The sequence below is a fragment of the Stegodyphus dumicola genome, chromosome X1 (genome assembly GCF_044657685.1).
Source record: "Stegodyphus dumicola isolate Sdum_Otavi_A_Nest chromosome X1, ASM4465768v1".
Taxonomy (NCBI): Eukaryota; Metazoa; Arthropoda; class Arachnida; order Araneae; family Eresidae; genus Stegodyphus; species Stegodyphus dumicola.
This window is the reverse complement of record NC_140780.1, coordinates 171680610-171752698: the sequence shown is the minus strand read 5'-3', so window position 1 is coordinate 171752698 and position 72089 is coordinate 171680610. Positions and strand designations below refer to the sequence as shown.

At 34.0% G+C, this 72089-nt stretch overlaps 1 protein-coding gene across 3 annotated transcripts; it reads right to left on the bottom strand.

The window, feature by feature from the left end:
- Positions 1-32544: 32544 nt before the first annotated feature.
- LOC118200173 (uncharacterized) lies at positions 32545-66450 on the bottom strand. 3 transcript variants are annotated; one of them, XM_085808575.1, is made up of 4 exons: positions 66011-66449; positions 46013-46304; positions 36523-36592; positions 32545-35947 (listed from the first exon to the last, which is right to left on the bottom strand). In XM_085808575.1, the coding sequence occupies exon 4, from the start codon at positions 35911-35913 to the stop codon at positions 33268-33270; it is 2646 nt and encodes an 881-aa protein (XP_085664701.1). In that variant the 5' UTR covers positions 35914-35947; positions 36523-36592; positions 46013-46304; positions 66011-66449; the 3' UTR covers positions 32545-33267. The 3 variants fall into 3 exon arrangements, with proteins under 3 accessions (XP_085664701.1, XP_035227990.1, XP_035227992.1); XM_035372099.2 differs by lacking the exon at positions 46013-46304; XM_035372101.2 differs by lacking the exons at positions 36523-36592; positions 46013-46304 and having other exon boundaries at positions 66011-66450.
- Positions 66451-72089: the final 5639 nt, after the last annotated feature.

The following is a 72089-nucleotide window of genomic DNA, read 5'->3' as shown; positions in this document are numbered from 1 at the left end:
ATAAGTACGAAGTTCTATGTTTTGACGAAAGTCAATATGTCTCGGTTGAGACTTAGTTTTGTTTTACTTTATTTAGCTAAGGCAAAAGTATTATTTTCTTTAAGTGTAAAAGCTAAAAACAAGCATTTTCTGTTGGTCGAAAGACTAATTCTGTTATGTTAAAGCCAAAATTTGGCCGGAGATAAAAATAACTTCGTATTCTTGTATTAATAAGAATTTTACTTTCAGTGCCGCCAGCTTGGCGAAGAATGAGTAAAGTAAAAATTTATTTTCTCTTATTCATTTTATGGTAAATGTATGTAAATACTTGAAGGTTATGTAAAAGTGGAATTTAGTCTAGAAGCATAAAATTGTAGATGCTAAAAGTGAATGCTTAAAAGCAATGAAGTCAAAATTTAAGTATTAAACTGTAAAGTCATGCTTTAGAGCGAAAGCCTGCATGTTTAAAGATGAATGAGGGGGAAGTTAGAATGAATGTGTTTTGTAGGGTTCTCCACCTACATTTGAATTTTTAAGAATATTAAAGTAGCTCATTGAGTTGTAGAATGTCGAGTAAGGTGTGTCTATTTGGTTGTTGAATTCTAACAAATCATGGTGGTTAGGGGAAGTGTTGTAAGACTAAAACACGAATATTCCCGTTTGACACCACACATGGTGGAGAGCCAGGGTAAAGTTAAATTAATGCTTGAAAAATTGAATGAATGTGAAGTAAGCAATAACTAAGAAAAACGAAACGTTAAAAACAAAAATTTATTGTGTCAAGAAAGTGTAAATTATAATGTATGTAGAAAGATACTGATACTTATTCCTTCCAGATGCTGGAAGGAAAGACCAAGATTGATTGATGAAGTTCAGGAAAAGTTGCTGTAAGAAGAAAGCTTTGTAACGAATAACAGAATTTTAATATATAATTGTTACATAAGATTGTTTTTTGTGTAAACGAGGCTTTCGCCAGTTAGTTCAGAATTAGATAAACTTACAACAGGTCGTTTGTAGGACCTGCTTCCAAGTTTTCCAAATTCTGGCAGCGGCAAATGTAGGGTTTATATTTATTTTAACTAACATTTATTTTAAGTTTAAACTATCTTTCCTGTCAAGCCTTACTTTCCCCTGGAACTGCCAATGCCAGAATATGTAAATTTGAGTAGAACGCGCAAGCATTCAAATTATCAGCGGAAGTAGTATGATTTAAATAGAAGGAAACGAGTTCGGAGAGTGAGTGATTCTTACTTAGCGAGCGCGGAGGTAGTTATCGAAAATTGAAGAACCCCGCGTTGCGGCCTATGTGCTTGGCGGGAAGTAGTTGCAATTGTTCCAGTGAGCTTCAAGTCTGCTGAATTAGCTGCGGTATTTGTAAAACGCGGTGAGTTAGTTATTTTAGAGAGCCTCGTAGTTAGAATCTTGTCTTTACTTTCTTTTTCAGGTTATTATTTTTATTTGACTGCCTAGTGGGCACAGTCTGTAAGCGTCAAGAGGACGCCATTGTAATTTATTACGTTGAATAAAAAGGGACTTAAACCGTTTATAAGACTCTGTGGTTTTTACAAGCTTTCACAGTCACCTCTTGGTTGCGTGCAAGTTAGAGGCGCGCACCGTTATAAGTGAAAAAAATGAGCATAACATTTTTAATAGGAACATTGTGCATGATTTTTTTAACACATGCGAGTTTCTTGTTTGAAAAATATTATAATGATGCAAATAGTTTTACAATATGTGTGCCTGAAATTTTGCTCATTTTATATTTTAATTGTATAATATAATAATTTTTTTTTTTTTTTTTTTGCTCAAATGCACCTAATTTCAGTTTGCAATAAAAAACTGTCATTTTTTTCTGTAATTTCCGATTTATGTATCTGTTGGATTTGCGAAGTCAGAGAATAGAAACTGTCTACTTTTTTTTAACTTTATTGAATTGGCAAGGAAACTATTTAAAATTAGCTAAAAAAAATAAGAGCCTAGATTTTGGATAAAATTAAATTGATTTTGAAAGCGAGGAAACACAAATCCCAGTTTGCCTAGAGCAAAGAAATTCAGTTTCTAATTGTGTTGATATTATTATAAACTGTTATATACGAGTAAGAGTCAGATATTTATCCACAAGTACGAATGGTGGCATGACAAATATCTGTCCTTATGCAAGCATCATAAATCCAATAAAACACACAGATGTTTTAGTAACAACTATCTAAATTTTATTCACAAGTTTGCCTATGATGATGAATGATGTGACACGAGAACAAAATAGCAAATGTATGGAAATGCAGTTGAATGGCATTTTCAAAAACTTAGAATCTATTTCTAAGGTCTGATTACAAATTAACAGATAATCCTGTTTATTTATATTTTTTTTATTCAAACACAGCTCCATTGTGAATTAAATTATTACTCTTACTATGAGGTTACCATAATCCTAGTTTTATTCTGAATATTCTTTGAAAAAAAATTTATAGACTAAGTTTGGCTTAATCAGTGACCTTGAAAAAGCAATCGTATCATGTAAAAATAAGATAAAAAATATCTGATACTAGAATATCTTACTGAAGAATTTTTAAGTGCACTACATTTTCTATATTTCTATAATCTACAAAATTATCACTATTTAGTCTTTCGCTTTCTTATGCGGAGAAACATAACCAAGCCATGCAGTTGTATAATGCTCGAAATCGTTCAAACATACATATTCACAGATATCTACAAAGACTTGTTTCAGATTTCCGAATTAAAGTTGCAAACCATGTTTACATCGACCGAAGTTGTTGTTGATGCTGGGCGGAGCTTCGTTGTGACGTCGGCTTACGCATGAAGTGACGATCACGTGACCTCCCTGCGCGTTCGGGGATTTAGCGCCGACTTGCATTACCGGGGTACTCAGATTCGGAGATCCGACTGCCATTGAAAATAGTATGTCCCAGAGTGCCAGCAATAAGTGATTAAGAAGCATATTAAGAAAATTTTCACAGATGTTATAATCACATAGCAGCGCAATTTAAATCCTCCGTAACGTAAAAAGAAAGCTCTTGAGCTGGCAGAGGCGAGTTAAGAGGCTGGCGGACCTGAGATCCTCGAGCTTCGAAGGGTTCCGTGCTCCCATTGTTGGATTTCAGTTGACATGTAGTTTGTATTTTAGAAGTACTTGTAAGATCTGTCTCTGCTATTCCACATAAAGTAAATTAGATCCTACAATGAACCTGGCGAATTCTCACACAAGCCTCAATAAATTACCATCGCAGAAGAAGGATGAAAATAACCCTTTATTTAATTCAAATAATTAATAGAAAGGCACGATCTTTGTGCTTTGCAATGGCACCTTCAACTTGAGGTGGAGCTCAAAAGTAGAATATAATTTAAGTCAAAAATCTAAAATAAAATAGTGCTGGATTAGCACGTAAAGTTACGCCTAACAGGTTCACTCAACAAAAACCTAACAGGCGTGACGATAATCCAAAATGGCCAAGAGGCTTACTAGCATAACAGCGAGATAGCAACGAAACGTGCGCTGGCTAGCGAAAACACGCTCTGAATAATCTCAGAGATTCACCCGTTTAAAAACTCACTTCACTTAACATTAAATTTACATCCTGGCGAGAAAATGCAAGGGGAAGTTGAGGAGTTCAGGAAAGGTATCAAACTTAAAATAAATTTGTTATGCAAAATAAGGGAAACCCTACATACTTTCATTTGATTTTATTTACTAAATGTTTTTGGGCACTAATAATTACAGTTAGTTTTATTTCTTTGAAGTGGCAACAAAAAACTAATAGAATTAGCTAAAAATATATGTGTGTAGTAAATAAGTTTATTAAAATAGTGTTTTGTTATTTATATGAGTGATGTATTTATTTAAGATTCAAACCTATTTCCAACAATAATAATTTAGAACGTGTTTATTATCCTCTAGAGTCCGTGATAGCTGGTAGCATAATAGTTTATTTTAATGCGTAAGCGAACATTTTCTAGTACACTCGGCGGGACACAAGAGGCGTTTGTTTAGAATGCTAAAATGCAAAAATGGAAAGTAAAGAAGCTATTAAACTTAAAAAGAAGATTCACATAGTTGCACTTACAAAATCCTTTAGTGTTTTAGAAGAAATTGTAAAGAAAAATGAGATAAATACTTCTCAATTACAGTCGGAGTTTAACGTTTTTGTTTCGAAAGTTAAACTTTTGGAAGGTACGCACATAAGTAGATAGAATATGAGAGTTTGGAGCCATGTGGCGCTGTGGCGCTCACAGACGACGGACAGTGAGGGGGGAGGAAATTTACGGAGGAGCCCGTGTGGGTTGATACGTCACCAACTACGGACGCATCGCATCCTGTTCGTGACATCATCATGCATTATCACCTCGGATTATCTTGCTGTTGCTACGTCAGCCGCATGTTTCATTCTGTTTGTGTTGTAATCCGGTTTCATGTCCGCGCTTATCCTGTAAGGATCTTAAGTTTTACTAACGTTTATTTTATTTTAAATCTTTACTATCACTTCTTATTTTCTACTTCCGGCCAGAATTATAAGCGTTAAGGTTTTTATGCAAAGTTTGTCTGGCGAACGCCAAGTATTTAAGTTGTGGCTTTTTGCCAAGCGGGAGAGAGGAAGCAGTTGAGTCAAAGCAGGCCGCTTACCTTAGAAGTTACGCAGTTGCTGTTTGCCTTCCAGGCCAGAGGTTTTAATCCTCTTGATAAATTTTAAAACGTATTGTAGTGTTCACAGTTCTCTGTACTACATACGCTTCCTGTTAATATAAGGCCAATCTTCCACGTTTATTAGTTTAAAGTTAAATTAGAGTTAGTTTTATTTTTATACATTTACGTTAGACCCCAAGTAGCGGGTCAGTGTATTCCGAAGTACGGAAGTTATTGTATATAAAGAAAAATAAAGGGTTTTGTATACCCTTCATGTGTATCCTGTCTACTTACCACAATTACTGAACATAGCTTTAGTAAGCTCTCTGTTCCGAGTCAGGTCCTTGTATGTTCCCGAAGAAAGTAAGACGAAACATTGAACCTGATAGTGGCGCCCAACAAAGAAGAATAACCATGGCCGAGTTTCAAGAAGAACCTGTGCTGCCTGCAGAAGCGGCTCAGAATCCAGAAATGCCAGCTGCCGCCCTGGAAGGATTTGGTTACATCGTCCAGACCATGCGCGCTTCGATGAAACCAGAAGCAACATTTAATGGAAACTCACCGGTAACCAGTTTTTTGGAAAATTGGATGACCACTTCATGCTCTACCCCGTGCACGAGTTTCAAAAAGTTACCTTAGCTACCAGCGCTTTGAGGGGCCAATCGCTTAACTGGTTCAAATGTATAGGCAGAAGTCTCTTGGGTCAAGCAGGAAGTCCCACCTATACTTACGAAAATTTCAAGACTGCCCTACTAAGAGCCTTCCCTGTTGTAAGGGATCGTGTGAAATTAGAAACGGAACTTTTCAGTATATATCAACAAAGAATCGAAAACCTCTCGAGCTTTATTTTAAGAAAAATTCACGTTTTCAAACTCTTGTATGGAAACCGTCCGGATCCTGAAATAATTCAAGTGATTTTCCGAGGTTACTGCCCCAAGTGCAAGACTTTATTGAATTAAGAAATCCGACTACACTGGAAAAGTTATTTGAGCTAGCAATCGAGTTTGAAAGTAGAAGAACGGCGGACGTCGAAAGAAGACGCCAGTATCAACAGCGAAACCAATTTGGTACGCCAAGACTACAGCAAACTCAAGCACACGGCTACGGAGAAAAAGCGAATCAGTGGGCAAGGAAACCCGAGCATTCAAAAACAGCCGGCAAACGTCGACAGTTCAATAGCAACCCAGGAAAAAAGTCTCAAGGCCAGTGGAAAAAGAAGGAAAGCACGGAAAGGAAAAATAATTTAAACTAAAACGGATTTCTGCTGACGGGAGGGTGCGGAAATCCGAAGGCCAAGAAAACCCCTCTTCCTACAAGTTAAATACAGTAATGGTGAAAAATCTGACTCTTCCGAAGATTGAAGTATTGGTGAATAATATCCCAGCCACCGCACTCCTGGATACAGGCGCGCAGTGTTCCTGTGTGGCAGAAGATTTTTTTATGAAGTATTTTCGCAAATACCGCATATATAATTCGGATAATACGACAGTGTTAGCGGCGCAAAGAGAAAAATGTAAGTGCGTAGGTAAAGTACCGTTGTATATCCGTATCAAGGACGAACAAGTAAAGGTGATGTTTTTTATAGTAAAGAATCTGCAAGCACATATAATTTTCGGAATAGATTTTCTTTCAGAAGCACAAGCTACGCTGGATTTTAATGAAGCGTCCCTTAAGCTGACAATGAAACCAGTTCGTACAGAAAACGCTGAACCGCCGATGTTAAAACTTGACCACCTCTCTAATGACGAGCAAAGAAGAATCCGACAAGTGGTAAGTGAATTTGCTACGTTATTTAGTGATATTCCAGGATTTACTCAGGTTACTAACCATAGTATTGACACCGGAGATGTAATGCCAGTTCGTCAAAAACCATACCGGTATGATAAGAATAAGGAAAAAATTATAGAATGGCATATTACCGATATGCTACGTAAAAAGATCATAACGCCCATCTCAAGTAGTTATGCTAGCCCGGTGGCTTTATGTAAGAAAAATAATGACTATCCTTTGACGCATCCAAAAAGATGGAGATTCGCTATTGATTACCGTAAATTAAACTCCATAAGTAAATATCCGGTATATCCGTTACCGATTATAGAAGAAATTCTAAGGAACATAAAATCAACCAAATTTATGACGACTTTAGACTTAACGACTGGTTATTTTCAAATAGGGGTTAGGCCTGAGGACGTGCCTAAGACTGCTTTTATAACCAAGTCTGGCACTTATGCATTTTTGCGTATGCCGTTTGGCCTTTCAGGGGCCCCGGCAACATTTCAGCGATGCATGGACATTGTGTTAAGACCTGTTCTTGGAAAGTCCACATTTATCTATTTAGACGATATCATTATTTAGTGATAATCTCGACCAACATGTACAGGATTTAAGACAGGTGTTTTCTTTATTAAATGAGGCCGGTCTAAAAGTTAATGTCGAAAAGTGCAAATATGCAGCCCCTGAATTAAAATATTTAGGTTACAAAATATCTCAAAAAGGGATCGAGACAGATGAATCAAAAATAATCGCTGTACAAAAGTATCCGACTCGAAACACGGCAAAGAAGCTCTCTTCTTTTCTAGGACTTTGTTCATATTATAGGTCCTTTATAAAAGATTTTGCGGCTATCGCTGAGCCATTATTAAAATTAAAAAGGAAAAAGGCAAGATTCTCGTGGACGGCCGAAGCCAATAGTGCTTTCGAAAAATTAAAACAAGCATTAACGCAAGCCCCTGTGTTGAAATTTCCTGAAAAGGATGAGAATTTAGAAATTTCAGCGGATGCTTCGGATTATGCGGTAGGAGCGGTACTTTCGCAAAATCAGCAGCCCGTGGCATTTTTTAGCCGAACTTTAAATCAAACACAAAGAAACTATTCCGCGACCGAGAGAGAGGCACTTGCAGTTCTGTTAGCAGTGCAAAAGTTCCGAGTCTATTTTGGAAAGGCGCCGATAACAGTGTACTCTGATCATGCGGCGGTAACTAGATTGTACTCAGGGAAAAATTTATCCCCAAGGTTAATAAGATGGGCACTCAAGCTGCAAGAATATAATCTGGTAATCAAGCATACCCCTGGAAAGGAAAATATCGTAGCAGATGCCCTATCAAGAATTAAAATAGACGAACAAGGTAATACCGTAAAGGTGGCAATGCTTACAGCATGTACAATAAATTCCCGAGAAACTGTAATAACCGAACTGGGTAAGGATCCTGAGTTTGGAAGCATTTATGAGTATTTGAAGGATCCTGAAAATTTTAGCCACCAAGATATTGTGGCGAGAAGAAATAGGGCGGCCCATTACGAACTAATAGATGGTCTATTATTTTATACAAAAACTACGAATTCCAACAACGAATTTAGACCTGTTATCCCAGCTAGTCTTAGATTAAATATCCTGCAGGAGCTCCATGACAGCCCTTTAGCTTCTCATGCTTATATTCGAAAAACTATCCAACGCGTACGCGAGGCAGTCTACTTCCCTGAACTGCAAAAGTTAACAAGGGCGTATGTCCAGTCCTGCCCAACATGTCAAGCAGTTAATTATATTAATTTCCGCCCGGCCGGGTTTCTAAATAGTATTAAATCCGAATTTCCAAATGAAATAATTGGCATCGATTTATTGGGCCCTTTCCCAAAAAGTCAGTTAAATAAAAGTCGCTATCTCCTTGTTATGGTTGATCATTTTAGTAAATGGACCGAAATTGTTCCCTTAAAACGAGCCTCCGCGAAATTATTTACTGATTCTATTTTAAATAAACATATTTTAAAATACGGGACGCCCCTAAAAGTTATATCGGATAATGGTCCTCAATTTGTAAGTAATATATTTGAAGACATGTGCCAAAAACTGTGCATACGTCATTTAAAAATGGTCCCGTATCGGCCGCAATCAAATGTAGAGGAACGGGTCAATAGAAATATAGTGAAAATTATCCGTAGTTATGTTAAAAATTTTCATAAAAGCTGGGATAACTATGTCAATGAATTTGCTTTCGCCCTTAGGACCGCAAAACATGATACAACGGGCAAAACTCTTGCTGAGTTATTTCTAGGCAGAAAGATTATAACACCGTTAGATAAATTATTTTATGTGCAACAAAGAGTCCCAGAATTTAAAATGGGTGATATAGAAAAACTAATTAAGGAAGCAAAGAAGAATACGGAAGTAGCACAAAGAAAACAGAAGCTCTATTATGATTTGAAACGACGGGGAGTAACTTATAAAGTAGGGGATGAAGTTTTAAAAATTAAGCATTCACTTTCTTCAGCACCAGAAGATAAAACTGCCAAATTTTTTCCACGGTTTGAAGGACCATATGTTATAGAAAAAATAACTCACGCTGTAGTAGTGTTAAAAGCCAGAAATGGTGAAACCTGTTCCGCAAACATTGATCAAATCAAGCCCTACTTCGATCGTAATAAAATGCAAATATTTTCAGATCTTTTGCAGGATCCGGCACGGCAGACACCGCAGGCACAAGCTCCAGAGGTGGAAAAACGACAAGTACAAGGGCAAGCCAATAAGAGGCAGGAGCAAGTGAAAAGAAAATTGCCCCGCGGAAAAATTGAAGGTAGCAAGAAAAAGAAGCCGTTCCACCGTCCAGAAAAGAGAGTTCACGAACACCCCCAAAATGAAGAAGGGAGAAGGACGACGTATGTGAAGAGAACCAGGAGAAATGACGGCAACTATAACCCGGCTCTAAAACGGAAGATCTACTCATCCGACAGGACTCTCTGCAGCAAAAGTCGCCGAACTGCGGAAGGGCTATCAGCGGCGGAGGAAAAAGTACAAGGAAAATTTGAACGGCCAGCAACGAGGTCCAAGCAAGAACACGAAAGAAGTTTCCCGGTTCCGCCAAGACCAGCTGCCATCAAACGGCCAAGACCACAAGCAGAGGAGAAAAAGAAGGTATTCAAGGGTGGCCGAACTGGTGAAAAAAGGAAGCTTCCAGAGGAAAGCACTGAAGGGCGAGTCCGTACAAGAAGGAGGATAAATCACACAACTATCTGCAATACCTTTAAAGACTGGGCCCAGAAAAGGATGTCCGAATATCACAAAGATACGTAAAATTTTATGTTACTTTGCAAACTTAAGTTAATCTTTCATTCTTACTGCAAGTGGCAGATTTCAAGAAGTTTTACCTCATGCGAGGTCTACCTTTATCGCCAAAAGGGCGAGAAATGAGTTGTTACCGATTTTCGTATTATGTTTTTAAATTACTCGCGCGTAAAACTAAAGTTGATGTATAATAGCGTTGTGTAAAGACTTAAATATTGAAAAACGTTTATTGTATAAATTTTATTTAAAACATTCTAGCAAGAGAGAAGTTTTAGACTGAAAGACTTTTTGAAATGTAGTATTTCAATGTAGAAAGAATTGGCACTTGCTTTGAAAAGAATAGAAGTTAACAATGTACTACTAATGTATGTTTTCAAATGTGTAAAATTAACGGCATGTTGATATGTTCTTATATACAATGTGAACTGTTATTTTAAATGTTAAGAAATACCGTGATATGGTAAAAGTGAATGTTAAAATTTTTTTTATTCGTGTGATTGTAAAAAGACTAAAGCATGGGGAATATGTGTTAAAGGTTGAATGATGTAGTTAGGCTCTCTGACGCTACACTTTAGAGTTAGACACTTTCAGAATAGTACCTCAGGGTTTAGAGTTGAAATTAGGGTGTGTTAAGAGGTCTTGTTATGTTGAATTTTAACACATTAGTGTTTTGATTGTAGGAGGAAGTGTGGAACACGTAGACAGAAACACATTCGTGTTTGGTGTTCTTTTACAACACATGTCAGAGAGCACGGGGAGAGATAATTAAAATAGTCATGAATGAAATAAGAATGTTAAGAGAAGTATAATTCTATATGTTACTTGCCATTTCATTGTGTAACATTTCATTAAACTAGTTTTCCTTCCAGATCTCTGGAAGGAACCAGAATTGAATAAAAGCTCCTGTTTAGATGCAGTACAGATGAAAAAAAAATTGTTGTATATCCTGGGAGCTGCTATTGTAAAAAAAAAAAAAAAAAACAAATTTCTTTCTTTTAAATTTCTAGTTTCTAGCGAAAAATATTTGTAAAAGATTGGCCTCGCGTTAGATTCTAGAGCTAAAAGTTTTCAACAAGGTCGTTTTAGACCTCAGTTTCAAACTAATTAACTCTGGCGGGAAGTATGTAAGGATCTTAAGTTTTACTAACGTTTATTTTATTTTAAATCTTTACTATCACTTCTTATTTTCTACTTCCGGCCAGAATTATAAGCGTTAAGGTTTTTATGCAAAGTTTGTCTGGCGAACGCCAAGTATTTATGTTGTGGCTTTTTGCCAAGCGGGAGAGAGGAAGCAGTTGAGTCAAAGCAGGCCGCTTACCTTAGAAGTTACGCAGTTGCTGTTTGCCTTCCAGGCCAGAGGTTTTAATCCTCTTGATAAATTTTAAAACGTATTGTAGTGTTCACAGTTGTCTGTACTACATACGCTTCCTGTTAATATAAGGCCAATCTTCCACGTTTATTAGTTTAAAGTTAAATTAGAGTTAGTTTTATTTTTATACTTTTACGTTAGACCCCAAGTAGCGGGTCAGTGTATTCCGAAGTACGGAAGTTATTGTATATAAAGAAAAATAAAGGGTTTTGTATACCCTTCATGTGTATCCTGTCTACTTACCACAATTAGTGAACATAGCTTTAGTAAGCTCTCTGTTCCGAGTCAGGTCCTTGTATGTTCCCGAAGAAGGTAAGAAGGAACATTGAACCTGATAATCCATTGACGTAGAACTCCCCGCTGCTCTGATGTCATACTTAATCCGAAACCTGATTGCAGCATGCAGATACATGTTAGAATTTCTAGAATATTCTATTTAGTTTAGCAATCACCGCTAGAAGGCAGTAGTCTTATACATAGCGCTTTCTGATTGGTTCACGTGGATCCCGGCCAAAGCCTATATAAAGAGACGCTGGACCCTTTCATATCATTTCCGCCTGTGTTGCATGCTTCGTTCCTGCTTTCACGCTTCCTGTTTGAATCAAGACTTGTTATTCGAGGTACGTATGTAATTTTACCATAGATTATGTTCGTTTTTGTACTCATGTATTCGATGTTAATATTTAGTATTTTTATTAGATATTATACCTAGTTTTTATAATTTCTCCTTTGTTTTTCTTTCAGATTTTTGCTTGTGATTATTTTAATTGAATCCATTTCGTTTTAACGTAAGTCATTCATTTTCGATATCTCTTTTATATCAATTTTATTCTATAATTTTTCGCAATAATTATAGATTACATTTATCGAGATTCTAGCAAAATATGATACCTAATGTAAATTTTTTAGTTAAATATTTTTTATGATTTCATGTGAATATTATTGCATTTCTTAAATTATCTGCTTTGTTTTTCCTAATGTAATTCTTTTTGGTTAAGTTAATGAAGCTTTCATGTAAATAATAATAATAATAATACGTGCTTTCATGTAAATAATAATTGCATTTTAAAAAAAAAATTACCTCTAGCATGCTTTCTTTTTCCTAATGTAATTCTTATTAGTTAAATTAAAGTTCCATTCTTTTTATTTAACGATCAAATATATTTTTAAATTAGTTTGCTTTCTTTTTACTATTGTAAGTAGGTTTATTTTAATATTTTAACTTTCCTGGACTTGTTTAATATTTTTTCATGAACATTCAAGTTTTTTCTTTATTTTTTCAGATGGAACATACATTTGAGGCTATGCTTTTAAATCAAGACGCTGCTCAACCACAAGGCAACGTAAGTATCTTTCTTTTTCAAAAATTGTACGTTTGGGAATTTTTGAGTCATAATACTTATTTTTGTTCTCTTATATTTTTAGATGGATCCTGAATATGTTTTTGAACCTGAAGACATGCCTTTGGATGATCAAACAATTGCTATAATGGACTTTGATGATCTTACATCATCCCAGTTGGATTCGCCTTTCGATGATACCTTAAATTTAACTTGCTCGGAGTGTAATAAAATCTTTGCACACCACAGAAGCTTGACAAGACATATTAAAGTGCAGCATTCAACTGCTACTAATATTTGTGCCATATGCAAAAAGGAGTTTTCCCGTAAGGATAGTTTAATGAGGCATATGGAAAATGCATTCAGAACCCCAGAAATCCATGCCTTCTGACGCAATGAAACGAGCAGCTTCCCCTGCCACCATGCCTGCCCCTAAACGACCGAGGCAAGAGCATCCACCCTGCCTTGGTACGTTTGCTACGGAAATCATTTATCCCAATGAAAACAGCAAGAATGACTTACAAGTATTTTTAGAGTTGTCAAAAACCGAATTTGCTGGAAAGATTAAAGAAGCTGCCGCACAGCACCAAGGTATCAAATGGTACTTGAATGTTTGTGTGAAGATGGTCAGAAAGGTGTCAGAGACTGAGGAGGAGACATGCACCCCTTACTTACGATCCGGATGCAGCACTTCGCTCACGGGAGAAATGTCCGATATGCAAGCAGCTATTGAAAAGATAAGAAAGTTAATTTATTTGAACTTTAATTTATTTTAAAATGTGTGTAAAATTAGTAATTCTCATGAAATGTATTACAGGTGCTGGATTCCTTGGACAAATTTCTGAAAAAAGGTTCAGGATGGGTTTTAGACTCCATCCAATACATGGAGCTCAAGACCGCTGTTTACAAGCCTTTAGCTGCTTCCTCCTATATACCTGTACCGAAATCCTTAGCCAGTAAAATGGCTGCTCTCAATATACAGAATGAGGACCACAAATGTCTCGTCTGGAGTGTGTTAGCAGCCCTTCATCCCGTTGAAGATCATAGAGAACATGCATACAGAGTATCTCACTATAAGCCCTATGAAAATGAAATTCATATAGATGGTCTGTCTTTCCCTAACCCGATTCATCAGCTGGACAAATTCGAGAAAATGAACAACCTATCGATCAACGTGTTCGGTTGGGAAAACAATGAGATTTTACCTCTTCGGATCACCAAGTGTCGAAACGGTAATTTATCCTTATTTTGTAAACTTTAATAGACATGTTTGAAAATATTTTTATTGAATGATATTTTTTTCTTTTTTTAGGTGATCGCCACATCAATCTCCTGCTAATTTCCGATGAGGAGAATAGACATTATTGTCTCATTAAGAACATGTCTCGTCTTCTTGCTGGCCTCACGAAACATAACGGTTTTGTATAATTGAACCGGGTGTGGAAATCAGATCTTTCTTCAAAGTCACTGTCGAGACATACAAATTTAAAGGCGAGGTGGCTCAATGCCCCAACTGCCAATATTTTTACCATTCCTCGGACGAGTGTAAACTCACTCAGAAGTGTGTAGAATGTGCTGTCTCGCACAAAAGTTCGGATTGTCAAGCAAAATGGACCGAAAAAAAACCTGCTGCAACCATGGCGATGAATATGCCACCGGGTTTTCTAAGTGCTCCAAAAATCCAATGAACATACTTAAAAACATTCTGAGAAAATTATTGACAAGAGCGAAAACAGCTCTAGACCACGTGGCGAGAAGCCACGAGTAAATAAACAGGCAAGCGTAACTATCGCCGAGGAAATTAGTCCTCGTGGTGATAGGTCCAAATCTGGAACGGACGAAAGCAGAAATATTACCAATAATAGTAGATTATTCTCTGCTAAAACTTCTGAGAGGCCAAAAGCGTCAGCGACGAAAATTGTTAAAAAGTTCAAATAGTATGTCTGCTACTTTCGCGGATATGCTTAAAGTTTAAAATGAAATTAAGGCAATTGTTTCTGAATATTTGATTCTTGATGTAATCAAAATTATCACTAGTAGACTAAATGAAATGAAAGAAGCTACTACTTTTATTGACAAGATATTTGTATTATTTAGTATACTTGAAGAAATCTTCAATGGGAAAATTTCGGAAAGTTCCATTTAAAATATTTCTTCTCTTAATATGGTTACTACACGTGTGCTAAAGTTGTCAGTAGTTGGTTGTTTTTGTATTGTATCTGGTAATTTAATATGTGGTGTGTATTTGTACCTAGATTTTACGTTTTGCATTTTGAATTCGTTTATGATTTTGTATTATTTTAAACTTTGTCATGATGCCTTTAAGACTCGCACTGCCTTCACATATTTCACTTCATTTTTGTTTAAATGCTCACTATTTCGACAGCTCGCTTTACGTGTTTCGTTCGTAAGAGAAGTGCTATGTGATCGTCGTATTTTTATGCTTAGATCTTTTGTCATTCCTCAGCATTTAGAAGCACATCTGCTACTTCGTATTTTAAATTCGAAAGTAACTATTTACTCGATGGAGGTAGGTCGCCACGGATCAGGCACTTCGGTGTTTGCAGCACTAGAAGAAAGGCAAATGGGCGACATGAAACCAAGCCATCTATTACAAAAAAGTGAAATCCTTGGCAACCAACAATGTTTCTGAAATGGTATTAAAAACACTATGGATTGAAAATTGCCTCGTAATATTAAACATATATTGGTGGTTAGTGATGAAGGAATTGATAAAATGGCGATTATGGTTAAGATTTTTGACATGCGTTTACAAACTGAAGTATTTGCGGCTCATTCAACTGAAGTTAAGAATTCGAGCGCGTCGCAGATTAATATTTCCCAATTATTGGAGAAGATATCTTCGTCCGAACGGCGGATTGAGGAGCTCCATTACTATCAGCAGCCAAATGAAAGAAGTTCTAGTACAGAAAGAAATAACAAATGACTGTCTAGAGGCAGAAGCAGAAGTCGGACGCGTTACAACTCGGATGGTAAACTCTATTATTACCACTTTATTTTCGTATGAAAATGCTTTCCGGGAAAATGTAAGCCACCACGTAACTGGAAAAAACAGGAAAACTTGCCTGCGCAACAGAATCAGAATTAGCGACCGATTGTGCTGCACAATTGACTTCTTCATCTCAAATAACATTACTAACAAATGCAATATCTCTGTAATTTCAGCCCTGTCTTCCGACCATAACCCCATTGTATTTGAAATCCCCATTAATAAATACCTCCCCTCACTTGACAGAAGTATAGGAGTTACAAATTGGATCAAATACTCTGAAATTCTGAATAACTCCATACAAGGTAATCCATGCATCAACAATACAGAAGATTTAGAACACGAAGTCTCAAAATTTATCAACAGCATCAATTCTGCTTTAAAGGAAGCCACCAATACTTTTTATGTGAACAAGCCTTTCCTTCCCCTGCTTGCAGCTATAAGAAATAGGATTAAAGAGAAAAACTGGATCCGTAAAAGATGGCAAACCACCAGGGATCCACAACTCAAACACGAACTAAACTCTATGCAAAAAGAAATCAACAGAAGAATCAAGAACTTCAAAAACCAAAAATGGACCAATTTCCTAAATAACCTAGCTATAGAGGACAATTCCCTATTTGACATTTCCCGCAAATTTCAGAAACCTTATAAACCTATTCCACCTATCCATGAACCTAGTGGAACTTCATATACAGAAGAAGATAAAGCTAAATCTTTTGCGGACTATATGGAAGATGCATTCACTCTTAATCCCACTCCGTACGACAATAACCATATTGAACGGGTCAACCAGGTGGTCAATAACTTCCTTAATACCCCTGCTCCGTACAACTTCACTTTCCTGACTACCCCAACAATCGTTGCCAACACCATCAGCGCCTTACAAACGAAGAAAGCCCCAGGGCACGATGGCACCTCGACCAAAGCACTGAAGCATTTTCCGATCAACGCTCTTACCTGCCTAACTAAGATAATCAACAACATTATCAAATTCGCTCATTTTCCTAACTCATGGAAGCGAGCTATAATAATTGTTTTGCTAAACTGCAACAAAATCCAACTCTCCCACAGAACTATCGCCCTATCAGTTTACTTAGCCACCTGTCTAAAGTTACTGAGAAAATCCTACTTTTCCACATCCAAAAAATTCACCCTTCCATGAATTTTCTACCAGAAGAACACTTCGGTTTTCGTAATCATCATAGCACTTGCCACCAACTTCTTAGAGTTATCAACATTATCACTGAAGGCTACAACTGCAAGCTTCCGACCGGTGCTATATTTCTCGATATCGAGAAAGCTTTTGACAGCGTATGGCATCGAGGCTTATTTACAAACTAATCACTCTCAATTTTCCAGATCATTTTATTCGCTTAATAGCCTGTTTTCTCAGCAACAGAACATTCAGAATCAAAATAGGTACTGCTTACTCTACCACCAGAGTAATCAATGCTGGTGTCCCACAGGGGTCAGCACTTTCGCCGTATCTTTTTAATATTTATACACAAGACATCCCTAAAGACCCTTCTGTTCATCTTGCACTCTTTGCCAACGACACCGCCATACTTACTAAAGCCTGCACAGTTATCGCCGTAAGAAACCAACTCCAAAGCTATCTCATAAAACTGGAAAAATGGCTTACCCTTTGGAGGATAAAAATTAACACTGATAAAATTAAGGCAATAACTATCCGTAAAGGAAACATGAAATACTATCCTCCACTCCCTGAAATATTTGACGAAGAAATAGACTGGATTAATGAAATCAAATACCTTGGAGTCACCCTTGACCAAAAACGTACCTTCAGAACCCATTTCCAGTCCGTAGTACAAAAATTTTAAATCACCACAGCTACTATGCGACCTCTTCTTGGTAAAAAAAGCAACTTATCTACTACAAACAAATTAATTCTATATCGCTCCATACTGCGCCCAGCTCTTTTTTATGCAGCACCGATCTGGGGACATGCAGCTAAAACCAATATTAAACAATTACAAATTCTACAAAATAAAATTCTACGAGAAATTATCAATACTCCTTGGTATATTCCCAACATCTATATTCACAGAGACCTTCGAATCGAACTTATTCAAGAGTATATTAAACGATTAGCAGTCAACTTCTTTTATTCAGTACAAACCCACAGTAATAGCCTTATTAGCACTATCAGACACTCTCCGCGTCTCAGAGAAAAACATCGTTACCCTTGTGACATCCTTCCCACATAAGAATCACTACCTTAATTGGCTCATTCACACAAAATTGACTCTGTGGTTTTACCACCCGCGGCTACATCTTATAACGACACTGAACTTGACACCCCCCTTTTTTCGCCGCCGCTAGTGCGGACCTCACTCTCTTTCATCAGCCTCCCACACTCCTTTCACCCTTCTCTTTCTCCCCCCACCCGATCTATTATAGACTTTTTGTATTTCAATTACAGACTTTTTGTAATTGACAAAAAAATCAGGGATAAAATTTTTGGTTGACAGTGGTGCGGATATATGTCCAATTCAAACTATGTCTAATGACAAAATAAGTGGCGACTCTAAGTTTAAGGCGTGTAATGGCGTAAGGCGACGTAAGTAAGACGTGTAATGACAAAATAAGTTTCAACTCTATGCTGCAAATGGTACTAAAATATCGTGTTTCGGATACAAAATTTCAATTCTAGATTTGGGACTTCGCTGTAATTTTTAGTGGCCATTTATTGTATCCAAAAGGTAGGTAGGTATTTTGAGAGCAGAATTTCTTAACCGGTTTAATTTATTGATTGATATTAAAAACAAAAAAAAACTAATTGATGATGTAACTATACTGAGTATTATTGGTGCAACTACATCGTCAGCCGATGAATCAAATATGAGCACCTTAAACGAAAATAATAAATTTTATGACATTTTGACACAATTCTCGCTGAGCAGTTTTAATACAATTATAATCAAAACTTTCGTCTCATCTGTATGCTACAATCACGCTGTTGATATTTCTTCGGCTTCAATTTTGTTTACTCCATCTATTCTAATCTCCATGGACCCCATAACAGGGTCTGAGCCTCTAATTTTGTAAATCGACCACTTAACAAAGGTGCTCACACCATTATATTCAGAAGACGAAACTTATTAATTTAATAGAATAAAATTTTTTATACGGATAACTAATTTCATGAAAAGTTAAAATTCTCTTTATTTTTGTCATTTTATTAGTGATACTTTGACCCGGTATGGCTATACTGAATTTGGCTGTAAATATATACTGAATGTGCACTGATAATTAATCAAACAGCTTAGTAATCATTATTCAATATCTGATAGCATTTTACCACTGTGTATAACTGGTAATATTTGTTAATGCCTCATTAAAACTTCCTAAATATTTCATGAAATTGATCTCGTTCGGTTAAAATATTTTCCAAAACACACCTTAATTAGTAGAATCTCTGAATAGTAGTTGCAATCGGAATTCACTTCCCAGTGGTAAAAACTTTGTGCAATGCCTTTCTACAGGTTTAATATAAATACAGATTAATAACCTTTAGAAAATCTTTAGGTGGGTATTTCTTTCAAGGCAGGCATCCTTTGAATGTTTTTGTGTCATAAACAACCAATTTGATTAAAATACTATGTTACTTTTCCTAACATTCTTTCCTTCCCATCTTGATATTTCTTACTTCTACAACAGGGGTTTTCTACAAAAGGAAATTTCAAGAAATATGAAATTCCACCCCTTCGGGAGCATTCATGGATTCAGGGGATATGCGGTCAGCCTTTTATTTATGGCTTAAGTATTTAGTTTTAGTTTGTGAATATAAAAAAACTACTAATATTCAAGTTTTGGTAGTCATCAACAATTTCTATATTTATAAAGTACATTAAAAATATTTTAAAACACTGAATATTTATTTTTCGAGTTTTGGAAAGGGGGATGAAATGATTTTCTAACAGTGGTGAAACTAATAGTTCTTTGCCATCAATATGTCGAATATCAGTTGAAAATTCATATATATATATTGAAGTTGGCATTGTTGCCTTGGCGATGCTTTCTCATTCTTTTGTTTGTATGCATATACCAAGGGCTTGTGATCAGTAAATATGATAAACTCACGTCCTTCCAAAAGATGTTTAAAATGCTTAACAGAAAGATATATCGCTAGCAATTCTCTGTGATAGGTACTATAAGCTTTCTGTGCAGCATTGAGTTCCTTGGAGTAGAACGCAATTGGTTTCCAATCTTGATCTTCCAATTGTTGCAATACTGATCCTATAGCAAAGTCTGACGCGTCTGTACACAAAGATAAGGGCAATCCAGGTTTGGGAAAACACAGAAGAGCGGCATTGGTTAAATCAATTTTGCACTTCTCGAATTGGCGAATTCCTTCGTCTGTCCATGGAACTTTACGACGATCTTTCTCTTTGGCGCCCTTCAACATTTCGTGTAGGACTGCTTGAGTTTCTACGGCATTCTTCAAGTAGCGGCAATAAAAGTTGATCATACCCAGGAATGTACGAAGCTCATGCATTGTTACGGGTAATTTATAATTGCGAATTACTTCAACGCTTTCTGGGAGTGGACGAGAACCTCCTGCGGTTATGAGGTAACCCAGATATTCTACTTGAGCAACTCCCATTTCTGATTTTGCTATATTAATACAAAGTCCATACTGCTGCAATCGGTCAAAAACTAATTTTAAGTGCAACTTATGCTCTTCCTCTGATGCAAAGGCGATTAAGATATCATCCAAGTACGGGAATACAAAATCCAATTCACGTAATACATCTGTAATAAACGTTGGAAGGTAGATGGAGTCCAAAACTCAATACATTGAACTCATAGAGACCGAAAGGTGTTGTTATAGCTGTCTTGGGTTTGTCCTCTTCGGCAATGGGAATCTGGTAATATGCCTTTACTAGGTCAATTTTAGAAAAGATGTTTTTATCATTCAAAATATAATTTAAATCTTCAATTCTGAGAATGGGGTACCTATCTGGTATAGTTTGTGAGCTGAAACGTCTATAGTCTCCGCATGGACTCAATGTACCATCTCTCTTACTAATCAAATGGAGGGGACTAGCCCACTGAGATTTCGATGGCTGAATGATATTATGATCCAGCATGAATTGAAATTCTTGCTTTGTTAACTTCAGCTTTTCATGATCCAGCTGTCTAGCTCTTGAGTACACAAGTTGACCTGTAGTAGTTATATAATGCTTAACAGTATGTTTTATGGCTTTAGTAAACAAAATTGGTTTTGTTAAATCGGGATATTTTCACAACAATTCAAAATATTTTGATGACTTACTAACAGTACTTAAATTATCATTTTGAATGGCTGTAACTTCCCCATTGACAGAAAGGTTGGTTACACCATCAATTCATTTTTTGTTATATATATATCAAACAACAATTGAAATTTATTTAATAAATCGGCTCCAATTATTCCTTTGGAAACTTTAGCCACAACAAATGGCTACTGAAATGGTCGGCGGAGACCTAAATCTAATGAAAGCATTTTTATACTATATGTGGGTATCTCAGTACCGTTTGGCTGCATATAGTTTGTAGTCACAAACTTTAGAGTCAGTTTTAGAAGGGGGTACAATTGATACATCAGCACCACTATCGACGAGGAGCTAGCAACCCATTTTTTTGGTCTTTTACCAATAGACGGGATTTGCGGCAACTGGATTCCTCTGCAGCAGAACTTACATCTACTGCTCGGGTCGGTATTCCGTCTCGTTCCAACTGCAGGGGGGGGACACATTTCTCAGGGAAACACTTTTTACCAAAACGAAAATGATGAAAACACAACTTGCCTTTGGGATCATATCTCTTACAAGAGTTACTGCGGCTTCTTTTCCTGAAGTGACTGTAGCCATGATTAGGACTATGGGGCTGTCTTTGCTCAGACTGCATACTTGCTATTTGTAATTAAAGTGAAGAAATTTTCGCAATTAACTCATCCATGCCAGCTGGCTTAGCGTGGATGGTGGACAATTCTGGGGATCGTGAAGTCATTTCCATAATTTGATCTTCCAATTTCTCCAGAGATTCTTCACTTACAATAAGGATGTTCTTAACAGCTTCTGACATCTTATCCAGCCACAAGGTGCGCAGCACTTTGTCCGGTATATCGTTTGACCCAAGTGAACGCATTTTTCGTAACAACTGGCTTGGCATCATGTCACCTAATTCCAGTCCAGTAATTAAACGGCTTATTCTCTTCCAATTTCTCCAGAGATTCTTCACTTACAATAAGGATGTTCTTAACAGCTTCTGACATCTTATCCAGCCACAAGGTGCGCAGCACTTTGTCCGGTATATCGTTTGACCCAAGTGAACGCATTTTTCGTAACAACTGGCTTGGCATCATGTCACCTAATTCCAGTCCAGTAATTAAACGGCTTATTCTTTTTTTCTCACTCTCTTTGAAAGTATTCAAGAGTCTTTTGCAGCTGTGTATTTCTGCTTAGAACCATCTTTGACGATTCGTATCCTCTGCTTTAACACCACAAATCTGGAACTGGACTTCTACCTGGTAAAACCACATTTCGGGCTCATCAGTTCGGAATTTTGATGCTAACTGAACTTGCCTCAACCACGTTTCCTATGGTATCGTCCGGCATGTTGATTCCAAAGTCACCAATTATTGTTATTTTATGTTCTTAGGTTGCGTGTATCTTTCTCACTGTAAAGTCAGCACTCAACTAATCCAGATTTAATTATTATTTTATTACAGGTCCATCTTATTTTGGCAAAAACATGATAAGATAAAAACACCAGCATCAATCCTCAAGTTCCATGTGCTACCATTTCAAGAACAGGAGGCATTACGTCATACAGCTTGTTCACAGATAAAGTTTATACTGAATACATATAATTAAATATAACATGTGTTTAAAATTATAAAAATTATGAATTAAATCTTAAAAATTATATACTATTATTCAAATGTTAATTTTATTTCCGAACCTTTTTTATGCATTATTTACGTCTTATTTTTAAACTTAGTATGTGCTATTGTCAAGCCTAATTTAGAGAATAAAAATGCTGTTGGCTGATGCCGCCATCTGTTGAGGGACATTAAACTATTTTTTATTCCACCAAAGGAAACTCACAAGGATTTTGTATTTCAGTAATTAGGCTTATTCATAAACAAATAATTGTAATTGCAATTTTTCTGTATTCGAGGAAGCATATTCCTTTATTATACAACGTGATTTAAAAAATTTTAATTAATGATTATTAAAATAGACATGTGATAGCACAACTTCTGTTTCAAAAGTAATACTAGTCCATTACAATGTGAGCTACATCTGACTTCTGAGCCTCAGTTCGGCCACACACTGTCTGTACGTAAGGCATATAGCACAAAATTACAAGAAAATATTAAGTTCTAAAAGAAACAGAATATTCCTATCATTCACTGCAATTCTTAGTTTATTATAAGAAAGCATTCTGAGAATTAAGAATTTTGAAATTTCCTCGTACCTTATCTTTAATAGGAAAACTTTTGTAAAGAATTCAAATTACTATTTCAGTGTCGGGGAGGTATCAAATATTCCCTTATTGAGTTACATAAATTTTTGTCCATAAAAAGAAACTTCCTGCTTTTTTACCAACAGCTAATACAGTCAAAAGTCGTTAATCCGGACTCGTCGGGACTTCGGCGATTCCGGATTATCGATTTTTCCGGATTATAGATCATCAGTTTAAATCTCGTAAGATGGCATGCAGAAATTCTAAAATTAAAAGTATGAAACCGTAATTTATGAAATAAAGAACAATTATGATTAAGGGTATCAAAATTTGCAAAAAGAAAAAGCTTAATATTTATTTGTTTACTTTATTAAACATTTCTTTCAATGTAAGTTGTTTAAGTTTTGCTTCGTTTCATGTGATAATACTTTCTCTTTAATTCTATTAAACAGACATAATTTCTTGTTCAGTTACAAAGTTCCGCTGTTCAAGTCCTATAATTGCTTCCAATTCATTACGCGCACGCAGCGGCGTTCCCCCCGCCGCCGAGCAGCGTGAAATTGATAAACAGATTTCGGATTTCAAAACATACTTTCGCTTTAGATCCTTTACATATTAACAAATATATATCGGAAATTCTATTTGATATAATCGAAAGTTTAAACTTACTTTTATAAAATTGCTCTTACAGTCTGCAAAAAATAATAAGCCGGATCCAATTCGAAAATTAAGGAACAACGCAATCATCAACATTAACTGAAATAGATAATTATTTAGCTTATACGTCCATTATACAGAAAACGCGCACGCGAAAACGTATTCTGCACTTGCGCACACTCATATGCGCAGTCGTAAAAGGTCTTACAAGGTCTTACGCGCACGCGTAAACGCCTATGCGCATGTGTCAACGCGGCGCATGCGCAGAAAGTTTTTTGTTTTGAGGTCCGGATTATAGATCATTCCGAATTATGGGTGTCCGAATTAACGACTTTTGACTGTATAAGATTTTTATTTCACATTAAAAAAATGTATTCAAATACATCACTTCTACTTTCGCACTTAGCAATACCTTAATGAATTGTGTGGCACAGGCTATGCATTCACATTATTTTGAGTTTCCATTGTGATATAGTCACTTTTACTGAGTGGTGTGTGTAGTCACCCTCTTATTTCTTGTTCATTATCAATATCTATAAAATGCACTGAACTCACATTCCCTATGTTGATTATATATTCCTTATGAAAATAAATTGAAAGGCAAAATAATGCATAAAACAATGAAATGAACATTCTATAGCATTACAGAACCAATTCTAGAAAGGATGCTATGTGGAAGGCTATCAAATACTGTATTTTTAAATCAATAATAGAAGCACATTTCCATAGTAGTTATACAAGAATTTTGATCTGAAATAATATTTTCACATAAATGTTTTCAGAGCAAAAAATGTAAAATAATAAACACCCAGAAAGAAGTGTTAAAACATTTGTATATCATATGAGCAGAAATACAAAAGTGATTAATACACACATGAAATCGAATCCAAAAGTAATTGCCTTACGTTTTGGTCATTAACACACATTAGTTGACTTTTAATACTAATTTCACTAGATAACAGATCTAAAGAAGTAATCAGCAGTGTACAAGCAAACACACACAGTCCTTTTCCCTTCCTTCTCCCTGAATACTTATTTACTGTGGTGCAATAAAATGTCACCTATATTCTTAAAGCAGCCAAATGTTGCCACCAAGGCTGTTCTCTGAACATTACCTGAGAGTTGCTCCAGATACACCATGATAGAGAGGATAGTTGTTTTCAGGTTTAAGGTCAGCTGTTATTGCACAACCAGTGCTTCAGGGGTTGAACTGTCTGTAGCTAATTATAAAATTTATTCAGCATCTCAATTGGTTTATTAACACTATCCACTTTTGGTTGCATAGCAGTTTTGGTGGCAGGTTGAAAGCCATCATTATCAGTACTAGCATTTGTGACACTAACAGTTTTACATTTAATTAGAATTAACTGGTCCTGAAATGCACTTTGCTCTGACAAAAATTTTGCTATCTGCAACATTCACCTTGCATTAAGAAAAAATTCAGCTTACACTACGTTCTTTTCCTTATCTGTACAAAATACTGTTTGCCTCAAATTGAAATAAATTTACAAGCCTTCTTGTTCACTTACCTAAGATATTTAAGGAGACCTTGATAAATCCACCGAATATAACGATATGTTTGACTACTTGTATACACAAATAATTTTAAGTTCAAATAAAAGCATTCACTTATAACTTCTTCAGCATTTCATACAACAGATTTATGCATGATTTTGGCTCTGAACTGTACAAAATATAACACCTGAACTAAAAGAACTATTTTACAGCAAAATTTACTCGATATCAATTGCTAAAGTCGGTTTAAGGGAGAAGCGTCACAACTTTTATCACTTTCTCTCAAAAAACTTAAATGATAATAAGTAATTCTTAAAGCACAAATTACTTAATTTACACCATTACCTGCCCTTGTAAATATGTCACCTAGCTGCAATCAAATTCTTTGAATAAGCAGCAGGATTCAGATTATTCTGAGGTACTGCAAAATGACATTATCTAAGATAATTGAAACTGAGATACTACTACAGGTTATCAGAATAATTGTAGGTTAATACGTAGTGTGCACAGGGCGTCACACCTATGAATTTAGTCATATTCTAAAATCCTTAATGTGTTTCATCTGCAATTCTGCACTAAATCATCAATGTTAAGTCAGAAATTCAAAATGAAATAGGTTGCTATATACTGTTTCTGTCCATTAAGAGGATAGTGCATGCTAAGTAATGTACCACGCCCAGTCAACAAAGCAGAAGTATAGGGGACTTCCTCCCACAATGCGAGAGAGTAGGCAAATTGCATACGGTTGCGCTTTAATTACAAGGTATCAATTAGCAATGAATTGAGTATTAGTTCTCAATAAGCTAGAGGCAATTCCTCTGGGTTCAGGTTTTCATAGTACTATATATTTAAGACAGTCTAATCCTTATTTGTGTAAATCTTTCAAAGTTCCATACAACAGGAGTATTTTATTTATATGATGAAGTATCTTTTTTGGAGTTTAAGCACACTTAAATGGCTCAGAGATGCTTTTAAAGAATATAATTCAATATATATTTAGCCTTTAAAATTTCTGCGTGTATGTGAGGCAAAATATTAAAAATGACAGACTTTGCTCTTCTTAATGGGAATGTGCAGTATATATAAAAATGAAAGCAAAAGACATTATCAAACTACACGAGGGGATAAAAGTACCCATTTAGCAGTTTATGATTTTGGTTTTTTTTTCAACTCTTTTGTGAGTTACAGAATAAGTGCTTAGACCAATGATAAATTTAGCATCTTCACTGTGCTATTAATATCTATTTCAAACCTTTTTATATAAAAACAGGTTTACTGCTTTCCACACATCACTGATCTACAAGAGATGTTTCTTTGAATTAGTAATGAAAGTACCTAAGGTATGTAAGAAAGCTTTATAAAGGTGTAGTAGTGTAAAATAATTGATAAATTACAAGATTTTTTGAAAAACAAAAGCTGAATTAAGATATTTTGATTAGTTTTCCTGCATTACAAATACATAAAATTGATAAATCTAAATAAGAACACAAAGTAATCTGAGTTGCCCATGGCTATTTCTTATTGTTAAATAAAATATTGCAGTTTGTATGAAGACTATGCAAACAAGATAAATATTTCTCAGTTTCAACCAAAAAGTGCAGTTACTAGTTAAAGAACATTTTCTTAGAGAATAGAATGCTAATTGAAAAATGTGAAATTAGGTACATGTATTGTGAAATTATAATACATGAAAGGAGAAATGCAAAAGACAAATGGTTCTCATAATAAATTTTAATTTTTGAGCTTTCTAAACGAATAGAAAATTTCTTCAAGTATAATTTTCCCAAAATATTTTCAATAAAATTCAGAGAAAACTGGACTTAGTACTACCATCAATTAAATTTAACACTAGTCTGTACTATGAAATATTTAAATGGATTTTTTATTATTTTCCCCTTGAAGTAAAATTGAACCTCCACATGAATTTAATACCATTCATCAATGCCAACAATATTCAAAACACTATGAGTGAAACATTTCCTTCACTAATTCTATTATATCAGTATCAAATATATCCATGGAATGACCCGTTTCATCAAGATAAATCAACAATTTAATAATATGTTTATATCTGAAAGTATATTATAATGCAGTCTTTATAAACCAAGCAAAACTGAATTATGACTACAACATAAACTGTTCAACAAACTAAATTATTAAAAAATTTTATAAAGATTCTCAATTCAATCCTCAAAACTGCTGAATTTAAAACTTTTATTGTGTGTGTTTCATTATTTTATATATCATGCAGTATTCAACAAAATTAACACAAAAATAATACAGCTAAATTGGAAGTACACATAATGCTAGGATTCCCACACATTAATGTATGTTTTGTTTTTATATTTGGTTTTGATTAGCATGCTCTTCTTGGAAATTCCAGATATGCCCCAAAGTAGGAACCACTTAATGTGATCTTAGTCCTCCACAGTTCTGATATTATCTGAATGATAACATTAAATGACAAGAAAAATCATAATTCTGTTTAACCTGTTAACTGGGGAATAAGCTTTCAGTAAAATCGTTTCACAATGGGGAATTTCCTTTGCAGTAATTTCAGCACATCGCAAGGAATAAATAAAAGAAAATCGTTTTAAAATATTTAATGATATTAAATATTAAAATTAAACATTTTTAATCCGGAAAAACAAACTAATTGAACGAATTTAAACAATTATTTCGTATGATATTCCCTAAAGCAATGCGGCATACACAAAGCAACACTGCAGTCGAGACACCAAAATCTCGATTCCTTCCTAAGACCTTTGGAATAGCATAATTTGCATCTCCTCATTACATTTACTCTTGAGGAGTCGGATGGTATATAGTCTGCAAAATGTCTTTCAAAGAGTCGAGATGGTTTTGGTGTCAAAGATGATCGTCCTCTAGTAGATGGCAACTACGATTCGTCTCTATATTTTTCAACACCTTTTTCTACAGTTTCGATAAGGAAATGAAGCCTATCTAGGTGACCGCCATCTTTCTTGTATAAAAAGATATGCATTCAAACACACCATGTCTAGTGCATGTAAAAATATCTTATGGTAATACTTTTTTACTTGGTTTCTAGAGATTTCATAAGTTTTCATTTGTCCATCAGCAAGATCAACTCCTCCCATATTTTTGTTGTAGTCAGCGATAACTTCCGGTTTTGATATCGTTTTCCTATTTCTACAAATTTATTGTCGTGGATAGTACTCAATATAATTACATCCTTTTTGTCTTTCCACTTCATAATCATTATTTTGTCTCTGTACCTAGCAATATGTTCATCTTTTTTCAAAACATAATTTTTGATATCAGATGGTATTCCCTTTCTATTTTTTCGCATTGTTCCTACAACATCGGTTTTTCTTCTGCACATCTTCTCAGCTAGATCAGTACTAGTATACCAATTATCGAGATATAGTGTATATCCCTTATCCAACAAATCGTGGCACAATTCAAGAACAATACGATTTGGTCCCTGTTCTTCTGGATAGTTCGAACCATATTGCGTGTCTTAACCTGTATATATAATGAAAACACTTATGTATTCGGATTTACTTTCACATATCTTATACAATTTAACACCAAATTGACTTCTTTTTGATGGAATGTACTGTTTCTAAGACAGTCTTCCTTTCCATAGCAAAAGAGACTCATCTACAGATATTTCCTTATTTGGTACGTATAACACCTTGAATTTGTTTCTTAAATAGTTCAAAATGGAATCGATTTTGTAGGTTTTTTTGTTGCTCACTTTTAGATCTAAACCATTGTTATCACTAAAATGTAAAAATTTTACTAACAGTTGGAATCTTTTTTCTGACATAATTTTATAAAAAAATGCAGTCTCCAGACTTTCTCGCTTTGTGAAATAAAGCTGATAAGAAGGTTTTCCAATTATTCCTTGCAAAATTAGTAAAAAAATAAATACTCTCATCTCTCGGTCATCTGTGTCAACCCACGAGAGATATCTTGAACGCGGTTTCATGGAAGTATTTTTTTCAAAAAACTGTCCGGCATATTTGTTTGATTGTTCCACAATAAGTTCTACAAAATTCTCATCGATAAATTTCTCGAAATAAAAAAGGCAATCCTTTTCTTCAGGTCCTTCAAATGCAAGTCTAGATTGAGATAAAAACGGGAAAGGCGATCGCAATATTTTTTCACATTTCCATTCAGCTGATGTCGGTTGAATATTTTGGTCTATAACATCATCATCCTTTGATTCAATGTCCGGACCATCAGTAAAGAAGTCCTTATCGCTTTCTTCCGAACTGGTACTTATTCTTAGAATTCGACGTCGTTTACCAAACCTCCCGGGCAATATTTCATCGTCACTTTCAGACAATTCAAAAATATTTTTTGCTTCACAATAAATTTTAGCCATATTTATAAAAAACTAACAATTACTCAAATCAACAAGTTATTACTAATATGTAAAATCCTGAAATGCAGACTAAAATGAAATTAAGTTGTGCAAATTAGGAGTGTTATCACAATTTATGAGCGGACAAGTGTTTCTATTGATCGATTTTTCTTGAACAACGGTCAAGTGACAAATTGCAAAAAAATGTAAGAAAAAGTTCGTCATGCCCATTGAAATAGTCTTCCCAGCATGACAAAAATGTCGTCATGTCCATTGAAATAGTCTTCCCAGCATGATGAAACATTTCGTCATACCCATTGAAATAATCTTCCCAGCATGACGAAACATTTCGTCTTACCCATTGAAATAATCTTCTCAGCAAGACGAAAAATTTCGTCATACCCAGTTAACAGATTTATTAAATTAGAATATAAATACAAACAAGTATATGGGGATACACACATTATAGGTTCAGAAATACGAGTTAAAAATTATGTTAAATCACAAATAATGGCTTGCCAGCAATTGTTACCCAAAGGTTTATTTTATTAACCCTTTGCTGCTCAGTGTTCTACTACATGGCACACCCAACTTGAATCGCTTCTGAAATCGTTAAATTCAACCATAAATGGATAAAAATGATGTTATAATATACTTCGAACTTCACTTTTTAAATAGTCAATGGCAGTATATCACAAGGAGACTTTGAATTTTCATTTATGACAAGTTATTAGATTCCACTTATTTACTAGTAATTTTCTATATTTTTGGTGATACAAAAAAATTTGTCTGAAAAACAATTTCTGTATAGTTTTGATGGCTGTACTCTGTATTTTTTGTTATATATTTTTTTACATTTTTCATACAAAAAACATGCGCAGAATCATTAAATAAAACGGGGTGTTCCATTAAAGGGAACACTGCGCCTTTAGCGATCTCATGCTATTACGCATCACAACATCTGTTGTATATGTTTTCTATTTCCGTTGTTTGGAGGGAAATGAATTCAAACAAAGAAGTCTTGAAGTCTTGAGGGGTGAGGTGTGGTTTGTGCTATTAAGGCCCTAATATGGTCATCTTGAAATTTTTGTGAGTAATTTTCAGGTGGGATTTTTATCAGTAGCTCGAGTCATCTTTACTTAGAGCTGAGGGAATTTTTTGCTGCCACTTTTTAGTCTCATTCCCGTTTATTTTCAATAACTGTGAGGATATTTTTTTTGTGTATGTATATCTTATTTTTTTTTACTGTTAGTTTTAATTGTAGTTAATTTTTTATTATTAATTTTCCATAAATGACGCGGAGAGGTCTAACTCTTTCCAAAGCGCTAAAAGTGCTTCATGAATTACCCTCTTATTCTGAATCAGAGCATGAAGACAGCAGCGATACTGATATATATGCTCCTGAACCACTTGCTATGTTAAACACCAGGCGTCCCCGTTCTCCGTCACCTGTGTAATCCTATTGTGATATGTCAGATTAAACTCATTTATTTGATGAGAAAGTTGATGATCCATCTTACTCAGGCCCCTCCATGCAGCCTGAAGTTTTTACTTGGAATTCTAAACATACTGTTGCACGGAACAAGAAGCCGCACAAAAAAAGCTTTGTGTTCAAAACCTGCAAAGTTGGTTTGAGCTTCTATCAAAAAGGTGCGACATGCTTTGAACAATTTCACAAAGCTAAGAAATCAAAAAATTTGTAAATATCTTTGCATATAGGACTTGTGTATATACATATATTTATCTTATTTATTCAAGAATGTTGTGTATATCCAGAAAACCATGTATACAACCATATTAGTGTTTTTTCATTACTATAAAAACGCTCCTACTCATTTCCATGCTTCACTGCAATGCTCTCTTAGTCACACTTTTAAAATCTCTGGCGGCGCAGTGTTTCACCTCATGGAACACACACAGAATTAAAACGGTAAGTGCAATTTATACAAAATTTTACTTGTATACTCCTTTAAGCCTAGATAGACTGCATACAACTTTGTTTGTTGAAATTCTGACTTTAAAGTATAGTGCACCACAATGGGTTAAAATTACACATATTCATTCTGTTTCTAGATACCCGAGTATTGTACCACTTATATCATGAAAGTATGCCCCATCTCAGCTCTAACAAAGAATTCAACATCATTCTTAAAATGTTTCTCGTACATTACACCTACAAAATTATCAGCTTTGTTATCACTGTTGCAACTTCAAGTGTATCATCAGTACCTACTTCAGTTTTCTTAAAATTCCTGTTACTTGGTGGTGTTGCATTTTTTTTCTTCAATTTTCATTGTTTCATCATTTATTTAATAGTTACCATGTTTGAAATAGATAATTGAAATTTCTGAGACATGCTTCCAAAAAATACGTATATTCAGCATCTGCAACATATGAAGGTTAGTTTTCTGGATCACACAATTACACTCATATATTCCATATAATGAATGATTGTTATCCTGCAGTGATACTATCTGTGTAATAATTCTAGTAATCCATTCATCTTACGTTTGAACTAGATCTACTATTTGCTCTCAAGTGCATATTTTGTAATTTAAAAAAAACTTATTATAATTATTTTTATGTGCATAAAATGTTATTAAAAACATTATGTGAGTTACAATTCAAAATTTAAAACATATACTAAATATTTAATATTATAGTGTATAAAGAGAAGCACAATATACTTATTTGTATACACTATGATGTAACAGCGTAACTGAAACAAATACAATTCTATAACTTGAAACGGCTAAAATTTCATAACTAATTGTATTGCATTCCCTTTATTTATAACAGTTAAAAATAATAATCTATTCATTTTACATTTTAAATTTTTTTTTTTTTTCATTTCCAGAAACAAGCAAACACATCTTTGAAGCAAAAAGACGTTTTAGAAAAGAAATGAATGTACATAAAACTGATATCCTGTAAAATTATCACTAAATACAGAATTGAGCTAGCACTCGAACTGTATATTGAATAAATACATAAAAAAAACAAAAAGTGCAGTAACTTGAAGTTATTTACACTTATGTTGGCATTAAGATATAGTGCCCAATTTTTTTAAAGCAATATTGACTAAAACTGGCACACAAAAGCAAACAAAACAATGTAAAGACGTGAAATAAACAACAAAATAATATAGAGAAATATTTTATTACAAAGACTAGTTTATGAAATTACAAATATATTCAATGAAATTCTTAAGAATGAATGCATATGACAGTTTGTTTCTTTTTTTTATGTGATAATTCTGATGCCTGAAAACAACTGCTCAGATTAATGCTTTTAACATTTAAAACTTACAAGAAGCATTAAGTCATATAACATTAGGAATAAATTCTTATATGAGATTCTCTGCATAATGGATTGCATTCGTTTTTGGAGAACATACATAAGTTTCCTACTTGTGGCCATTTAATTGAAAGTTTAATTTTAAGGCCATCATGTTTAAGACTTGCACATAGTCGGACTTCTAGCATAGTATGTGTCTTCATTAGAATCAATCATACCTGACCCACAGTAACCAATATGAACTTATCAATAAATATTAAGTAAATGTGTACAATCATATAGCTACTGTATTTCTCTTCAAAATTTCAGTCTGTTTACATCGTAAAAACTCACTCATACTTTTAATCTAGAACTCAATTTTTTAATATTTAAGATAAACAAATAAACACAAACAGACTATACAATTTTGTACAATTAACTTATGCAACCAATATTCCATAAAATTTACAACATTGCAGAATCTTAATTTGGAACACATCTACTCTTACGGTAACTTAAAATCTACCATTACCAGCTTTATTTTTTACACAATTACTTCCCCAAACACATAAAAGTTTGTCAAAATATTACTAAACCAATGTTTCATTTGAAGACTTCTGATTACAAACAGTATCTAAATGTGAACTTGTACTCGGAATGTTATCTATTTCTTTATTATCCAGTTTTACAATAGTGTCTGTCTTTGACACAGTTTGAACAGCAGTTATATCTAAGCTTTCATGTTCATCACTTTCATGACTGGAAATTTCAGAGCCAATATCATCAGGAGTGAAATAAGCTGACACTTGACTAGAATTATCATTTGAATCACAAGTTTCTTTAACAAATGTCTGAAGGCATATTTTTGGCACTAAAACATTTTCTAATGTTATTTCAGGTTCAAAGATCACTGAATCGGTTCTTTGACAAACATTTCGACAACTTTCTATGTTTAAATTTTCAAGGATTTTATTTAAATGTTGCTGCTGCAATTTATAATTCTCTCTCAATTTATACAAGTGATGTGCACTAAATTTTCTTATTCGATTTCTCTGAAAAATGTAATTTTCACGTAATCTAATTATCTGACTAGCACTATAATCACGAACTCTCTGAACTTGAGAGTAGTAATTTTCTCTAATGCGATCAATTTGAAGAGTACCATACTCTTTAATATCTCGCAAACGTTCAGCTTGAGATGAGTAACTTTCCCTCAAACGCTCCATTTGCTGCATACAGTTATCTTTTATCCGTTGAACTTGAACATTATAATTGTCTCTCAAGCGATCCAATTGCTGTTTCTTATAGTGTTCCATATTTTCAAGGATTTTTTTAATTTGCTGTGTTCGGGGCGATGCACTTCCACTTCGACAAGGACATTTGATACCAAAATGTTTCAGTATCATCTTAATTAGAATAGAAATTAAAGTTAATAATAAAAATCCAAAACTAGTAGCCATGCCAACAAGCACACTAACAATTTTGATATGTTCAAAATAATCATAATCTAAGGTTAATCGAATTGATATTGAATCATAATTTAAAGGATTGGATGCTACACATACGTAAAACCCACCATCTCCTCTTTCAACATTTTGAATGCCTAAACTCCCATTTGGCATTATGAAAAATCGACCTTGTCGTGTTTTCTCATTAATGGGGCCTTGAAGCAACTGATAATTAGTAGAGTGGAATGAAATGCTTGCTGGGATCTGATCAGAGATATTCTTATAGCTTATCCAGTGAAGCATCATTTTCTGAGGTGTTATCCATGTCAAATTTGGTGGTGGGTTACCATCGACTTGACATTCTAAATATGCTGGTGACCCTACTTTGAATTTAGTTCTATTAGTGTAGTGAAGAATAGAAGCATTAGTGCATATCATGTTATGGTCCAGTGCATCAAGTAAAACATGTCCAATTAAATTAGCAGGAGAATGACAGAATGTTTCAGAAGGAGATAAAAGGTGTGCATTACTATGTTCTCCCAACCATAGTAACAACCAATATAAATAACAGTCACACTTCCAAGGATTTCCTTTCAATTCAATGGTTTCGATTTTTTTCAGATTATTAAGAATTCCCATTTGTAAGGTTGTCAATTGCATACTACTTAAATCCAGATGTTTTAAATTTGGTGTATGAGAAAATGTCTTTAGATTGACAGATACAACTTCCGAACCAGATAAATCAAAAGATTTCATTTCTTTCAATCCTGCAAAGCTGGATGAAGTTAATTCTTTAAAGTGGCTCAGTTTTCTCATATATAATGTTTGAAGATGGATAGTATGTAAAAAAATATTGTCAATGCTCATAAATGAATTTTCACTAATGTCAAGAGTTTTTAGAGATTCCAAAGATCGGAAAACTCCGTTTTGTAATTCACTTACATTATTGCTACTTATGTTTAAAAACTGAAGATTTTTAAGTCCTTTAAATGTTAGAAGGCCAACAGATTTAATGCAGTTTCTGCTTAAATCCAATATATGTAGTTTACTCAAAGGCGAGAATACAAGATTGCTAAGAAATGTGAGTTTATTTTGCCTCATGATCAATGTTTTCAAATTGTGCAAATTTTTAAACCATTCATGTCGAATATTTACTAGCTTGTTTGATGATAAATCCAAAACATTTAGTTCTTTCTGACTCCAAAAACTATTATAACTCATATTTACTATTTCATTGCTACTTAAGTTAAGTGTTAATAATGTATTTATCTCATGAAACATAACTTCAGTTATAACATGTAGTTTGTTACTAGCTAAATTCAAATACAGAAGGTTATGATTACTAAATGCTTTCTCAATAGCATCTGAAGGCAGTGCATTTCTAGACAAATCTAAAGTTTTTAAATTTTGAAGTGAATTTAGCCAATTTCTGTTTATTTCATGCACATTATTCTGTGAAACATTGAGAATATTTAAACCATTTAAGCTAGTTGTGTAAGATAAATTGAAAATTTCATTTCCAGCTAAATTGAGATGATAAACAGAGGAATGTAAATTTTGAGGGAAATAAGAAAGTTTTTTGAAATCACAGCTGATAACTAAATGCTGTTTCAAATAATGACAGGCACAGTTATTTGGGCAAACATTTTGTAATTCAAATTCTTGTTTTGGAAAATTTTCAAAATCACCAGCAACCGAGTAATCAGTCTTCGATGGAAAAGCATCTGAGAATAAATGTATATTCTTTATAAAAGCCATTAGGATTACAATAGTCCATACTGATGCCATTATCAGATGAAAACAATAATTTGCTTAGAATCACCTGAAAAAAAAATATACATAATTCATAACTTCAGATTTTTACACAAATGCACTAATTGTAAACTGAGTTATATTTTTCCCCGTTTGCATTTTCTATCTGCTTATTATGAATTTAATGAAAGAAACTAGAAAAATTAATATACCTGCATAATCACAAACAGGAAAATGCTGGATATGATTCAGAATTTTTTTTTTTTTTATTTTTATTTTTTTTTTTTTTAAGTTTAGCAGATGAAAAAATAAAGTAGTTTAGCAACAAAAGGCAGTTACAACATTTTTTTTTTTCATCAATAAACATCCATTACTAATAGAATGGAAGAAAGTAAAACAGAAATAAAAACAGAAAAGAATATAAAATATCTTTATAAAGGGACATTCAATGCAATACGCATGATGAGGCTTCTGAAAATGAAGAATAGAAAATATTCAGTAGCAATTCTTGCGAAATTTAACATCTATAAGCTACTCAAGCCTTGACTGAAATTTAACAACAACAACAAAAAACGTATTATTTAATATTAACTCAAATTATATTTTATCATGTTTCTTACTGAAGATTTATAGAGCAATTTTTACCTTTTCATATGAAACATAAGTGTTGAGGTATTCGTTTCACTTCTTTTAATTAAGCCCTATGCCTTAGAAGCTGCACAAAACAAATAAAAATTAAAATAATGAGATTATGTAAAAATTAAAATAAAACTGCAATGCTAGAAGACATATAAAAGATTACAAAATCATAAAAAAATATAGATGGCTAAATATAAAACCCATCTGTAGTTTATAAATGTTAAAAACAGTAGTCAGGTCAATAAAAGATAAAAAAATTTAACTTAGGGTACTACTTTGATTTAAAAGAATAAATGGGTTTATAAGATCACTTAAAAAAAGAAATCCTAGATAATTTTATTGAAGCTATAAGTTCAGGATTGATTTCCTTTGCATTATAGGTTAACAATAGCTTCAGATATATTTAAATTGTCTATTTTTAAAATCTGTCAAAGCATAATACACATTTCTTAAAATGTTGACATTCCAGGCCCAAACTGTTTATAATGTATATAAGGATTAAGTAAAATGCAATATGTTATCATAGGATTTGATTATAAAATCTCTATGATAATTTTCTGGTTAACTAGAAAAGCATTCAATAGCACAAAACAAATTTTAAATCTTTATAACCACTGGTGTCTTTATTTGAATAAAGAAGTTACCAAGTGTACTGAATTTTAAGCATTCTTAAAGATTTAAAATCGTGGAAGTAATTGTATAGAAAATTCTTGTTAACAAAGTACCAACAGCATTGATTTTTAAGATTAAATTTCATTTTAAGTGAATTCAAACTGAAATAAAATACCAAATATTGTCCAAAATAAATAAAATAGCATAAAATTATCTGAAAGAAGAATAATCAATTGGTGGCACAGCAAAATGCTCCCCTGAAGGATTAGGAATTTCAGCAGAGCTGTCTGCTTATTAGAACCAAAGCTGTTATGTTACCAAAAATGAATGGGTTTCTGTTATGCTATAGGCTTCAAAACTGAGATAAAGACAAGAATTTCAACAATCATGGGATTTCTGTAAGATACTAGAAGAAACAAGTATATAAAAGGAAAATGAAATAATTTTAGTGACAAAACATTTAAAAATGTGTTTTTAGGGTCGATTAATGCATTACTGCTACAGATAGTAAAAGACATATATGCTTCTGGTCCCACAAATGATTTAGTGATGGAACAATAAAAGTACTGCCCTTTTATTAAAAAAATAAATTTTTAACAGTGAGACTATATTGTGAGGAAGGAAAAGTTGACTGTTTTGTAGTGGTACAAAAGTTTAACTATAAATATATCAATTACAATATAGCATTTTAATCCAGTTGTTAAAAAATTAAAAGATAGTGCATAAAAGACTTGAATTTTCAGTGTTTGAAGAAGGTATAATAGCTTGAAACATGTCAGTACAGATACGACAAGACTGCCACTTCAGCTGTTTCTTCAGAAATAACATTAAAATATTCCGAATGCACTTTTCTTTGAACAAATGACGTTTTAGCTGAAATTGTTCCTTGTTGACATACTGTTACGTACAATTAAGACAGTAATTTTACAGAAAAAAATGAAGCAAAAATTTTGCAGTCCAACACTTAATTTACATTTCTTGAAAGGGGGATGGGAGTATTAGATGCGCAAATAGTAATAGAAATAATTATTATGCAACTAAATGAGTAATGCATTATATTTGAAACAATACTCACATTTATAAACTAGTCAAATTTTTATATACCATCAAGATTTTTTAAAGTGGATGATATCTGATACGCTACAGATTACACCAAATTATTTTTTAATACAATCTTTTCCCTTTAACACCCTTCTCAATTAAAAAAAAATCATTTAGCGTCAATAGTGCTTACAGCTACAGACAGATAAAAGGACAGCAACTTTTATGTTGCTTAGAAAGCTGTTCTTTTTCCACATTCCAAAAGTCTATAAAATATTCACTGGACCTGTTTTGAAATTTTAACAGACAATTCAGTTAAAAGTTTTGGTTTAGATTTTGAAATATGAAAACTTTGCATTATATGTCTTAGGTAAACTGCAATGAAGGCAATATTAAAGACATGTATGAAAAATAACCTAGAAACTGTAATAGAAAATTTAAAGCAAGCGACAAATATTTGAAACTTAGCGAATTTCACTATACCTCAGAATTCATCTTGTTACTGATCTAATCATGTTTTAACTTTCCACTCAGTCTTTAATTCTAGAATTGTTTTGAACATAATATTCTGCTTTAAATGCACAAAATACAAAGCTATTATTAAAAATACTTTCTCTAAATGTGCATTACAAAATATGATATTCAATTTCGATATGGCAAAGTTCAGTTTTAAAGGCTACTTGGAATCTTTAATGTTCCCTTTACTTTTGCATTTTATAATAAAGGAAAAGGAATCTGAACAAAATTAGTGGAAATATCTTTTCTACAGTTCGACATTTTTGATGGTAATGGTTTAATTAATATTTTTGCTGAAAGAGTACGCTTTCCAAAACTGTCATATTTTATGGCAGGGGTTCCCAAAGTGTGTGCCACGGCGCCCTGATGTAAGCCCAGAGGCACGAAGAAGCGCCTTTCCCTTGCTTCAGGTAGAAGCAAGACTTGCATTGAAAGCTCACCCATACATTTTATTAATTATATTTCATTAATTTTATTCTATTTCTTAAAATAATAGTTCCTTAAATTTTTCTCAGTATTTATATTTCAGTTGGTCACCTAAATTCCATTTAAATTATATTTTTAACATGTTTATTTCTCCTTTTAATCTAAAGCAGAGTTTCTTAAACTTTTTGGTGTGGGGACCCCATAATAGTTACGAAAATTTTGTTGGACCCCATAAGTATTGGGCAAATCCGACACACATATGAGTGAAACTGTTAGTTTCTTTCCTTGTAATGTAATAAACTATTGCAGTTTTAGGTCATTAGTTTTAAGTTTTAAAGTAAAATGGATGTTTCTATTATAAAAAAAAAATGCATCAAAACTTTTTCATTTTTTTCTTTGCCTGTATTGTCTTATTTTTACCTATTTTCAGATGCATTATGTAAAAATATTTGGGAATTGTAAAATTATAATAAGTTAAAGAGATGTTAAAATTGCTAACAGTTTGCCACAGTTTAAGAAACTCTGATCTAAACTAATTCTTGCTCTCAATTTTTAAAGGGCTTTATTCTGTCACTTAGTTCTTTCAGTTTGCAATAATTCTATGTTGTTGCGTCGGATTGTACTCGATTATTCTCATATATTTTTGCACCTATTATTTCCTGTAACATGACTGCTACATTTGGCTTCTCAGTAGTGGAATCTGTTGGCATTTCTTTTTTTCTGTTTGCGACTGTCAGTATCAAACTCAGAAACGATTGTTGAAGGTCGTACAATCTTATATGTCTACAGGGGAAAAAAGAAAAGTCGTGATCTTGACGAAATATTGCAAAAAAAACCTGAAGAATTCATACCGATAATTCACAAAATGAAAAGATTTTTACTAAGAAAGCAAACAGATAGTAAGGACAGTACAAGTTTGAGTATCAAGGCTTCGACAACTGGTGAAGAATAAAAGAGGCAAAAATGTCATAACTACAAGAAAATATTGATTAAATTAACTACTTTGATTTTGTTTTTACTTAAGTAGAAGTAAACAACAATGGCAGATGTATGCACCCAAGTAAGCTAAAGCATAGCGGTGTGTTCACTAAACAAGTGTCAGTTCCGAGTAACTTGCAGCTAGTGTCTTTCAAGGTGAGTGATGAAGTGCAAAAAACCTCACACTATTGCAGAAGAGCTGCTATTGACATAGTTATTCTTATGGTGCAGAAACTCATATCTAAGGTACTTGTACTCAACAACACTATTAGAATTCAATGTATAGGTTGTATGTATAAAGAATTCTATGTATTGCTCAGAATCTCGAGGCTACTGACAGTAATAAAGTTGCAAATCTTATACATTATGTACACTTCCTGGATGATAATGTGAAGATCTTCTGTTCTGTAAGAGCATCATTGGAAGTGCAAAGGCTCAAGACTTATTCAAAATGCTTCATGAGTTTATAATGGAAAATGATTTAGATTGGAAAAAGCTGCATCTGTGTATGTACTGATGGTACTCGGTCATTGTACGGTCACTATGCAGGATTGCAGGTATTTATTCACAGTGAAACACCACATGCTGTGTGGACCCACTACATTATATACTGGGATCCATTAGCATCGAAGTCACTTAGCCCTCAGTTGAGTATGGCATTAGAATGTGCCATAGACGTAGGGAACTACATAAAAACTAGACAAGCAGGTTTTCTTCAAAAAACTGTGCAAGGATATGAAAGGTGCACACACGGCTATGCTATGCTATTGCAGTTTACGATTTCTTTCACTTAACAACGTCCTGTCTCGTGTGATTGGACTGTATCAAGAATTTCACACTTTTCTGCTAGAGGAAGGTAATGCGATCGCTCTATGAATTTTGCCGAATGAGACTTTCTGCTGACACGAGCATGTTAGGGCAACTTTTTTGACAAACTTAAGTTCTTGAGTCTGTTACAACAAGACAATGTATGCACATCTTGAAACTTGTAGAAAAGGTTTCAGCATTTAGGAAACAGCTGCAGTAGTGGGATTAAAAAAAAAAAAAAAAAAACTGAATGACAATGGTGCTCATGACAGTTTTTCTACATTGTGCCAATACGCAAGTTCTAATAAAGTCCTCATTCTACAGGAATTGCTGCTGCTTTACATGGAATACCTTTAAAAGCTCACTGACTGGTTTGCAAAATACTTTATGGAAGATAATGTAGAAATTTATGTTAATCCAAGATTCTTTTCACTCACAAGACAAAGAGAGTTTATGAATTTCAATCAACTTCTAAGTTCTAAAGCTCTATGGATCCTCATTCCCTTTGCAATATCCTATCTGCCCGAAGCTTGGTTTCCAGCTATCGCCCTAATAAAGACCAAATATCATTCAAAAATAAACGTGAAGCAAGAAATGACAATAGCTCTATCAAGGCACCTTCTGCGATTTGAAAAACTGTAATGGGCATCAACAAGCTCTCCTGTCACAATGAGTTTCTAATTTGTTACTGAAGGTTTCTATTATTTGTATGTTTTCTTATCAATTAAAATTATTATACATTTTCACTAAAATGTTTTTATATGAGCTTGATTAATGTTATGGTAGAAATATTGCAACAGGGGCATCGTGAAAAAAATAACCAAACTGTGTGTCACCTACTGAAAAAGTTTGGGAACCCCTGTTTTATGGAACAACACTAACATCAATTTTTGCAGGTAAAAGTAAGAGATATGAGAACAATGTTTAGTAAAAGCTCATAATGTTTAGTACAGCATGTTAGGAAATAATTTAATTGCAGCTGAGCACTGTGCACCTTTTATAAATAATATGATTCAATCAGAAACTGATTTTCTCAGAATAGAAAGCATTGTGCAGTCTTTTCCCAAGCAATGAGACTGTCTACTACCATGCTGATTCTTGCTCAATCAACTATTTTGGTTCTTACATAACTGCATGGTTATTTTAAAACCAACCTGTAATATGACATACCTTTTCCTCTCATTCTATCTACATTAAAAATAGCAATATAATTCAGAACTTTTATGAAAATTTAAACATTAAACATTATTTTAAGATTTTAAAATAAACTGCTAAATGAAGTTAAAAATTTATAAGAAAGTTTTGGAACATTCAAATGAAAACACTTCCATAGTATTGTATTCCAAAATTATGACCAAGGTGAATAAATTATATAACCTGCAGTGAGCATAATATTAATTTAAGAAATGGTAATATAAAAAAGGATTTTAGAAAAAGACATTTTGAGGATAATGAAATTAAAATTCTGGTTTCTACTTTTAAAACTAGAAAATATAAGATTGTGAAAAGCTCTAAAAGAATTAGAGAATACCTTTTTTAAACATTTATACAGAATCCTGATGGAAAATGTTTCACTGCAGTTAAAAAAAAAAAAAAAGAAAAGAAAAGAAGATGTTTTTTGAAGCTATTAGCAACAGTTCTCATTCATGTCAGTAGAAATGAAAGATGCAAATAAATAACTTTCTAGTAAAGATAAAAAAATATATATAAGAAAGAATTTTGTTGCACACAAAGTAGCTGGGTGAAATTCAAATGAAATGAAAGAGGAAAATGCATGCTTTGAAAAAACATAAAAACATTGCATGCTTATGGCATGTGCAGAAACAGTCAGGTGGTGTGCATTTCAAAGAAATTTATATTTTTAATTTCTTGCGAATTAAAAACAGATAAAGAATGTATTTAAATAAATACAGTACAAAGTCTGAAATCCGAACGTCCATTATCTGGAATGATCTAAAATCCAGACCTCAAAACCACCAAAAGTTTTTCTCGTAAGCTTTATGCATGCACATTTTGATTCTTCCCTCTGTGCATAATAAAACATCTGGAGAGTCCCAATTCTTAATTTCACTTCGACAATAAATAAAATACCTTATTGAAAAAACAATCATTTTAGCATAAATTTGCACCATCTGTAATTTGGCTCCATTGCTGCGTATGTGCTTGGCACACATCTCAAAACGAAACATTCCACACTGATACATCGTTGATCTGATGCCAATCTGGAAAATCATTATTTTAATACTTCCCTTTCATCACCACATGTTTATTAAAACATGACAACTTGAGTAATGACTCATGTAGCAATGCCTAAACAATTTTTTTATGTTAGTAATTGAATAATAAAGAAGTACGGTAACCTTTTATGTTGGCATTCCGCTTGGCGATGATTACAGATTTAAGTTAAATGCACTAAAAAATGTTGACAAAGGAAAAATTTACCAAAAATTTCTTTCCATGTGCTAAAAATAGATTTTGTTGATGATACTGATAGGCCCAAAGATTACATTTAGGGCTATTTGAATTCAGAATAACTGACTTATTCAGAATCGTAAAAAACAACCTTGTATTTAGCGTAGGTATAATACAAGGTTGTTTTTTACGATTTTGATTGTCACATTAGCGTGTTTCTCTTGTAGTCTAACTGACTTGTTATTCACATAAACCCAGAACCAGCGTCAGGGCTCGTATGGCCACAACGAGTCGCAGAATTTAGGACCCACAAAGACTGCATCAGGTGTTAAGATATCTAACACCGGCCCTCAATAAGGTTTAAGCATGCGCAAGAAATAGACATAAGTATAATAAATAACTAAACTAATACACTTCAAGCTTAATTTAGTATGTGATAGAAGCAAGACAAAATTTAGCGAAACAATCTGTCATTAGTCGCCAAGCTCATGATGCATAGCCAAATATGTATAATGAAGGGTAGCTAAATTTGATGACGATAGCCGCTAATTTTAAAGGTTTTCGGATATCGCAAAATAAGGTGAAATTTTCCAATTAATGGATTTTTTAAAGAAATGTGGAGAAGCAGTAATAAATGAAGATGATATATAAAAAAAGTTTTTCATTGTGATGACAATGCTTCTCAATCATCAATCAATTAATGATGGAGAAATCTGTAGTATGGTTCTACCGATAGTGAAGAAAGTGACAGAGAAGTTACTGAAAACGAGATAATTTCGATTGACAAGTTAGTTGGAATTCTCGAAACAGCAGTTACAGGACTTCAACAATGTAACTAAACAATAGATTATGCCTACAGAATTAAAGAGAAAGTATTAGTACAAAATATGAAGTAACTTAAACAACTTACATTGAAGGAAATGTTTAATAAGGTAAACAAATAAATATAAAGCTTTTTTTTTTCTTTTTTGTAAATTTTGATACCCTGTAGATCATATATACTTCATTATTTCATAAATCTCGATTTCATATTTTTAATTTTATAATTTCTACATGCCATCTTACTAGATTTAAATTGATGATCTAAAGTCCGGATTTCGGACTTTGTACTGTACTACATTTTAAGTTAGAAAGTTTCAAACACATAAGAGATATTTTCTAATAAAACATACTGAAATTTACCATACAGCATAATTTTTGCAGTTTTTGCTACTTCGGTTCTCATTTAAAGTGAACTGTTGATAATTAATACTGCTGATAATAACTTGCATAAAACTGATAAATTAATTTCCAAAAATACAGATATCATTAAAGCTTTGAAAGGCAAGCCAACTACAAAATCCAGTTTTTGCTTATCACTGACTTTCTAAATGAAAAGTCTGAAAGATTCTTCTACGACCTCTTCATTTAAGATTCAAAGTAAGATCAATTGTTATATTCTTCCCCCCCCTAAAGAATATAAGATAGTAAGTTACAATATTAAAATATATATTTAGCTAAATTTACATGAAATGATAACTTCTTTATTTCAAATGACCTTTTCTTCCTTTCTTTTTAAGTATTCAGCAACACATGTACAATGAAATTACATACATCAAAATACTAGAGAAAGAATAATAAAATAATTCATTAAAAATTAAACATGTAATACGATATCACAAATCTTCTGTTAAGTTTTCTAAAAATTTACGGCATATTCAAGACTAATAGTATAAATATTTGATATTCCTTTTCACTGCCATAGACAACAATGGATTAACAATATTTACCTAAAATTATATATCTTGACTAAGTAGTGTACATAATACTGTCAATATTAAATGTAAAATTTTTACTTTATGTACAAGTTTAAATATTTACAGTAAGGTAAGTTAAAAAAAAATATTGGTTTAAACATATAAATAAATACAATAACATAATTAGTACAGCAAGTACGGGATTTAAAAGCTCCAATGTTATTTTCTTTTTGTTTAAATAATTTCTTCGTATGAAAATGAAAATTCATTAGCAAAATCTGAAACTCAGGAGCATAAATATAGTACATTTATGTTAATACATAATAAATAGTTTGATAATAATAAAGGTGTTTCAAAATACTTCTTTTTAGGAATATATATAAACTATTCATAAAAGTATCACAGACCCTTTTAATAAATTACTTAAAAAAAAAAAAAAAGCTCATCTTAAAAATTCAAGAACTCAAATACAAATGGACACTGATGAGAAATATGACTGAATTCATTAACATTAATAGTAATCTCTTGCTACTATTTTATTTATTTTCGGTTTTATATCCATTCTCAGAATAAATTGTTTTCACCGAGATATATTTTCTTTTCTGTACTTGAAAAGAGCATAAAATCAAACATTTATATGTTAGTTGAATGCCTGCCTCATTACAGATACTTTTTAAATTCATTGTATGGTTACAGTATTTTGATATTACATACAGAAAGGTCCAAGCCTTTTTTACAAAATCGTTGAAAAATAAATTATCCTTGAATTCATTAATTACATTAGAGATTTTCAGCAACTGTTCTACAAAATATGTAGATAATGATTGAAGAATCTGCATGAAGGGGAATCAGTATACACAAAAAAAGTTAAAATAGTGATATGATGAACAGATTTTCCACGTTGACAATCACAAAAACAGAACTAAAGGGATGTTTCTAATTATATACATATTATTAATATTGTATACCTAACAGTTTTTCAAACTTTGTCAGGAGATAAATAAAATTAACATTTCTTTAGCTGTGCAGAGAACTTCTTGCCTCCTTGAAACTATATGTTATATTAAATAATTTCTTGTCATTCACCTGCTTATTTAATTTTAATTCTCAGTAACACTCCAGAATTCATGTCATATCTAGCATTTTTCTATTATATAATGCATTATTACAGGAACATAAGGAGTAAATTAACATGTTGCAAACATGATGCTGATGACTTGATATCATGGTAAAACTTCTGCTGAACAGATATGCAATCAACTGAAAAGAAAGTTACTAGATAAGAAATACATGTTAACAAAACAAACAAAAGAATTTAAAAACTAGCTTTACAAAGGAACAGGTTAGCACATTTTGACCATACAACATAATTACAAGGATATTCAATTCATTAAGGCGAGCATTTCGCTTAGCTGACACTTTGCAATCATGCAAATTGGAGAAAACTTTTTATTACAATTTTTCCCTGTTTATCGATCAGCTTGGGATTCAGACTCATCTTGAAAATCAAAAATCCATCGAATTACGAACATGCTTAATTTTTTGTTTTATTATGCAACTTTCTAAAAATACAAAATGCACTGAATGCCATTTGAAATGGTATGCAAAACCTAAATAATGTACTATACACATGCACGAATGCATATATACTGGGCTACTGGAAAAGTCCTGGCTGCTTAGGAATATACATTACAAAACCACAAACTATAGAAAACCAGACACTACTTGCCTTGATAAACTTCTACCAACATTCAGAATGATTTCTGATCGAAACCTGTAACAATGAGCTGGCTTTGAAAAAAAAAAGTATTTGCCAGGCAATATAACATTTCAACTTCACTTAAAGCTCATTGCTTCATAAGAGAATTACTGCAGCAAACTGTTAATGAAAAATACTGGCTGTGTAAAGGACATGGCAAAATGTTCCAGCTTAGGTTTAGTAACTTCTAGGCAGTAGCTTGAGCCATATGAGGTCATGAGGAACCTTGAAGGAACAATGTCTGGCTAAGTTTAAATAGGTTTATCAATGATGAAGTATACTATTTTACACAGATAGATTTTTAAATTTGTAGTGATCTCGAGAGCTAATCAAATGCTTGCATTACAAAGCAGTTCAAATATCAGAATCTGTTGCACGGGAGTTCTTTTGCAACAGCAGTATTCAACTGCCAAATAACAGACCCAGGATTGAATCCCAAGATCATTATCTTCAAGGGCATACAAACATTGTGTGCTGCTGAACTTCTTAGTGGTGCTAATAGATGGCAACATGGGCATGCAACTACATACAGACCAAGTATATAGCAACATGATCACTACAATGGCGACCCAGAACTACACACACTTCCCCCTGCTGAGGAGAAATGAAGAACTATGTCACACATGGGCAAGCTGTTCCTTCAACCATGCTCCACCATGCATCAATGGAACCAACTAAGTATGCCCCCACATTGGAGCAACAGGCACAGGTTATCCAATGCAATGATCATTCTCATCATTGGGGGTGGTCATTGTGGAATGACCAATTGTATCTCCTTATATTGCATCAGAAATGCTTGGGAGGAAAGTGTGTAGTGATCTCAAGAGTTAAACAAATGCTTGCATTACAAAGCAGTTCAAATATCAGAATCTGTGGCATAGGAGCTCTTTTGCTAGAGCGGTATGATATTCCAACTCCCATGTAACAGACGCAAGATCAAATCCCAAGATCATGCAAAACTTGTATGCTGCTGCACTTCTCACTGGTGCTAATAGATGGCAACACACGCAAGCATACCACCACAAGATAGCCACAAGCTTAAAACTACAATCTTGCAAAATAAAGACCTAATTAGTTTCCACTATATTCTCTCACAGTATCCTTTCTGATGGGTTGTTAATATAAGAACTTGATTCAGCAATATTAAGCCTATTTTAATAAAGGAATTACTCAAAAGCACATTAAAACTCATGCTAAAAAGATGAAGGTTATCTTGGCTGTACTCGCTTGCTCCTCATACCCTTTTTTATGTACACTTATGGCTTAAATTCAAGAACATTCTGCCAAAAAGACTTTTTAGTTTTGAAATAGCTAGAACTTTCCCCACCAACCCAATAAATGTAAACAAAAAAACCAAAGTCAAATGTCTGGTCCTGGTCCTGAATACAAAGGGTGAAGAATAGATATCAAATAGCAGGAAATGCCTATATTACAGGATGACATATCTGGTTATAACAAAAGTTTTTCACCAAAAAACGTTAATAAAGTTAGGGAGAAAACAACATGAAAGGAGTACCTTTAGTGTGGGTAGTAATCACCACCCAAATCTATGATTTTATGCAAGCATTTTTTGGTAGTTTTTCAAAGCCTTTAGCCCAGAAACTTGTCAGCCGCAAGTCCATAAACAGATCGACCTAATTTCAGAAGTCCTGCGCAGAATGGAAGATAGCACCAGCAAGATGTAACTGCAGATGTGAAAAAAGATAAAAGTCCAAAGCAGCGAATTCAGGGGTATTTATGGTGGGCATAGCAAAATATTCCATTTGAGTCCGTACAGAGTCCAGACCGTGAATGCAAACACATGTGGTCTTGCGGTATCTTGATGGAACATTATTTTTTTGCCCTGGAACTCAGTTCAAAGTTTTCCCTTGACAGCATTACCAACACGGACTAGCACCTTACTGTCAATGGTTTTACCTTTTTCCAGATATAATTTGTTTATAATATTAAGACAGTCCCCACCTGATACAAAGCATGGTCTTTTTGTTAGACAAATTGCACCTTATGACAGCCCGGGTGCAGACCAAACCCCCTTTTCGACCTGTGTTGTTGAAGTAAATACACTTTTCATCACAAATGATGATCTGGTCCAGAATTTTGTCCTTGCATTGGTATTTGAGCAGATTAGTGCAGGCTTGAACATGTCTGTCCTTATCTGCTTGAGTCAGCTCATGCGGCACCCAGCAATTTGAACTTGTATGTCAAGTTTATGCAATGCATAGTGCAGTTAATGGACATGGCACTAATGTCTTACTCTTAGCAAGCTCTCGAGTGGTTGCATACTGATCTTCTTCCGCAAGTTCTCACAGGTGGGTCTCATCAACATCAGTAGGCCAGCCAGGGCAATCTGCTTCTTGAATGTTATAGTCCTTGTTCTTGAACTTTTGGTAACAAACCTTCACAATGTCATATGATACAACATTAGTACGTAAAGCTATACGCATGATTTGGTTACATTCAGGAGCTGACGTTTTGCAATAGAACTGAGAGTCAATGATGGTTCTAATCTGGTAGCGTGATAGTCCCATTTCAGACACCTTGCACTTAACGATATATTTTTTACAAATTTCACAATACAATTTTCTAAAGCAAGTCTCTTTCTTTCAAATGCCAAAAATCATTTAACAAAATATGATTAAACATGCCAACACACACTGTTTGTGCAAATGATATTTGCAGTGGCGAGAAACTTTCGTTAAAACCTAATATTCTAAAAATAACCAGAGAACAATAACAAAAATCTAAACAATGATTCTTCCAGTTAATTAAAATCCTCATTTTTCAAGCATTTTCTAAAATTTTACATTAATGCAACAATTCTGCATTACAGAAAGCAATACAAACAATTTTGTTACGATATTCAAACTTTGAATGCTTTTCTGGTTAACTGGAATAACAAAAACAACACACACACACACAAAATACACAACATATAGATCATAACACAGATGGTTAATACAAATTGATAAAATAGAAAGTTTTCTAGTTCATATAAATTTGACAAAAAAGAAATAATTTTTGTGTGGTATTAGCACAGTAATGTTGACTGCTGCACTGATGAATTAAATTCTGAACCCAATATACCAATGACAGCATTTCAGATATTGCAGATGATAAAAAAGATGTAGCATACAAAACGAAATTATTTTATGATGAGATTCTGTAATAGGTAATCACCCAATGAAGGAAAACATGGATTTTTAAAATTAAAACTAAGTAAATGACTATAACTACAATTGGATGCACAGTTAACTTTATGTTTATAAAAACATTATTTTGTGAAATAATAACTGCATTTTAACATGTATAAGAATTCTCGTCTATAAGGATCCCAGTTATTTGGGCTTAAAATTTTGAAAAGAACTTTCACTGCAAAATGTTTTATTTTAATAAAGAAAAAACTATTTTTCATTCATCATAGAAACAATTTCTCATTGCTCTACTATCAATAAGCTACATCAACTAGTTCATTATCATCACTAGAGGCACTCTCTCTGTAAATTGGACCATCCATGTTGTTGCTTATCTCACAATTTTTAAAGGCCTATATAATAGCCTTTTTCTTCCCACCATTTCCTAACTTTTTCACCCAGCTGCAAACTTCACTAATTGTTGGCTTCTTCATTTTTCTTATTGTTGTTAGGTTAGAATCAACATGCCACATTCCAGTTTCATTAGTGTCTTGAAGCATTTGTTGATACTTTTGATCAGAGCTTACGCTTGGTTGTGCAAACTGGATATTAAATCTTTTTACATCTATGGGGAAAAAAGAATCTGTGGGAAGAATAAGGCATAAGTCAAGCCATTTGTAGCAATTCATTTGTAAGCATGTCATTGGATGGCTTTGAACTTACATTGTATTTTCACAGGACCTCCAACATATGCTGATGCTGCCAAATATTTTAAATGCTAGTTTATGTAGTACGACAGTTTTTCAACACATCTTTCTATCAACAAGCTACTTACTTTGGTAGACATTCATGCAAACTTTTTTTTCAAAGGAGAACCAAAATTGGGTACAAAATTTGCTGTTTCAGTTCTTCTAAAGGCTACTTGTATCATTTTGATAAATACTCAGGAAAATCTGCAGAGAAAGTGACCGATTTTGGATCAGATGGAAATATGGCAATAGATGTTTTAAGTGCAGTGGAAGTTCCTTTGCCAGATATGAATAAATTGAATAATCTGGGATTTTATGTCATTAGAAGAATCCATGAGAAAAAGTTAGGAAATTGTCTCAATATACACGTAAACAAAATGATAAAAGGAGAACATGGAATGTATGACTGCATTTGATAAGTAGACAGGCAGAAAGAAGCACAGGGGGCATCACAACATGGCATTACAGCAGTTCAATACAGTGACAATTCCATAGTAGCTATGGCAAATAATTTTGATGCAAATGATCCACTTTCAGTGGCCTACAGATAATCAGGGAGGAGAGGAAAAAAACTTTAAAGCAACCTAAATTCACTGGAAATTACAATAAATATATGGGTAGTGTGGACTGTATGGAGAATTTTACTGCAATGTGCATAATGCACAACTAAAAAGTAAGAAATGGTGGTGACCTATTTTTACATATTGATGGAGTTAAATCAAATGCAGGGGAATGTTATAAGACTGCTGTACCTCCTAAAAATTCTTCGGTAGATTTCTAAAGAAGTATTGCACTGGCATTACTGGAAATAAGGAAGAATATCCTGAAAATTTGCAGATCTTAATACGCTCATTGGGTTGGCCGACCATTTTTCTTTCAGCATTGATTCTTTCAGCAGTGAAACGATAAAGGATCTTACAAATGACATTATCACGAAAATTTAAACTGCCATAAGAAAAAGATGCAACATTGTGAAAGAACAATGATAACTGTTTGTAATAAATATAATGTGTCTTTGTATAGCAAATGTTTCATTCGGTTTTAACTGATGCCACGTTTCCCCCACATTTTGCATCTCTAATAAAAATTAGATATTCTTTTTCCCTGTTAGTTAAATTCTAATGCATCAAAAAATAATTTTTGCTCAATTCCTCAAAGTGAAAGGTAGTGCAGTCATTAATGGATTAATATCAGCTTCTGCACATAAATGTATGCCACAACTTTCAAGGAACATTTGTACCTTGTGGCAAACTACATACAGAAAAGCCTTTGTGCCAAAATGCCAGTGATTTGTGTTTCATTAACCTCAATAAAAAATGCACGACTACCCAAACCAGTGTAGAGAATATAAGGACTGGAATCTAGAACAAAGGGCCTATGTTCTTTTTAGTGGCTACTCTAAATTCAGTTTACATCCGATTCTAAACATGTTCAGACTTGAAAGGAACTTGGAACACAAAATATTCCCATAAGAATCATGGAAAAGGACTATACAGGTGATACAAGTGTGGATGATATAAACTTTTGCGTGTGCCAACTGCCTTAGAGTATTATTTATTGAGATCAAACATATAAAAAAGAAAAACGAAATTAAAAAATAAGAAACATTATTTAGAATACAAACTCAATAAAGGTGAAAAACATTATATACACTACCCTACAAAAGTTAAGGAACAGCATGTTTTTCAAAGCTCACCATTATAAAAATGTCAGTAGCATTTAAATTCCTAAGTTTATACGCATGATAATAATGAAGTTTAAGAAAATATATGCAAAAACAACAGCTACCACTTTTATTTTATTTATTAATACATATATCGCAGGTGGAGGAAAAAATGCAAAAATTGCAAGAACAATTTCGTTGACAATATCCAGGAGAAGTCGTTTGTCTGATTCATTGAGGTGGCAGATAGAAGGAAATGGGGATGTCATATGCTGATGCTGCTAGATGTCCTAATGTCTCTCGTAATGTGGTCCACCAACTGTGGAATCAGTTTGAAACCGAGGATTCTATAGCTAGAAGACATGTTCCAGGCAGATCAAGACATACAACACCTACGGGAGACGTTATTTAGCTCTTTCGGCCTAAAGAAGGAGCAAAATTATTGTGCCTCAGCTCATGGCAGATCATTTAGTAGCAACAGAAACAAGAATCTCAGGTACAACAGTATGCAGATGCCTGCACTATGCAGGTCTTTATGCAAAATGACCAGTTGTTTGTGTCTCCATGACCCGAGGACACAGAGGGCCCCATTTATGTTAGGCAAGAGAGCAACTTCTCCTCGAACAGTCAACAATCAGCATCTGTTCTCCTCACAGACAAGTCCAAGTTCACACTCGAGAGTGATTGAGGTTGTCTGCTGATATGGAGAGAACAATGCATCAGATACAACCAATCCCACATAGGGAAAAGACACAGTGCTGGAATAATGGTTTGGACTGGGATCTCTTTCAGTGGTCACACTGACCTGTATGTGTTTCATAGAAGAATTTTGACTGGTGTGAGATATCGAGACGAATTCCTTGATCAATATGCCCTCCCATATGCCGCTGCTCTTGGACCTTGATTTCTTCTGATGGATGACAATACATAATCTCACTGAGCTCGGTTTCCTGAAGAATATCCTGAGGGTCACGGTATGGAATGGATGGAATGGCCAGTTCAGTCCCCAGATATGAATCATCTGATACAGCATCTTTGGGAATACCTTGTTAGGCAGGTTGCTACTTTAAGTCCTCCTCCAAGGTCGCTAGGTGAGCTTGAGCAAAGATTTTTCTGTGTCTGGTGATTGCTTCCCATATCACTGACCGACAACTTGACAGTATGGAACGTCCCTGCCGCCAATGTATTGCAGTAGGGGTGGACATATTCTTTATTAGAGTCCATTTTTTTAATGTTACGACCACATTTTCCCCCAAAAAACTGTGATGTACTGTTTCTCCAAGCCTCGATTTCTGTGCCAAAAGTGCAATTTTTTGTTGTAATACTTGTTTTTGTTGAACTTTAAAAGTATTCTATGTTGTATTCATTACTTCTTAAGTATAGTTCTTCTTAAGTAAGTTACTACTTAAACATTCTATTTCATAACTTGTCCTGCAAATTTCTCGTTTCTATGTTATTTCATTCTCAAATTAGATACAAAAAACATGCTGTTCCTTTTTGGAGGGCAGTGTATTTATATCAAAGGGCTAGCTAAATTATCCATGAGCTATAGATATTTTGAGGGTGTCTACAGTACATTATAATAATTCTCATTAAAAACTAAATTAGATTGCTTTTGCTGCATATAATTAATATTTAAAAATGCAAATTGAAAAATTTTGGATTTATGCCATCATATAACTACACCAGTATCTGCAAGAGGAGGCAATTTGGGTATTTGCGTGCTTGGAAGAGAATGAAAAATAAGTTTTTGTGATGATGTATTCTATAATCTAGACATGAAATTAAATAAAAATTTAAGTGATGTAATTATTTGCCTCCAATCTTTGTCTCCCTGCCTCCACGGAAAATTTTCTGCAAATGCTCATGTTTAGTAAGCTTAAATATGTTATCCGTATGGGTGACATATTTGATATACTTTAACACTATTACAAAATATTTTAATTTTTTAAGTGTATATGCTAGGGGTGCACAAACTTTTAGCAGAAGAGCCACTCACAGAAATGACTTAGTTATGCAATAAGTTGCTTAATTTGCAATTCAGACATTTACCATATCAAATTTAAACTGATTTGGAGACCATTACATATGTATGTAAGCAAGAAGGCAGGGCAGGTCCCTTTGCATGTGCTACTGGGACCAAGCCACCCAGTTCAGCTTGAAGAAAAAATTACAGTTTAATGTTTATGCATGATAATTTAGTATATAAATATTTTAATAAAAATGTGTACAGGTTAGCCATAGTTAAATACATTAGTGTGATGGTTGAGACTGAATTTTATCATCAATTTTTGATATATTTGATTGAAAGCTAGTTGTTGATATTCTTAAGACAGATTGCAAGTGTTGATCTGTCAGTTTATTTCTTATTTTTGACATATTTAGATTCGAAAGAGAAAATATTTGTTCACATATACAAGTACTACCAAGCATGGTAGCCACCTGCTCACATTATTTTTTAAGGGAAAAAGTCAAGAATGACTAAATCATGGAATCTGGATATGCATAAGCCAGAAGTTTGCAAATCAAATAAGTTCCATTTGAACATCTTCTGGAGCTTCTTCGTCTACAACAGAAAATAGATCCCCAAACAGTTTAAATTTAACCTTATGCAACTCAAAATCTGTAAATTGCTTTTCAAAAGAAGTAAGCAGTATCTTTATTTGATCTGAATAATCCAGTTGTTTAACAGGAAAATTTTCCGAGTTTCTTCAAGTAAGGAAAATTGACAAAATTTTGACAGCCAAGCTGTTTTGAGAGCAGCTGCAGTTTCAATTTGAAAGCAGATATTGCACTGGCCAGTTGACTGATGGACTGGATTTTTTATCACATCAATTTTTTGTTTGGGTCATTCAGATGGGCTGTCACATCGCTAAAAATGCTAAGTCATACTTGAAAGATGATTCCTTTAACATCCTACTTTGATTAACTTTTTCTTCAAGGAATGGTATTACCTCATCAATCAAATCAGCAAACCTTTTCAAAACCTTTACAAGGCTTATCCACCATACTTCAGAGTAATATTTGAGTTCACTATGTGGTGCATCTGTGTGTTCTAGAATTTCCTTAAATTGCCTGTGGTTCAAAACATGCGAATGAATAAAATTGATTGTATTGCTCACTGCCTTTATAAGGTGTGGTCAAATCCTACTTCTTTCGCACTCAGCTGTTCTTGGTGTATGATACAATAATACCCAAGCAAATCTTTGCATCGATCATCCAAATGGTTTCTCAGTAGACTCACCATGCCACTCTGAATTCCAATCATTGCTGGAGCTCCGTCAGTAGTGATACTAACAACATGTTAGTAATCAAAATTATGTGCAGGACACAAATTTCAAATGCAGGATAAAATATCAGCTCCAGTTGTCTGACTCTACGTTGAATTCATTTCAACACATTTTTCAGTTACTTCAAAATTTTCAGAAATTCCTCTAACAAACAAAAGCAGCTGTGCTGTTGAAGCATCAGCTACTACAGGAAAGTACTTAAACTTGGCAGCAGCAATCTGTAATTGTTCATTGACATCACTAGATAAACTCTGAGTTCTTCTTTGAACTGTCATTCTGCTGAAACTCGCATTTTTAAATTTCTTCGTAGCTTCAGGGCATACTTTCTCAGACGCTATCAATATACAAGCCTTTGCAAAATCGCTATCAGTAAATGGACGGCTACTTTTAGCAATTTAGGCTATTTCAACACAGTTTTTTAATTATGAAGATGCCTTTGTAAATACATTCCTTTGTGCAACAAAAGAACAGCAAAGAGATTTAATTTTACGATTTCGATCCCCAAGCTTTTAAAATGTTGAGGTGTCATAGTGTTGCTTAATATTATACCCCTTGCAGACACTAATCGTAAAATTACATACCAAGCATGTAAATTCTATTATCTTGCTCCACAAAAAGGTATTTCGAAGTCCAGGTCTCCGAAAATTTCTTATTAGCCTCCCTTACCTTTCTTTTCATTTTCGATCATCATGGCAAGTAACTATCGAAACCACATGGAACAAAAATTCTACTTTGATTCCTCTTTCAAAATAATATTTTTTAAAAAAGTGAAAGAATAAACATAAGAAACTTCTTAACGGTCTCAAAAAGAAAAGTCAACTCACAAGTGATAACACAATGTATAGTCACGAAGCCGAAAGTGCAGCAATGCAAAGCAAATGAATGCAGCGCTTCTGATCACAGCAAATACTTTTCTCTCCCTTTTTACTAACAGATGCATGCAAATACACACATGCTACATCATACTACAGACCCTTCCTCAATCTGTGCACGGTACAGGCTAGGAGCAATTTTCACACTCAGGCTGTGAAACTTCCTTTGGTTGACACTGGGAACTTGGCTCAGTGCCAAATCTCACTTTGAGTGGAGACAGTAGAATGAGTAACGAAGGGAAAAGCAATGAAATTTTTTCTGCTCACAACTTTTAGAGACAATCGATATGTCAAATCGCAACAAAAGTTTTAAGAGGTATGGGCCACAGGTAGTGCATCCCTAGTATACGCAATATAAATACAGTAAAATTTACCAGTTTTTGAATAATTTAAAATACTTATAATAATTTTATAAGTCATCTATCAGATTCATATATTATTGAAGTGATTTTAAGTTACAGTGCTCTGTTTTTATGATGCAGGGTGGTTAATTATAAATTACCCTATTTAGACCTATGTAGAACCTGTTCTGGTACACCTATTCATTGAAACTTAGTACAGTCAAAAGTCTTTAATCTGGACTTGTCGGGGATTCCGGATTATCAGTTTTTCCAGATTATAGATAATCAATTTAAATCTGGTAAGATGGCATGCAGAAATTATAAAATTAAAAATATGAAACCATAATTTATGAAATAAAGAGCAATTATGATCTAAAGGGTATCAAAATTTACAAAAAAAAGCTCAATATTTATTTGTTTACTTTATTAAACATTTCTTTCAATGCACGCATGCATAAAGCACACATTGCGCATAGTCGAAATTAGAAAATCGCAACCAGAAAACTATTTGATGTGTATTCGTGATATTTATGATGACGAGGAATTTGATTTAAATCATATCAAAGACGGAGTACATTCAGATGAAATACTACATTTAGTAAGAAATTATAAGCCAAATAAAATAAAAACATTTGCCCTGAAGATAAGGATAGTGCTGACAGATTAACTTCCAGTTCATTGAATGCCGTGACGTCCCCCCTCCCTCCGCAGAGCAGCGTTAAATTGATACACAGATTTCGGAATGATTAGAGAAACAAAGGGTATGCATTTATCCATTTTTTGCAGCAATTCCACTTTTGTTTGATGGACATCGAAACATGCTTTCGCTTTGTAGATCCTTTGCCAGATCCAGAATCGAAAATTCTTTTTGTCATAATCGAAAGTTCAAGCTTACTTTTATAAAATTGCTCTAACAGTCTGCAAAAAATAATAAGCCGGATCCAATTCGAAGATTAAGGAACAATGCAATCCGTAACATTGACTGAAATAGATAATTAGATAATTTTAGCTTAGCTTATACCGTCCATTATACATTAAATGCGCATGCGTAAAGGTATTATGCGCATTCGTAAATGCATGCATGCGCAGAAAGTGCGTAGCTTAGGTCTGGATTATAGATCATTCGGGATTATGGACGTCCGGATTAAAGACTTTTGACTGTACATATGTTACATAGACCATGGGAAAAAGAAAACTACAATAAAAATAACAGTTCAAATTTTGACCGACAGGTGACGTTTCATGTTATATAAGAACGTTATGCAAATCTGGTGATTTTAAGATGCCAGTAGTCAATGTTGTAAAATCATTCGGGAGGGGGGGTTGGCACTATGCACTTTGCTGCCCAGTGTGAGAGTTCTAAATTCTGCTGCTGGGCTTCCTAAATTCTAAAAATGTTGCATCTCTGAACTGTATTTGCCCTGTGCCTTTTGCAAGTTCTGATAATTCTGCCAGCCCTCATTTTTGACGCTTCTAAATTCTGACTAGTGATGCAGCTGAACTGGATGCACCTGCTCTGGTGGAGTAGGGGAAGGGAAAGAGGTTAAAATTTTTCTAGCTGACCTAAGCAATAAGTGATAGATTTAAAAAAGCTAATTAATTTGCCTTTTTTGGTAATTTACATTTTTTTTTTTTTTTTTTAAAGCTTTTCTGTTAACAAAAAAAGCTAAAGCTGCTTTTTCTTTGTGTGTGTTACTTTTGATTTTTGAAATTTTTTTATAGCTTCATCAAAATTAATGTTTCTAACTATTACATTTTCCATGGGAAGGACTTTGCCAAACCTTTGTCTTACTTGGCTCACTGTTCATAGAAGATAGCTTTTAATCAACTTTGCTGACTGAAAAGCTTCTCTCTGAAGAAGCAACTGAAACACAAACTGTCAAAAGGCTTTAATGTCAAATATAAGTTACGGTCTGATTCAATGCAGACAACTTTTTAGCTTCATCCTCTTTTATATTCATAAGGTACATATACTTAAAAAACTTAAGGTTCTTCGGAGGCCCTCAGGATCAGCAGTCTGCCCCAACAACCCTTCCAAGATATCTTACCAAGTCAAACATTGAGCCAAGCAAAACAACCACTGATCCATTGAAACAAAGAGCATGAATCAGTTTTTCGACCAAGCTCTCAGACTGTTCAAGGCTGATGTTTATTCATAACTGTAATGGAGGGACAGGTCTAAACTACAAGTTTAATGGGATAGTCTATGTTTTAGGGTACCCCTTGGATTATTGCCAAGTTGTTGTTTTATTTACAGTAACCTGAGTATTTTATGTTGAATGTTATGGAAACCCTATTATGACGTGATTGCGATGATTCTGACTGTTGGGAAAATATTTCTCAAGGCTTATTTATGCATTGGATGTTGGTTAGGAACAGTGGTGTAACTAGGGTGGGGCAACGGGGGACATCCGTCCTCGGGCGCAGCATCCAAGGCGATAAAAAGTGATTTTTGAAAGAAATACCACCGAGAGTATGGCAGTACATATGATATTTTTTATTTTTACTTTTGTGAATTTCTGTTGCAACCACAATATACAGATTCTAGTTGGGATAATTTTAAACAGTTTTTGGATGCTGTTAAGGAATTCTGTGTGCCACACACCAAAGACATAGAAATTTTTAAATAAGGCAAGTCGATATTTCCTTTTTGTACTGTGCAGACTAGATGACATGTATTTTCATTTTTATGCTACCTCCTTGTTTTATTTTGATTTAAACTGCAGTTTATTGAGATTATAATTTTTTATATTTTAATTATGTTTTGGATGCTATTTTACTTTGGAGGGTATTACATATAAGCAAGAATGGAACCAAAAAAAAATCTCCACTTTTTGCCAAGAGTTACCCTGAAATTTACTTTTCCCATTGAATATTAGGTAATTTTTTGTTTAAACTTATTAATGAAGCTCCAAAATAATGAAAGATAAATTCTGAAACTGCATGTACTCATGTTAATATATATTTTTTTAATTACTATAGTTACTATTAATATATTTTGGGAGATTTAACAATATTAACCACTTTTTCTGAGTTGATTGATTAATAAATTTTAAAATTATTTTGTGAGATGATCCATTTTTTCCCTCATCAGATTGGATGCAGTGAACCAAATGCTTGGTTCCTTGAAGTTTGTCATAGCACGGTTTGACTGTACTATACTACAAAAGGCAAAGACAGTCATCTCTACTAGAAATGTGAATTTGACATCTTTTGACCATTAGCAGTTATTACTTAAGGTACTACTCTTATATACGATCTCAGATGTATGGCATCGCCAAATGTGGCGATATGCGTTCTATGCTGGTTTTTGACGCGATTGTGAGTTCTGCGATGGTTTTGGGGCATGATGTTGCTTGAATGGCAATCCTTTTGATGTTAAAACTTAATTTTGCTGGAGTGGTTTTATTTGCTGGTTGTTTGGTTAGGTGGGCATTTTGAAATGGCTTATGTTGCAATGAAAGACGTGGTGGCAAAATTTCAGTCACATATTTTGGACTGTGTGCAAGGTAAAATCGTTACTTTCAATACTTTGAATTGCAGAAAGACGTGTGATATAGCAAAATCGGGGCACTTTTGTTTGCAGACGTGCGACTGGTGAAATTTTATTCACGAATGTATGCTGGACTTTGTATGTTCTATCTCAGAAGATGGGAAAAGGAAGGATAAACTGGTGGAAATTGATACTTCTACTGTTTGAAGAAGGATTCACAATGGTAAATGCATTTTATTTCACTGTTCTTCTTATTTTGTAGAATGTTCTTTTTTTTTTTTTTTTTTTTTTGCTATGAATTTCTGTCGTTGTTTTTTGAATCATTTGTAATTTATTTTATTTTGTGGATTTGTGTGCAATGCTGAGGCTGTGCACAATACCTAGATTGTGCAATTTGCTGATATATTTTAAGTTAAAACAGAATGCTGTATACATGGTATTGTTTGAGATTTATTGTTGTTATGTTAGTTTATTTTAGTGAGGTGTTCATAATTCCTATGTTGCATAGATTGTGCAATTCTCCGATTTTTTTTTTTTTTTTTAATTAAAACATATCGCTGTGTACATGGATTCTTGTCAAATATTTTTGGTTAGAATCTTTATGCTTTTGCTATCTGAATTCTTTGTTTCTGTTTCGGATTTTCAGCATAAATTGTGTGTTAAAAACGTGGTTTTTGCACATTTTCGCAGCCATTTTAGGTTTAAAGTTCGAAATGTAGACAAAAAAGTAAGATAGTAATATGGCGTCATGGAGTTTCTCGGCCAACCAAGGGCGTGTATGAGTAGTTCCTTACTTAACAATTATACTAAACATTTAGAGAATGTAAATATTAATTGCTATTGTGCCATGCTATAATACTTGTGCAGAACAATGAAAAGTAAGCACTGCTATCTTTTTTTCAAGAAAATGCTCATCCCATATAGTTAATTCGACTCAAAATTTGCAGAAGTTCCAGTGGAAAGCCAAGTTTTAGAAAGTAATACATTCCAAATTATCTACAGGTACTTTCTGATTAAAAAGCAAAGGTTGATCTTTACAATATGGTAACTGGTAGTTTGGCGACATTTTGGAGGCGATAAAGGTTACTACCTGGGACTTTGGTAATAATGCGAGCAGTACTCAGTTCCGATTACGCATTATTTTGTGTGAGGGAAATGAGAGATCATGGGATATGTCGTGATATTAATGGACGAATTACGGTTCTTTAATCGGAAAAGGGGGGAATTTGGACAAATATCTGTGGCTGTATATTATTTTGTATTAAGTTTCATTGTGTGTTGTGTGAAGTAGGGTTGAATAATTTTGGGATTGTATGGCGCTGTCTAAAGTGAATTCGAAATTTTTAATACGTTTGTGTGATAATTCAAAAGAATTGGTTGAATGGTACATGAGTGTAGGTTTAATTGCGGATAAGTATGAATGTCCAAAATGTGGGAATGAAATGAGATTGTGTGAAAGGAAGGATATTACTGATAAGTTTGAATGGCGGTGCAAGAAATCTGGTGAAAATGGACATTTTGTGAAACGGAGTGTAAGGAAGGGTACGTGGTTTGCTGAAAGTCGTTTGAGTATGGGTGAGATTTTATTGATTTCTTATTATTGGGTGAATAGATTGCCAGTTGACTATTGGATTTCGGATTTAGAAATTAGCAGTAGGACTGCAGCTGATTAAAGATTCTGAAACAGAAAGAAGAAAAGTGTATCGGACACGTAATCAAGATTCTGAAGAAGATTAGGTAAGTTAGTACAGTCAAAAGTCATTAATTCGGACACCCATAATCCGGAATGATCTATAATCCGGACCTCAAAGCTACAAACTTTCTGCGCATGCGTCGCGTTCACGCATGCGCACAGGCGTTTACGAGAACGCATAAGACCCTTACAGCTGCGAATATGTTTGTGCGCATGCGCGTTTATACGCTAAGCTAAAGTTATCTAATTCAGTTAATGTTGCAGATTGCGTTGTTCCTTAATCTTCGAATTGGATCCGGCTTATTATTTTTTGCAGACTGTTAGAGCAATTTTATAAAAGTAAGCTTGAACTTTCGATTATGTCAAATAGAATTTCCGATATATATTTACTACAAAGCGAAAGTATGTTTTGAAATCCGAAATCTGTTTATCAATTTCACGCTGCTCTGCGGCAGAGGGGGGGGCCAGAAACGTCATTATTAGATTATGATAGATTAGAAAGATTATGTCAAATAGAATTTCCGATATATATTTACTAATATGTAATTTGTATCTACAAAGCGAAAGTATGTTTTGAAATCCGAAATCTGTTTATCAATTTCACGCTGCGGATTGGAAGTTGATCTGTCAGCACTATCCTTATCTTCAGAGCAGATGTTTTTATTTTATTTGGTTTATAATTCCGTACTAAGTGTAGTATTTCATTTCGATATACTCCGTCTTTGATATGATTTAAATCAAGTTCCTCGTCATTATAATTCGCTTCCAATAGTGAAGAAAGTGACCCAGAGGTTATTGAAAACGAAAACATTTCGATTGACAAATTAGTCGGTATTCTCAACACAGCAATTATAGGACTTGAACAGCGGAACTTTGTAACTAAACAAGAAATTATGTCTGTTTAATAGAATTAAAGAGAAAGTATTATCACATGAAACGAAGCAACTTGCATTGAAGGAAATGTTTAATAAAGTAAACAAATAAATATTAAGCTTTTTCTTTTTGTAAATTTTGATACCCTTTAGATCATAATTGTTCTTTATTTCACAAATTACGGTTTCATACTTTTAATTTTGTAATTTCTGCATGCCATCTTACCAGATTTAAACTGATGATCTATAATCCGGAAAAATCGATAATCCGGAATCGCCGAAGTCCCGACGAGTCCGGATTAACGACTTTTTACTATTTTTAATTATTTGAGGATATTATTTTTATGCATTGTTCTAAATGTAAGGTGGAAGTAAAGAAATTTGGTATTATTGGGAAAATTGTTATTAGCAATGATTTAGTTTAAAGTTACTAGGATTGTAAGGTAATTTTTATTAATTTAATGTATATGCTCATTTATATTTTAAGTAGTGTTTTTGAATTTAATTATATTTTAATTAAATGATAGTTATTTTGTGAATTTTATGTTTGTAGGAATTTGGTATACGTTTTAGTTGAAGTAAACGTGCATGGAAATAATTTAAATATCCGACACTAAGTATTTGTAATAGTTGCGGTATGAATTCGTTGGTGACGTTTATAATATAATAGGTGATTTAGAGGTAAAAGTTTTTGGATATTTTATTTATTTTATATGTGGAAATGTTCATATTTGGAAAGGGTAAATACTTTTTCGCGATCAGCTAATTTCATATATGTTCTTTTTACCGGGCTTAAAGATTGAGAAAAGTGTCATGTATTTTCGTGAAATTTTTCTAATTTATGAGAAAAAAGTAGTGTACATGGATATAGTGAAGAGTGTGCGCAATGCCATTTTTGTGCAATTCTGGGATGTTTTTTTAAGTAAAAATAAGTCGGCGTGTACATGGTTTATGTGTATGTGTTATTTTGAAAAACACGTAAGGAGGATGGTATTGTGCACTTTTTCCCAATTTTGCAGTGAATATTTGTCATGATTAAGCAGTTTTGTTTGATAAAATTTCTAGCATAAGTGTAATTCGGCTAGTAGATTGTTGGAAGAAGTGTTCAGTAGATAAAAAGAAAAGAAACATGTCTTTGCTGGCGGCGGGGAAAAAAAAATAGAGGGTTGCTGTAGGAGAGTTGTTCGCCAAATTTTCGCCAAAAAATAGCCAAGTTACCATAGTGTAAAGATCAACCAAAGCAACTCTGATTAAAAATCCAGTTTTAACCACGTGCAGTGCTGATAAGGACCATGTGTTTCTAAGACTCCTTCTCCTTTATTTTCTTCTTTCTAGGTATTTCTTTCTCCTGATGAGGAGGGACCTTTAGCTGCCCTCGAAATTGATTGAGTGTTTCATTATACCTACGCTAAATACAAGGTTGTTTTTACGATTTTGACTGTCACATTAGCGTGTTTCTCTTCTAGTCTACTTTCTGATTATCCACACTCCTGCTGAAAAGTCAAGAAAACGTGTTCATGAGTCTACCCAGTGCAGTGTGTTACCCAAATAGTTATGTGACAGTTCATGATGTCAAGAAAGTTATTTATGTGGCAACCCAGGTATATGCATAGCATATGTCTGTATAGGCAGGTATGCAATGCCAAGTTTGCACAATTCTCCCTTTTTTTTTTAAAGTGAAAACAGATCGCTATGTACATGGGAAGAAAAACAGAGAAAAGAAGAAGTATTCTCAAAAAGATAGATATTTTATTACTGATGTTCCTCGCTTTTTTAATTTTATTGATTGATTACTCTTGAAAGTAATTCTTAATATGGCACTACTGTGAAAATTGCTGTTGCCCTTCAAGCATTAGCTTAACAAAAAATTAATCGACAACGAATTCATGACTTTTCAGTAGGGATGTTGGATAATCAGAAAACATCCATACACCTTATAATTTTCACTCAATCAATGAACTGGAAAACAGTTGAATCATAGATTAGTACAAAATTTTAGCATATAAGCTGCAATCGCCTAATTCTGAAACGCAAACAAAAGTACTGCTTTCGCAAACTTAGTAAGCTTTCCCAGGTTAGAAAGCAGTGCTTTGAATTTCCTAGTGAACCAGTTTAATTTCACATACTACATAAATATCTCGCTTAATCATTTCTCTAACATTAAGAAAATTCAAAGAAGTCAAGAAAAATTAACTCACCCAGATGTATTACGACTATAATTTGAAACGTGCAATTTAATTATATGAAATAAAAAGGATTTTTCTACTCGAATTTCAGGAACCACACATTCTGAGAGATGACATATTCCATCTCTCAGATATTGGTTTAAATGTTTGAAAATCTTAAAATACCAAATTATCATCTATTCCTAAATTTTCACAAAATAATTATGCAAAATTCTCGATAATTTTTAATTTTTTATTTTCACAATAAACTGCAGAATTTTTAGTCAGTATATCACTCCCCCTTGTAAAAAAAGGGGGAAAAAAAAGACTACTATGCAAATGTAAAAAAAAGTGTGAAAACATAATATTGAGATATATCATTTAACTTATAATAAATGTATGTAAATTAAGCAAAATAAATTTTCCTCATTATTATTATTATAATACTACATTTGGTCCCTGATTGAATTTCAACTCTATACATGAAAAATTTATTTCTCCTACATTTAATATTGCTTATACTTTCCCCATCGAATTAACTCATCTTCCCTACTTTTAATATTAATTTGTGAAATAACTATGTTGCAATATATATATTTTTACAACTGCTTGGAAATGAAAAAGCTACGCTTTTAATATAAACGTGATTTTATAAATAAAATCATAATTAATGTAAGATCTAAATACAACCGATATTTTAATGTTTCAAACATTAAATATACACAGTTTACTATTCTCACAGAACTCGCCGATATGTTAAAGTACTGTTCAAAAAAATGATTATAATAAAAAAAACTGGTAAGTGCATTTCCAGATATATATGATATAATGCATGACACACGAAAAATGAGATGATAATATTCCTTATGAAACAAATTTTAGCTCATTGTTTTCTACAATAAAATCAGAAATACATTTTACTGCTCTAATCAACTTACCTAAAACTTCAGCCGGTAATAGAATTATTTTTAAATGTTTTAGGAATATGCACTTGCTACGTATGAGTTTTGTTTTTTTTACTCGCAGGTTTCGCTGAACATGACTGTGTCTTGACAATAACATATGTAATGAATTATTGAAGGTCAATCATGCAAAATACATAACATGGACTTCTTTTCAGGCTTAGTATCGCAATCATCAAATTTAGGAAATTTTTAATTAGGCCATAAAAAGTTTAGGTTACAAGTTTCTTGTCACGTACTAAACATCATATTTAAAATTTATTTAACGTTATTTTCAAAGAAGCTATGAAAGTGAGTATCACAGCAACGCATGTTTTCATTTGACTACTACATTCATCATTGCACTCCACAGTCGAATAAATATTATGTAGTTCTTCAAGAATGTGGCGCTGCATTGCCGTGCCGACAGATTATAAAAGCCAGCGTCCAAAGCGGTGCCTATTCACTATCTAAATTTATAATGTGTGCCTCAGTGATATTGCTGCAGTTGAATAAAACATTGAACCTCCCGTTTTCGCAAATTATTTTCACAGCTATTCATTCTCTATATCTGAATTAATAATTCTGAAAACAAATTAGATATATTTTTTGTCTGTGTAAAATGTGATAAGGTATAATAGACTAAGTTGAGCTACACTATTTTCTATGCTGTTATTCTTATGTTTTGATAGAGTAATTTTTAAGTATATGTAAATATTTTTTTATTTACAGTTATGGTGTAAACCATACTGACATTTGGAAACCATACTGGCATAAAAGGAACAGATAACAGAAAACGCCGCCCGAAAGAACCAGAAAAGGCACAAAATGCAGAAAGAACACAAGATACTAGAGGGAAAATTTTGTTACGTCTAAAGTAAGAAGTGAATAGGAATTTCGGACATAGTAAATAATGTTACAACAGATGCTCAAAATTCGCGCCATTAGTATGCCTCCCGCTAACATCGCACTGACTGCCAGACACGGTCCAATAATTTCAGAGTTTCAAAAATACTAACAGATGTGTTGGAGATTCTGGCTACGAAATTCATGTCAGAGATAGGGGCTTGTTTCTCACGTCATTGATTTAAGGGGGTTCGCGCCCTTAAATCATTGACCTTAAAATGATCAAGAATATGGGTATCCTTATGCTTCTAAAACTAGTCTCTATTATAAATGTCATGTTACACCTGGGACACTTCCCAACGCCCTGGAAAACGGCTGTGATTACTCCGGTACCAAAACCTGATAAGCCACCGTCGGATCCTGCGTCGTACAGGCCTATCAGTCTGTTGTCCTCGCTAAGCAAGGTTGCAGAGTATATCACTGAACGACATAATATCATTATCCCGGAGCAATATGAATTCCGAAAAAGGCACTCAACGGTGCACCAGCTTTACCGGGTAATAGGATTAATCTCACAAGCACTTCAAGAACGTCAGTTTACAGGAGCCGTCTTCCTCGATATAGCTAAAGCCTTCGACGGTGTTTGGCTCGAGGGCCTCATGCACAAATTAATCATTCGGGATTTTCCAGATTACATCATAGACATCACCCACTCCTACTTAAAGGATAGACACTTTATCGTTCGTGTAAACAAAGAATACGCTACCTCACGGGCTAACAAGGCAGGTGTCTCGCAAGGTAGTCTTCTTGGGCCCATTTACTATAATATATACACCGACGATATCTCACAATCACCACACACCACCCTGGCTATGCATGCCGATGACACGGCAATTCTCTCAAAAAATGCATCTCTCTGCCCAGTTATACAATCACTCCAAGATCACATACATGCACTAGAGTCCTGGCTGACTGCATGGAAGGTCAAAATAAATATTGAAAAGTCTGATGCAGTACTCACCAGGAGAAGAAACTATGACGAAATCTTACGTGGACTGAGTTTTTCATCACATTTCATCACTTTTTTCTCATTTTTCATCACGTGGACTAGGACAGAGCAGGCCCGATATCTTGATGTTATATTAGATAGGCTTCTCACGTGGTCCCCCCCCATAACCCAGCTTCTTGCTAAGTTCCGTATACGTAAACTAACAATAACCCCCTTAATTGAACGGAACTCTGTTTTATCTACTGACAATAAAATATTCATTTATAAGATCCTTTTGCGACCCATCCTCACCTACGCCTGCCCAGAGGCAGGCGTAGGTGAGGATGTAAAACAAGTAAAAAAACCCATATAAAACATGTTACCCATGTAAAATAAGTATTAAAATGTTGCAAGTTGCTCAAAATATTGTACTTCGGCATGTGGGGAATGGCCGGTGGTTGATCAGGAACTCGGCAATTTACCGTGAGCTCGAAATTCCTGAGATATAGCTTTATATTGTTGAACTTGCTGAGAAATTCTTTGCAAACATTCCAGATGTTAGGAACAGAACAATTCGAGTTCTGAGCTATGATTATTATGGTGAAATAAATAGAAAACGACCGCTTGCAGTCTTAAGGCATCTTACTGTGTAAATCACTGTACCTTGACACCCTTATTTAATGTCTTAATTATTGTTACCCCACTCTGTGTCTTTTTTGCATTTTTGCTTTCTTTGTACTTCGCTGTAAATAACTGTACATATTTGTATTATTTGTATCATCTTATATATCTACTGCTTATTGTGATTGATTGTATTGGAGTGTTCTGCGTAAAGGCATTTCTTTATACCTTCGATCTACTGTCATATAATTATGCTCGCACTTACCTTCAACTTCGACCTGCAGAGCAGGTGGGCTCTGGGTTGTTTCTTCTTTCTCTTTCGCCTCGCAGAAGAGTCGCCTTACCTCCACTGCTGCATCCTTTTTCGCTGGATAAAACAGGTCGTATTTTATTCTTTCTTCTGATTGTCTTTATTCACAGTGCTGATAAGGGTACCTTCGGGTACGGCTTCTAGGCCTTTTTCCCAACCTTTTTGCCTCACATGATTAATCAATATGACACAACAAACACAAATTTAACTAATAATAACACAAACATGGAAAATCCTCACGCGAGACATCTCAATGATGAACCCAACGTTCTCCGAATATTAAGTCACAAAATTACTTTATCTAATGACGTTGAAACTACCAGATCCTTGGTGGAAGATATCCAAGATATCCGTAATGACCCAAATGTGATTATGTCAGCTAGTGATAAAAAAGGAACTAAACTTTCTCCTTGTAAAAGCAATTAATCAACTGCTTGTGCAGGAAAACGAGATGGCCAATGCAAAAATAAACGAATTACAAGCCTCTAACGATAAACTCGCTAAACAGTTTGAAGAGATTAAAAACTTCAGCAACGTACTTCAATCCACCAGTGGTTTCAAAGAACAGAGAAAAAGAAATAGACAGATGTATTCTGACTCCGATGAGGAGCCTTCCCTCAAAACCAGCAATCAATATAAACAACTAGAGAACCAAATAGACGACATGCATTTGGAAAACGAAGATGAATCAGCCACTCAGCTCACTACCACCGCAAAAGACCAACCAAACAAGAGTGACACCATTCCCGCAAATAAAAACCAAACTCCAACCCAAAAACGAACAGAATTGATAAAGTGCCCGTTATTGTCGTAGATGACGTCCCAAAAGCGGATGAATTCTTAAAAAACTTAAACAAGCAAACCGGAAAAAAGATAACTGTGTTTCCTTCGGACTCGTTTTTGTACCCCGCATAAAAGACTCTGTTATCCTGTGAACTGTTCCCGTTAATTCACTTACACTTGTTCGTATCTCTCATGTGTTCGAAAATCGGCATTTTATTACACCAGGATAGCGATAACACGCGGGAACCCTTTTGCGAACGACTCGAGTTTGCCTGAGCCGAGGTAGGGGCTTGTTTCTCCCGTCATTGATTTAAGGGCTTCGTGCAGAGAATGCGATTTCACGCTACTGGTCCGTTACGCGAATCCACAGAGAGTCAGAAAAACCTGTTCATAACCGAGCGGACTGCACATATGATACAGATAGAAAGTACAGACCATAATGAGTTCAATTAAACTAAAACATTTTTCTATGACTTTATTTTTCTTTGCTTGGTGTCATTTGCTCTTGGATTACATTTTGTAATGCAGATTATTAATGTGCTCTTGAAGTTTGGTATCAACCTTTTACTAGTAAAATTTCCTGCAATTTTCTATATCTATCTATTTCTATATTTTCTATATTCTATCTATCGGCTCGACAGCTTGCCCTTTCATGTTACGGAGGATTTGAAATGTATTGCTAAGTGGTTATATCTTCGTAAATTGATGCCTCTTAACATGTTTTTAGCATCACTTATTGCTGACACCATCGGATAAGTTACTTTTCGATAAGGTTGGACGTTCGAATCCAAGTACCCCGGTGATGTACCGCTATTATCCACATAGATACTCGTGAAACAGTGCTATAATGGGATGGAGCCCGTTATGTTGAAAGCATATCTGTCTATAAGTGCTTTTACGGATATGGACAGTAAGTCTGGCAGAATTTTTAAAAAAAAGATTCGATATTTCTGACAGTCCATTCGAAATGGTAACAGATGTGGCTCAACTAAACAGTCACCTACTATCTCTGTCCAGCCATTAATTGCAAACTAGTGATGCGCTACGTGGGATCGCACAACGTGAGAATTTTCAAAAGTCCACGCATATGCATTATGCTGATTGAGGATTCCTTCCTTAGTGAATGAAGCTTGATACTGAGTAAGATGCAAGCTAGTGCAATCTGGTCTAAACCACTTTATGCAGAATTCACTGCTCAAATGTCAAATGTTGAAGACAAGATCCCTACTCTGGATACCAGACCAACTGGTCGTTTTATGCCACTTATTCTATGAAGAGCGAGTCACCTGTCGTTGTTTCATCCGTTTGAGAAATCAGCATATCGGAAATCATTTTGGCAGCTAACTAACTGCCTTTAAGTTTTCGGCAGTAGATTTAGAGCTAAATTTAAGACGGAGCCGATAAAGGATACTTTTTGGAAGTACATTTAATAGTTAATGTGAATATATCCCGAATCAACATCAGATCAATACATTCAAAAATTAAAAAATTAAGAACTACATATTTAATATTCTGTAATGTAGTTGTCGAATCCGCTACCCAAAGCACCTGATGTAATCCAGGGTTGAATTAAACCTCTAACGCAAGTTCTAACAATACCATGAGTTTGAATAAAACATTTAACAATTTCGGTTCATGTCGATGTGGGAATTGGATACATTTAGTAATTTCAAAAACTTATTAAACTTGAATATGCGAGGTCAACAGCATACACAAGGAGTCATAGTTCTAGCGGGCCAAAATGTCCATCGCTCCAAGAGGAAGGTCCTGGCTCTTCTCAGAAAAACACCCTTTTTTCGCACTGCCAAAACTTTTCTCCTTCACGGTGTCGTTACTTCTCCTGAACATCGGGGGGAGGGGGAGAATTACTCCACTCAGAAAGGCGCTGCGATCACCGAGGCAAGCGGCTGCACGTTCGTAGCGCTCCGTAAAAAAGTGAAAAAAATTCCTTTCCCCTTGGTGATTATCAATTAAATTACTTTGAAATAGTGTTTTTTCTACAAAACTATATCTTTCCAAAGAATTTCCGCTCCGATGTTGACGAGAATAAAACAGCGGACAATGTGAGGATATACTACGAAAGCCTGGAATTTTAAGATAAGTACTTTTCTTTCATCTAAACTAAATCAAATTTCTATAAATAAATGCCTTTAAATCAATAAATTTTAATTTTTCATCAGTTTTTCGCATTAAAAAACACTTGAAATTGTTCATTGCTTGTGGCTTTCTTTGTAAATCAATTCCAAACAGACGCCAACGTTATCAGTTCACGTCTGTCACCACTTACAAAGCTCCCCTTATCTTGTTTTGAGGAATCTCGTGAGAGGGAAAATTTGGGAATTCGGGGTATCGCGCTATTTCCCTCTCGGATCTTCTCGATTCTCTTTTTTTTTTAGATCGCTTAAATATATTTTCTTATGAGCTTATATAAATAACAGTGTGCCTCATTGTGTTATACTAGCATTAATTAACTAGTAATAAATTATGATAGTAAAATAATTAATCTTGTAATAAATTATGATAGTTAA

Coding starts and splice junctions, on each gene's coding strand:
- LOC118200173 (XM_035372101.2), bottom strand. CDS start 35,913: ATGGCATCAGTATGGACTATTGTAATCCTAATGGCTTTTATAAAGAAT.